General features: G+C 33.7%; 4 protein-coding genes and 1 non-coding gene across 7 annotated transcripts; 4 read left to right on the top strand and 1 right to left on the bottom strand.

Annotated features, from left to right (window-relative positions):
• The first annotated feature begins 7065 nt into the window (after positions 1 to 7065).
• Positions 7066 to 7171, top strand: LOC128284714 (small nucleolar RNA R71). The gene has a single exon (XR_008275137.1). It is a non-coding gene; the product is annotated as a small nucleolar RNA R71 (small nucleolar RNA).
• Positions 7172 to 22864: 15693 nt separating this feature from the next.
• LOC108473627 (uncharacterized) lies at positions 22865 to 32301 on the top strand. Of its 2 annotated transcripts, none has more exons than XM_053021210.1 (20): positions 22865 to 24352; positions 24678 to 24881; positions 25463 to 25567; positions 26030 to 26095; positions 26179 to 26343; positions 27293 to 27367; positions 27464 to 27612; positions 27979 to 28114; positions 28198 to 28267; positions 28361 to 28488; positions 28604 to 28660; positions 29489 to 29674; positions 29784 to 29876; positions 30072 to 30157; positions 30240 to 30306; positions 30390 to 30456; positions 30543 to 30679; positions 31466 to 31557; positions 31676 to 31737; positions 31823 to 31960. In XM_053021210.1, the coding sequence occupies exons 1-19, from the start codon at positions 23108 to 23110 to the stop codon at positions 31713 to 31715; spliced, it is 3168 nt and encodes a 1055-aa protein (XP_052877170.1). In that variant the 5' UTR covers positions 22865 to 23107; the 3' UTR covers positions 31716 to 31737; positions 31823 to 31960. The 2 variants fall into 2 exon arrangements, with proteins under 2 accessions (XP_052877170.1, XP_017630790.1); XM_017775301.2 differs by having other exon boundaries at positions 22867 to 24352; positions 31671 to 31737; positions 31823 to 32301.
• A 1062-nt stretch (positions 32302 to 33363) lies between these two features.
• Positions 33364 to 34597, top strand: LOC108473697 (ethylene-responsive transcription factor ERN1-like). Its single transcript, XM_017775404.2, has one exon. The coding sequence runs from the start codon at positions 33594 to 33596 to the stop codon at positions 34395 to 34397; it is 804 nt and encodes a 267-aa protein (XP_017630893.1). The 5' UTR covers positions 33364 to 33593; the 3' UTR covers positions 34398 to 34597.
• Positions 34598 to 35968: 1371 nt separating this feature from the next.
• On the bottom strand, positions 35969 to 38631 carry LOC108473696 (tubulin alpha-5 chain-like). The gene is made up of 5 exons (XM_017775403.2): positions 38202 to 38631; positions 37565 to 37779; positions 37275 to 37474; positions 36663 to 37171; positions 35969 to 36526 (listed from the first exon to the last, which is right to left on the bottom strand). Exons 1-5 carry the CDS (start codon positions 38312 to 38314, stop codon positions 36214 to 36216), a joined length of 1350 nt encoding a protein of 449 aa, XP_017630892.1. The 5' UTR covers positions 38315 to 38631; the 3' UTR covers positions 35969 to 36213.
• A 23426-nt stretch (positions 38632 to 62057) lies between these two features.
• On the top strand, positions 62058 to 65249 carry LOC108470467 (superoxide dismutase [Cu-Zn] 2). Of its 2 annotated transcripts, none has more exons than XM_053021789.1 (7): positions 62058 to 62264; positions 62345 to 62446; positions 62899 to 62994; positions 63091 to 63122; positions 63344 to 63419; positions 64221 to 64274; positions 64999 to 65249. In XM_053021789.1, the coding sequence occupies exons 1-7, from the start codon at positions 62168 to 62170 to the stop codon at positions 65025 to 65027; spliced, it is 486 nt and encodes a 161-aa protein (XP_052877749.1). In that variant the 5' UTR covers positions 62058 to 62167; the 3' UTR covers positions 65028 to 65249. The 2 variants fall into 2 exon arrangements, with proteins under 2 accessions (XP_052877749.1, XP_052877750.1); XM_053021790.1 differs by having other exon boundaries at positions 62078 to 62264; positions 62899 to 62970.
• The last annotated feature ends 6840 nt before the right edge of the window (positions 65250 to 72089 follow it).

The raw sequence follows: 72089 nt of genomic DNA, 5'->3' as shown, positions 1-72089 counted from the left end.
ATAAGCCATAACAAATAAGCATATTTAACATATAGCAAGTCATTTGTGCATTTTACGCGATTAAGTCTTTTTCTCAAATTAACCACTTAAACGATAAAATTAACACACCAAACTTTCACAGATATCTAATCTCATGCCATAAACACACGAAATAATATTAAAATATTTTTTTGACTCAAATTTGTGGTTCTAAAACTACTATTCAGACTAGAGTCTAAACCGGGCTATTATATGCAGGGCCAAAGAAAAAGGGCAAATACAAAATAACATTTTTAGGCTTGAGGTTTGTAATAAGGTTTATTAAGAAGTATCAATAGGCTCAAAACTTGGTACTAAAGATGAACATTAATAGGTTGGCTTTTTGGCTCTGGATGTATTCCAAACAATACCTTAGGTCATCCCTAAATATCTCAACATGCATAAGTTTTGTCAATCAAACAAGCTCAAATTCAACTATTTATCATTCATACTAACATGCTCGTTTTCTTGTATTTTCTATATCACTTGGTACAGTTGATTGTTTAATTTCTATTTTCAGTGTAACATATAGAACTTTAGTAGTCTAATAATCAAAATTTTAAAATCACCTATCATCATGGCAAACTTATTTGTAAACACAAGCAACCTATATACATGCTCCCAACCAATCACTTGTATTTCTGTAAGCTCAAGCACACAAAAGACAAGAAAAAATAAAAGAAAATATAAAGATTGAAAGCAATACAAATTTTTCATATTAGCCCCCACACTTTAATTGACACATTGTCCTCAATGTGTAGCCCTTAAAAAGATAAGGAAAGAAGTTACCGGATTGGTTGTGGTTGATCTAACTCCTAAAGGTAGGTGCTTTCTCATTTGATCATGTACAACTCGAATTGTTTATGTCTCTTTTGTGTTGGATTCCTATATAGGAAACTTACACAAAATGTAATATAATAAAAATTTAATATTAATCCTACTCCTACAGAGTCTAAATGAAAAGTATCCAAAAATTAATACAAGTCTTTAAAAAATGGAATTAAGAAATCTCTTCACTTTCAGCGTCCTCCTCACCCTCTTCTTCCTCTTTGCTTTCATGTACCTCTTTTTCTTGTTCTAAATTTTTTGGCCCAAACATACCAGGTGTATAGTTGGGGACCCGAATGTTGTTTTGCCTAGCAAATTCCTAAAAAAATTGGTATTGATTCTTGCATCCACTGAATCATTCAATCTAACTTTGGATGACTACTCTCACCAACTTCCTTTTGAGCTTGTGCTAGCCTTTGTGATGAAGTTGGTGTAGTTGTCGCTTTTTACTGTTGCTTATTCCAATCTTTTATCTGTTTGGCTTGTAGCTCAATGTATTATTGGAACAAGGTATCTCTGATGATACTTCAGGGAGGTTTTAACGACCATTCAGTAGATGTCATAGGTACACCCGCCTTTTTACATAAGGCTATCACTGGATATGAAAAAAAAACTCTCATCCTCTAACCGATAATGCATCTTCTCATGTTCTGGTGGATTTATTTGCCAGTACAAACATGCTTTTTTTTGCAAAATAGCATAGAGTAAAACTGCTTTAAAAGTATTAACGTTAGAAACATTTAAAGTAGGTATGATTCGTGTGCACAAAAATTGAATCCACATCTTAGCCTTATGAAACATAATAGCTTAACAAAAAGATACTGGGATATAGGTACCTGAGTGATATTTCCATTTACCTCTCCCTTCAGTTAAAAAGATTATAATATTATCCATATCTATATCTCAAAAATATTCTAAATCAGTTTCATTAATGAAATCATTCTCATAGTATGAAGCGTTATAAAACTCACAAATAATTTGAGGGGTTACTCGCACTTTTTTCCCTCGCACAAGTACCGATCCCCACATATGGCCTTCAGTATTTTTACACTCTTTGTCCCATAAAGAGCCATAAAATTCTTGAACAATAGAGAACACAACACTATCTTTAGGGATTGTCCAAAAACGCTCCCACCTATGATATCTAACCAAGGGTCATATTTCCTTACACAAAATCATTGATGAATCAAATCCCCTTTCTTGAATAAAAGTTTTTCCTTGTAGTTTAGTAAAATATTTTCCAATATCTGGGTTTATGAAATTAGAGGGGTTTGTAACCATCGACAGTTCGAGTTCCTTGGTTCGTCTAACTTTTCTAAGAGGCATGTTTAACTAAGAAACAAATCAAGCAATATTCAATAGGATAGTAAAATTTAAAATAGGAACCCTTAACCTTTCATGGATCATTGGATTCCTTATCAAATTTTTGTCTTGTTCATCATTCTTCACTATGCTTTTGTCTGAACCAAGAGAATTTAAAAGAAGCAATTCTTTTAGACAAATCAAAGAAGAGGAAAAATGGTGTGTTTTTGGGGTTTTAAGGTTTTAAGGTTTTAAGAGATTAAAAGAAAAAAAAAGGTGGTTAAATAGAGGTTAATATGGTTTTAGGTTCAAAACAAAATGTTTTGGGGGTTTAAAATTAGGTAAATTTGGTGTTTAAGCCATCGGGTTGCACAAATGGGTTAGGTTAACCCTGTAGAAAATTGAAGTGATGTCACGACACAGGGGTTCCATGTCACGACACATTCATTAGTTTGAAGATCTTGGGGAAACTACCTGTGATTTTGCGACTCGATGGTGTCATGTTGCGACATCTATACACTTTTCATTAATTTATGTATTCTGTGTGTATCGTCGTGACACAGGGTTGTCTTATTGCGACATCGACTCTGTTTCAGCCTAAATTTCTATCTTGGGGATGTCTTGGTCTAAAAATAAACATATATCAAATAAAAGTGAGAATCTAAACTATGGGGTTAGTTAAATATACAATAATTTACAAACATTAAACAATTCAAATAATTTTAACTTTTACTACTAGATTCATCTAGCAGTATTGTTAGTTTACAGGTGGACAATCTTCTTGTTCTATCAGTATTAGTCTATCGTCTGTCATGTCATTCTACCTCCTACTTGTCCCTTTCTTTGAACTTGTTTATTCTTTCTGCATGCATAAAAGGAAGTGTGTCCCTTGATTTGGGAACGTTAGAAACATATAATTTTTTACACTGTTCTCCAAACTTCCTCTGACATTCCCCTTCGCTTGATTGATGGTCGTATTTAAATATTTTTGTAACACCCCCTACCCATATCCGTCGTCGAAATAGAGTGCGAGGCATTACTAGAACTTACGGAACCAATTTCTATTTACTCGAACCAAGTACCATTCATTTATCAAAAATTATTATTACGTACTTTAGATAGGCTTCTGCAGCCCAAATTATGCATTGGGACTAAACCAAAACCAAATCAGAATCACAGGAAATTTTTTGCAAAATCCCAAAATTATACTTACTCTAGCCATGCCAATAACTAGGTTACAAACATCCATTTCCATGTAAACATTGGTATTTAGTCTATACATTCCATTCTTTCAAAATAAATCATTTTCATATACCAAAAGATATGGGTTGATAGTGTGATAAGGCTTCGACTAATCTCCGACCTTCGAGCTTTCGAGCACTGCAAAATAGGGAAAAGGAGAACGGGGTAAGCACATGGTGCTTAGTAAGTTCATGCAACAAGAATTATACTTATCATACTTATACATGCATCATTTAACAGCACAAGTATACATCCAATTCACATAAACATATACCTATCACATACAAACTCAACTTTTGCATTAGTTAAGCAACATCATATAAATTCAATACAAAGATAAATGATTAATGAGCTCATAAAATTCCATAATTTTCATGTTCTTCCATTTCTCATATTTATCCCGTTGAATTTCTTGGAATTTTGATAGATATTCAGTAGTACACTTTTGTGTACAGTTCCGGGTCCATCAATTTGTACACATATAGATACACCCTTTTTCCAGTGAGCACACTCCCGTGAACCTCATTTCTTACAGCGGGATTACCAGTCCAGGCTAAATCCCTTGTATCATATGCTTAAAGAGTATTGTCGGGATTACGAGTCCAGGCTAAATCCCCTGCAGTGACAATTACCCTAATGAGCTTAATTTGGATTACCCGTCTGGGCTAAATACATTTCACACATATTCTTTGGGAGGGCTAATATTTGGATCACCTGCCCGGGCTAAACCCTTTTTACCGTCAATTCCCTTTTTAGTAATCCATCGAAGTCCATTTCATTTAACCGGGATTTATTTCCTTTTTTTTATTATCGAGAATTATCAATTTTTCATCAAATATCATATAATGAACATCCAAACCATATTCACATCAATAAATATACATTCCAATCATTTAAGAATATAATTCAAGTTACACAAACTTACCCGTAACAATTTTTTGTAGCAGTTGTAGAGATTTCAAGGACAATTCAGTGACTTTTTCCTTCCCTCGTTTATCTTCAACTTCTTGATCTATAATATATAATTTTCCATTTATCAGCATCTAATTTTAATCTAATTTAATTCACAATTTATACCTTTTAATTTTTAAAATTGCATATTTACCCTAATTTTTATATTTTTTAGAATTTGGTCCCTACTCAATTAAACCCCTAATTGAGCTAATTTTTCCTCAATTAACACTTTATTCTATCATATTAAACTACTTCAAAACCTTTGGAAATCAGAATTTCAGCATCAAACCTTAATTCCAAATTTTTTCACAATTAAGTCCTAAAAATCAATTTCTACTAAAAACATTTAACAAAACCATCATTTGAGAAAATTAGAACTTAAAATCCATGTTTATTCATCATAAAATTCCAGTACTCAACCATGCTAACTTTCAATTCATCCATAAAATAAAAAACTAATGAATTTAATAGTAGGACCTAGTTGTAAAAGTCTTAAAAACATAAAAATTACAAGAAAAAGGCAAGAATTATCTCACTTGATGCAAAAAATATGAAATACCAGCTTACAGAACCCCTCCTATGGTGTTTTGGCTGATGAGAATGAAGAAAAATAAAAAGAAATCTAGATATTTCCACTTTAGTCTTAACTTTATTTAGTTAATTATGCAATATTCTAATTTTGCCCTTAAATCATCAATTTTCTTGCTGATTTCATGCCCTTACTGTCTAGCCTAAATAATTTTGGGTCTAATTGTCTTTTAAATCCTTTCTCATTAGACACTTAAGCTATTTAATCATCCTTGCAACTTTTACACATTTTTCAATTTAGTCCTTTTTTATTTAATTGACTACCCAAACGTTAAAATTTTCTAACGTAATTTTAATATCACAATACCAACATTTCATAAATATTTATAAAAATATTTTCGACTCAGTTTTATGAGATAGAGGTCTCGATACCTCATTTTTACCCAATTTCTTCAATAAAATTTTTTAATTTTTTTCTAATTAACCATTAAATCGGTAAAATTTTTCTATTGATATTTTCATATGACTTTCCTATCATATTAATATTCATGAAATAATTTTAAAATGAATATTCTTTTTAAATCAAATTTGTGGTTATCAAACCACTGTTTCGATAACACTGAATTTATGCCAATACAATTTTTGTCTCCCCATTAATTATCATGGTCAAATCATTCTTTTTTAAATCAATGATAGACCTAGAAGTAGGCAAAAAGGGTCTTCCTAATAAAATCGTTATCTCACGATCTTCATCGAAATCAAGCGCTACAAAATCTTCAGGGATAATGAAACTTCGTACCTTGACTAAAACATCTTCCAATACCCCTTTTGGATGTACTGAAGACCTGTTAGCCAACTGTAATGTTATTTGAGTAGTTTTAATATCTCCCAACCCTAGTTTTTCAAAAATTGATAGAGGCATTAAATTAATTCTAGCTCCTAAATCATATAGAGCTCTATTAAAATAAATGCTTCCTATCTCTATGTGAATAGTAAAATTCCCCAGGTCTTTCAATTTTCGACATACCTATCTCAAAATAATCACACTACAAAAAGCACTTAAGTTAACTTGTTTGCCTACCTTAATTTTCTTACGCCTCGCCACCATCTCCTTTAAAAACTTGGCGTACTTGGGAACCTTCTCAATTAACTCAATTAAAGGTAGGTTAACATTTAATGTTTTAAACAAGTTCAAGAAACTTACAAATTCATCTCCATCCTGCTTTTGTTTTTCTTCAAGTCTCGAAGGAAATGGGATTTTTGTGATTTCGGCATCTTGAGGTGTTTCTCTTTCTAGTTAACTACCGGGGTTATTACCTCTTCTGGCATCGGTTCATCTTCAGCTTCTGGGGATACCTCTTGAGGGTCATCAATATTCTTGATAATTACCTCCGAAGTAGGGTTTTCTGGGCTACTTAGTACTTTACCTGATTGAAGTGTTGTCATATTCACGTGATCTTTACCTTCCCTCCGTAGATTGTCTTCTGTATTATTGGGAATACCTGTGCCAATTTGTCTTTTGATGTCGCCCATCATGCTCATCAATTGGCTCATTTGATCCTCGATCTTGTCAATATTCTTCTTGAGTTGGTGTACTCAGACTACACCTGTTTGATATCAGTTCTTATTGACTGCATTTCTCCCCCAATTCTATCCAAACATTGACCACATGCAGTATGGTCACTTCGGTTAGCCCTATCCTGGGGTTTCTACAAATAAAGAGGTTGATAATTAGTATTTTTAACTTGATTTGAACTATTACTTGCTCATTGGTTCCCTCCCCATATCAAATTTAGGTGATCTTTCCAACTAGGATTATAAGTATTCGAAGAAGGGTTTCTACCCCTATTCTCTATGTAATTTATATCCTCGACAAGATTATTAATATAGTGGAAGAGCGGTTTGTTTCCCTAATGTATAGATGATGTAGAAACAGATTCGATATGGTTGAGTCTATCCACTAACTGTTGATACTTATCATCCTCCTCGATAGCTTTAACCATAGCGGGTTTCTGGCCATATGTAAATCGTTCGATAAGCCACTGAAAGGAGTTTAATGCCATGTTCTCAATGATTTCATCGATATCCTCGTACGTTCTATTCATAAGGGCTCCTACTGCTGCTCCGTCTAATCCAGATTGTGTATTCACATCCAACTCGTTATAAAATACCTGCAGTCGTATCCATTTAGGAAACTTGTGGTGTGAGCATTTATGAATCAACATTTTGAAACGTTCCCACACCTCATAGAAACTTTCTCCCTCTATCTGTCTAAAGACAACAATCTCTCTTCTTAGCTGAATTGTTCTGCTGATCGGAAAAATCTTCTGTAAAAACTTTCCAGCTAGTTTATCCCATGTTGTGATAGACCCTGGTGCCTAAGAGTCTAACTAAGAAAATGTGTTATCAATCAAAGAAAAGGGGAACAACTGAAGATGAATAGTGTCATCAATAACTTCATTATACTTAAAAGTATCACAGAGTTGGAGGAACCATTTTAAATTCTGATTAGGGTACTCTGTCATTATGCCCTAAACTGTAGATTATTCTACATCATCTGAATCATTGCCAATTTGATCTCGAAATTATTAGTTGTAATTTTCGGCCTTGCTATACTTTCTTGAACAATTTCCAGACTTGGTAAGGCATAATCCCTTAGCATTCTTTCGTTCCAAGCCATGTGTATGTCTGCGAGTATCTGTGGAGCTGGTGGGTTTCCTAGGGTGTTATTGTAAGTGTCACCAAATAATGGATTTTCACATGGTACGTTACCTGTAGCAGGTGGTGGTGGATCTTACATCTGTTGGTGTTGTTGCTGCTGTTGCTATCGGTGATTTCTTCGGATTATTCTCTCTGGATTTGTGACTGCTACAATAGGTATACCCCTAGTACGAGTCATACACTAAACCCAGAAAGAAAAGATCAGTAATAATAATTAAAATAAAATCGTATCTATAACTTAAAATTTTCCTAATTATTCTTTTACGTGTAAAAATTAAAATTAAACTAGTGACGTTGCCTCTCCGGCAATGACGTCAACAACTTGACTACCTCTAGATGTACTAACATCTAGAGTGTGAATATTGTAATAAAATATAGAAAGACAATGCAGTATCCGCAAGTATACAAGTTGAATTGAAATATAGTTTTACAAAAAAAGTAGGTGAGTACTCCAAGGATCCTACCCAAGGGAGGTGAGTGCCAGATCAATTATAACCTAAGCACTAAAAGATCTAATTAGTACTTTTAAATTAGTTATAGTACGGAATTTTAAAATAATTGATTTTTAGGGTTTTTATAATAATAAAGATAAAATAACATAAAAAATAGACTTCAAGAGATAGAAATGGAGAATAAATCAAATCTTGATTAGGGGTGATTAGCTCACTTTAGAAATGGAGAATAAATCAAATCTTGATTAGGGGTGATTAGCTTACTTCGGTAATCTCCATCAACTGTCATTTCGGGTTCCTCATCAATCAAGAACTAGTCACTATCATAGCAGGATCTTCTGATCTTCCACTAACATAATGAGTCAGCAAGAACTACTTATCTTCTGACCTCACAGTCTAGACTAACTTGGGGAGAAGGTGTTCACGAATGGGTCATACCAATTTTGGGTTAATTCCCACCTTGATGACTTCCTGGGGTTATCAGGCCTAAGGTTTATTCCACGATCTTCCTTTCCAAAATAGCCGATTTGTTGAGTAACCCTACAAAACAGTTAACAAATCATACCTCCACTTGCTAATCCCCCATAGAGTGATCAGTTCCTCATTGTTTTCATAGACAATATAGAATCAATGGAAAGAGAAAACACGCTAATTAAATTGACAAGATAAAGTAAATGAAAGAGCTTAATTGTATTGAGATTAATCGCAAATCCAAAAAGTTTGAATGCTTCCACAATTCAAATCTCTTAGAATCAACAAGAACAACTAAAATAAATCTAAAATAAAAGAATAAAAGAAAATACTAAACTAAATTTTACATAGAGAATCTAGGCTAAATGAATGGTGTCTATAACAAGTGACAAATGAACCTATTTATAGCCTTCAAGTGGTCATCGTCCTTAACCCTAGGTTAGCTAATGTTCCCAAGCTTTAAGTTTGATTGTTCAGACCAACAAGCCCCTGCTTCATGTTTAATTTCCGTCAAAGAGTCGATGTCGAGACATACCAGGACTTTTGTCACGACATAGCAATCAATGTACTCCTCTTCAGCTATCTTTAAGGGTATGTTGCAAAACCCTCAGTCTGTGTCGTGACATCGAAGGTAGTCTTGAGCTTTCTCCATTCTACCCCCTATTTGGGACATTGTGTAACACCGCTTACCGGTATCTAACATCGGGACAGGGTTCGAGGCGTTATCGAACTTAAACATTCACAACATGCAAAACCGGGCCACAAAAATTTTTTGCCCAAATTTAAAACATCTCAAACACATACATATCGTCCCTCATATAGGCCTTCGAAGCCTATAACATACATCGAGGGTCACATGTCCATGTGGGTTGGGCCGTGTGGTTTGGGACATGCTCGTGTCCTCAACCCATGTAACTCTTTGTTTATGACATCAGCCAAACAAATTGATCCACATGGTCAAGCCACAAACCCGTGTGCTAGACCGTGTCCTCCATACGGCTGAGACACATAGCTGTGTCTCTACCGTGTGGCCAACACTTAGGCTATTTTCCAAGCCTTATGTTGTCTTTAATTCTTTCTCATACTTTACACATCATGGACCCAAATTATAGCATCAATTTAATGATTAATCGACCTTGAGAAAGATTCAATTAAATAATTTGCATGTTGTCATACACATGTTTATTACCCAACACTTAATCTCTACACATTCAACAATTGTCCATGTTCAATCATTATCATCTTACTACCATGACACACATTCACTCCATGGCCACGACCATCTCGAATGGTCCTGGGGCATTCATCATGTATGTGTGCCATATACTTCTCATACATAGTGAACAAGCATAATCACATAACAACATCACAAGACATTAACACATACCATTGATAAATAAGCTTACAAGCCAAAATCATTATAAACCACATATCATGGCTATATACAATGAATGAATATAAGCCAACATCTTGGCCAAAACATAAAAACATATATCAATAATTAAGTCCCTATACACGCCACTCACTTGAAGAAATCAAGTTTCAACAATACTCCAAAGATGGTAGCTTGATAGTGTGAGGTTGCCTCCGACGATCTCCAACCTCAAGCCGACCTAAGGACACTAGAAGAAATGGGAGGGGGAGTAAGCTTTACGCTTAGTAAGTCCATATGAAAATAATAAGCATTATAACAACATGTTTCCTTAGGTAAAACAACCATAATTACATTTTTACTCATATTCTAGTCAAGATTTCTACTCAAGTCATGGTCGATAAATTATTTATAACACAGGCTACAGGACTCTAAATTAAGATCCGTTAATTTTTCCTAAAACTAGACTTATATATATTATTACCGTAAAATTTATAGAATTTTTAGTCTAGCCAATAAGTACAGTTTATTCCTTAAAATTACCCCTATTTTGCTATCTGGTAACTTCGACCTCTATCTACAAAAAATCAAATATATCATAGTACAAGACTCAGATAATGTTCCTATCTCTTTATTTTGAAAATAGACTCATTAAGGATTTCATTCATATGAAATTTAACTCATAATTATTTTTTTACAATTTATAGTGATTTTCCAAAGTTCAGACAGGGGAGTCTAGAATCAATCTGACTCTGTCTCACAAGAATGCAAATATCTCATAATACAAAATTCTTTTGCTTACACCGTTTCCTTTAGGTGAAACTAGATTCATGAATCTTTAAGTTAATATATTATTCAGCCTCTAATTCTATTTCCACAATTTATGGTGATTTTTCAAAGTCAGACTACTGCTACTGTTCAACACTGTTTCGGTGCAAAACCATAATAGCTATCATAAATTCATTGTCACATTGATCATGGACTCATTATTTCATAAATCCCATATTCAATTACACAATGTAAGTTAACATGATATTGCAACAGAATTCATAATCATAAGCATGAGGATGGTTCATCTTTCAAATCTTTTCTCTTGTCCATCATGTATACACATACATATGCATGAATTTGCTTACTCATCATTTATCACATTTTAATAAGGCATCACTTATGAGTATAATGTACGTACCTATTCATATCCATAGCATATCAATTAACTTTACCTTTATCACCATGCCCATCTCGGGACTTTCATCGCATTATTCATTATAATACTCGTTGATTTCTTGGAAATCTCGATGGTTAATCCATGTACCGTTAAGTCATACAAGTGATCATTTCAAGTACGCACTCCCCTGAACCTCACATCTTACGGCGGGATTACCAGTCCAGGCTAAATCCCCTGTATCATAAACTCACAGAGTGTTGTCGGGATTACCGGTCTAGGCTAAATCCCTTGTAACGACAAGCACTCTCACTGAGCTCGGATCTGAATTACTAGTCCAAGCTAAATTCAGACCCTAATCGGATTACCCGTCTGAGCTAAATCCTTAATGCACACATATTCTTCGGGAGGCTCGATCACTCAAGGAACACCCGTCCTAGCTAGATCCTTTCTACAACACATGCAGGATTTCAAGTCATGTAAGCCATGGTTTATCCATTGAATTTTCGTTTTAACTTCAACCGAGATTTTTCTCTTTTCATCAAGTATTTCATTATGCATAGCTGATCATGTAATGTACATCCAATTCAACACATTTCCATGTTTATTTAGACATTAGTCCATGAAATAAACATGGTATTGCATATAGTTATATTTAGGCATTTGTTACAATAAATAATCTTCATATCAACTAAATAAATATCCATCACACAATGTTAACACATCAATTTGAGTTCAAGTATGAACAATAATATCATTGCATTATCATTGACATATGAACTTACCTCGGGTTCGAGTACGACTATTTATTTCGAGTTTGTGCTTAACCTTGTTCAACCTCGTTCTAAGCCCGAATCTTGTTTTCTTAATCTAACATTTTAAATATAACTTATTAATTGCTCACATTATTCATATGGGTCCAAAAATCATATTTTTACAAATTTACATTTTAACTCCTAAACTTTCACATATTTGCACTTTTGCCCTGAGGCTTGTAAAATGATTTTTATTCAATTTCCTTACATTTTAAGCCTAGCTGAATCATTTTCATAACTATGGCAGCCCCCAATTTCCACTAAATCACCCTTTTATGACCAATTTTACAATTTTACAAAATGATCATTTTAGACGTTTTCATCGAAAATCACTTAGTAAAAGTCATTTATTTAACACCCAACTCTCATTTTCTACCATTAGAAATCAAAATACAAGCATGTTACTCATGGGTAAATTTTTAAACATAAACCCTAGCTCAAAATAATAGTAGAAATGAGTAGATCATGTTACCGGGATTTCAATAATGTAAAAAACATTAAAAAAGGGGCTCAAGATCACTTACAAATGATCTTGGAAGCTTGAACCAAACCCTAGCCATAGCTTCCATGGGGGTTTCAGCTGGTACATGGAGAAGATGACCAAATTTTGGCTATTTTGGCTTTTTAATTCTTTTAATTATTAGTTTACCAAAATGCCCCTAACTTAAAAATATTTTATTACACCCATTTCATGTCTATTTTTGTCCAAAAATTAACTAATGGTCTAATTGCCATTTAAAGGCCTCCAATTTAAAATTTCATAACAATTTGACACCTCTAACATGTAGAACTCAACTTTTGCACTTTTTACAATTTAGTCCTTTTGACTAAATTGAGTGCCCAAATGTAAAAAATTTTGAACGAAACTTTCATGAAATTATTTGGTGAAATCATATACCATAAAATATAATAAAAATAATTTTTCTTACGTCAGATTTCTGGTCCCAAGACCAGTGTTCCGACTAGGCCCAAAATCGAGATGCTACACATCGTGTCATTCGTGTTGCAACATAGTGACTAATATCCATTTAGTGCACTTTATAATGGCTTCATACACACTCTCAAAGTGTATTAGCTTACCTTTAGGCGTCATTCAGCCCCTAAGGTCAATAAAAGACTAAATTTGCACATTTTATTAAATATAAATAAAACTAAGAAAACTTAACTAAAACATTACAAAAATGCTTGTATTCAAGCTCCTTAAATGTGAAAACTAGTTTAATCTGCCATATTGAATTACGGTTGATCACATAACACTTCTAAGATGGGTCTTCCTCTTGGTATTAGCGGTCGCCCAATCCTCATTTGTCCGAATTATCACATGAATAGTTCCCCTCAACTTCTACTTACCTTTAGCTTCGGTCTTTGAACTCTGCCTTGGTTGACTATCATTCTGAGCTACAAAATCCTTCAGATTACCGTTTCTATTTGCTTCTTCAATGGTATCCTTCAAAGAAGAAAATCTTTAGTTTTATGGCCCCTATCTTCATGGAAAACACATTTATCCCTCAAGTTCGACCTTCTTGCATTATGTCTCATAGGTGGAGGACTTGGCAAAATGCCTAGATTCTTTACTTGACTAAAGATATATGCACACGTAGCAGTTAAGGGAGTATATGTATCAAATTTACCATAAGAAGGATACTTTTTCACGTGCTCAGGTTGAGTCCTTTAAGATGTCCTAGATGACTCATTCTGTGACTATCCCTTCTACTTTCCCCCGCTTTGTACACGCAGAGCTTGAGAAGATGGACCCTGATGTCCGTGAGCTCCCCCTCTACTCCTTGAATAACTATCATCATTTTGGAATGTATCGTGATTTTCTCTCTTAATCTCTTTTGCTTCAACAAATTTGTGAGCCCTCTCATACAAATCTGCCAAACTTTGTGGCCTGTACAGTGAACGAGCATTGCACGTGCTCATTCAAGACTCCCATATATAGCTCATTAGTCTTTCAGATTTTTTGTATTTAATGTCACTGCATAAAAACACTTGATGTAATTCTACAAACTCTTTCCTTCTCTTTGCTTGACAAACATTAAACCCATAGGAGTACTCATTATTGTCCTATACGCTTGAAACCTCCCTAAGAACATTTGAACTAATTATGAAAAACTTTGAATGAAACCCTACGGTAAAGATAAATACTAGTCTTTTGTGCTTCCCTTAAGGATCGTTAAGAAGGCCTTACACTTTGCAACATCAGAAGCTCCCAGCACATTCATATAATTATTGTACTGTATGGGATGTGCTCGAGGGTCCCTCCTACCTTCAAACATTTCTTTTAGAACTTTAAAGTCAGTCGGTAAACTTACAGTTGCTATCTTAGGAGCTTACAGATTGTTAGAACAAAATAGCCAATCCATATCCCGGGATTCAGGATGCAAAGCCTGTACATCTATACGTAGAGCATCCATTTCATTCTACCACCGTTTTGCATGTACTCTAGGGCCTTTTTCATGCATGATGGTCGCGAATATCAAAATTGTCAGACTATATCTTTCTTCTCAACTCTTCATTCTGTTTCAATAACTCTTGCTGAAATGTTTGTTGTTGCTCGAATCAAACATTTTACAAAGTCATTTGCTCCCTCATCAACCTCATTTTCTCCTGAAGAGTAAAAAAACTGTTATGGGGATGCCTCCTGATTAAAGCGGAGTGATAATCCCTAACTAGATGGGATATTCAAGTCCAAAGAATTTAAGGCTCCTACATGAGTTGGATTACCCAAATTTTCTGGTCAATTGGCAAACAACCAATAAATAAATTAGTCGCACTAGGTTGATGTAACACCCCTTACTCGTATCCTACGTCGGGACAGGGTACGAGGTGTTACTGGACTTAAACACATGCATACAAACATTTTCGGGTCATAAAATTTTGCTCAAATTTAAAACTTTCAAACTTCCTCTTAACATCCCTAATATCAACCTACGGGGCCTAAAACACTCTTTGGAAACGGTTTGAGAATAAACCGAATACTTTAGAAAACTTTGAAAAATTTCAATGCAAATGGGGGCACACGCCCGTGTGGAAGGTCGACACGCCCGTGCATCCTCTTAACTTGGCCATGTTAAAGGCCTGTGTAGATTTATTTCTCAATTTGAACTTACAGGGGTTTTCACACGGCCTTGCACACGCCCGTGTCCCTCACACGGCCATGACACACCCATGTCTCAGTCCGTGTATTAAAACCTTGACATTCTATTTCTAATGTCATCTGCCATTTAGGGGCACATGGCCAAGGCGCACACCCTGTGTTAGGCCGTGTGGCAAATTTAATTTCACATTTAAGGTGCAGACTTCACACGGCCTGGGTACATGCCCATGTACTATGGCCGTGTCCTCTACGCAGTTGAGACACATGGCTTTGTCTCCGCCCGTGTGGTTACTATTGGGCATTCTGTTTTGCCAAATTTAGGTGCAGGGGACAGACGGCCTAACTACACGCCTGTGGAGCAGACTGAGTGTCACACACGGCCCAGACACACGGGCGTGTGTCTACTCGTGTGGATAAAAACAAGGCTATCTACCAAGCCTTTATGCCACTCTTACTTGTACCAACCTACACCACATCAAACATTTTCAATTCAAGCATAAACACATCACCAAAACAGCCACAACCAAACATCCATATATAACATATAACAGATTGATTCTAAGCTATTTTCTATCACATATAACATCTCCTACTTATCAATACAAACTATGCAATAATCACATCCATAGAAAACCTCATCAAATGCATTTAGTAATAATAAATATTTGCCATCATCCATGGCCTTATACAAAATGAATCAACCTTCATGGCAAGCCAACATATTTGGCTAAAACAATATGACACTTAGCAAAAAGACCAAGTCCCTATATATGCCATACACAAAATAATAAATCTAACTATACCAAATATTCTGATTGATAGTGTGATCAAGCTCCGACGTCCTTTAATCCCTGAATTAGCTTGACGATGCTATAAGGAAAAGGAAAGGAAAGGAAGTAAGCATTAAACTTAGTAAGTTGCATGTAAATAAGTAACAACATCAACCATGCATCTTTAAACACATAGCATATTGTAAACCAGCACAACATTCTTGATTTAACAATGGTAGATTTACTACATATTTACACATCACAAGTATAAGCCAAAGGTTTCAAGATCGTCCCCAAAATCATTCTCATAGATATTTACTCAATTTCATTCTTACCATTAAGGCATCATAACTAAGCTCATATCTTATGAGTTTCGAGTAAGAACCTGTACCACTCACAACATGATTATATCATTTCATATCTTTATCATAAGCTTAAAACAACCGATAGAACCATTTGGAATACTAAAGGATGCCCGATAAGCCTCACACAAGAGGGTAAATTTCCAATGCCATATCCCAGATATGGTCTTACACTGGCTCACATGTCGAGGCTGATGCCATGTCCCAAACATGGTTTTACACTAGCTCTCTTCTTAATGCCAATGCCATGTCCCAGACATGGTCTTACACTGGCTCACATGTCGAGGTCGATGCCATATCCCAGACATGGTCTTACACTGGCTCACATGTCGAGGCCGATACCATGTCCCAGACATGGACTTACACTAGCTCTCGTCTCAATGCCGATGCCATGTCCCAGGCATGGTCTTACACTAGTGCACATATCAACGCTGATGCCATGTCCCAAACATGGTCTTACACTAACTCTTATAATATGGCCGATGCCATGTCCCAGACATGGTCTTACACTAGCACACATATCACTCAATTGTCATGGCATGGATATCCAATCTATTTCTGAGGTTCAACCGGGAGTTTTTACTACATTAGTTTTCATCATACATATTCACAGCAATAATCAAACACTTTATTCCATATTAATTGTTCAATACATAATAACAATAAAGTTATATTATTTACGTACAGCTTACCTCGGTATACAAAAAGTGGGCGTCTATTAGCTTGGTCATCCCTCGGTCTGGGTTCGGACTCTGTTTTTCTTAATCTATAATAAAAAAATTCACTTATTTAATCACTACATTAATCAAGACAATCTATAATTCATACCTGGGCAAAATTACCATTTTGCCCCTAGACTTCACATAATTACGATTTTACCCCTAGACTCGTAAAATGATTTTAATTAAATTTCCTCCTTTAACAAGCCTAGCCAAACCTTTATTACTCTTATAGCAGCTCACAATTTTCAATTATTTCAGACATTTACAACCTATTTTATAAACTTCACAAAATGGTCTTTTTAGGTGTTTTCATGAGAACCCCTTTCACAAAGTTGTTTATTTAACAACCAATATTCATTTTCTTCCATAAATACTCAACAAACATAAAAAATCCTCTCATGGTAAATCTCTAGACTATCAACCATTTTGCAAAATACTCCCCTTATTAGCTAGATTAAGCTATAAGGGTTTAAAAAACACAAAAATCAACAAAAATGACCATCAAAATCACTTACTTGCAAGGGATAGAAGTTGCTGAAATTTTGATCTCTCAAAATCCCCGCTTTTCTGAAATTTTTGGTGGAGAAGAAATGAAAATGAAAAAGATGATAGCTAGCCTTTTAGGTTAATATTTTATTATCAATTAAGTCACCTAACATTTGACCATTTCATGAATTAAGGCTCCATGTCCAGCCACTAATAAGTTTGTGGTCTATTTACTCACTAAGGACCTCTAATTTAATGTTTCATAGCCATTTAACACTTTCAGCTAGTAAAACAAATCTTTTGCACTTTATGCGATTTAGTCATTCTTCGAAATTAAGCAAGAAATCGCTAAAATTAGTTCAACAAAATTTTCAAACATTCATATAACCATGCTATAACATATAAAATAATATTAAAATAATTTCTCTGACTTTGGATTAGTGGTTCCAAAACCACTGTTCTGATTAGGCCCAAAATCGAGCTGTTAAAGTTGATTACTGGCGCCAAAAGCTTTAACCTCTCCTGACAAAAAATTAATGGGGAAATTCTCATTTGGGTGAGCCATTTTGATTTTTCTTTGCAAACTAAAAATCTTTTGGTCGGAAATCTGTCCACGCTCACTGCACCAAATTATTGAGTATTTTTTCTCTGTCTCTTTTATATGGTGAGGCTTCCCTATTTATATGATATATGTATTATTCACTAATATGACATACTAGGTAGGTTCCATGCATATCAACACGTATCTTACTCTAGACTTAACACGTATTTATGTGGTCTCATGACGATCCCATGTGTGAGTTCGCAGGAGAATATAGGTACCCCTCCTGCGAACACTATTATTATGCGAGCTCAACGTGCGAGCTTGATGGTAACCGACTCAAACCCATTCGTGTTTTGGGCCGGTAATATCAAGTATCATAATAGGCACCATAATGGGTATTTTCCATTGATATTACTATAGCAAAATTTGTATTAGTTGTATTTTATGTCTCATTCCTTTCCATGTGATTTGGAGTTCTGAGCCTAGTTTGTGTATATATTGTTCAATTCTAATTTGAATTCTTGGTAATTTAAGTTTGATTTCTTGGACATAACTCGGCTATTTTCGAAGCAGTTCTTTGCTCAATGATTCCTGCTTGAAATCATTTTGCATATTCATTATCTTTACATGCGTATTTGAGCAATACCAGTTCATATTTTCATCCTTATGATACGGAACAATAAATGGATCTCAAAGTTGTTTCTCCTGTCTATTTAAGTGCATCCTCGCCTTTCTCCCAACAAATGGTGATTTGAAAACATTAACTTATGCTTTCTTGTTGTAGAGTGAAGAGTGTGATGGGACATCTCACATCTGGATGGCAATCATTTCCTTTGTTGTGCATAGGTGGGCTCTTCGAATCCCATCAGTTTTTATTTAATTTTTGCATTATAAACACATATCCCTTTTAAAAGGTAAATTAGATGCACATGGTGATTCATGGTTCCATAATTCCATAAGAATAATTTATTGTTCAAGCATTGGAAATCCATCTGGTGCTATGGACATGAAACCTTATCTTCTGCAGAAGTTCAGTCCTGCGGAGTGAAATCAAGTATTTAGTTGCCTCTTGTCTTTCTCATTAATTACAATGTACAACTTTGAAGTTTGGTTGATGGAGAACAGATGAGAGTATTCAAATATGGGGTATTCCTATTAAGTAGGGTAATTTGAGAGATGAAAGTGAAGTGTTTTTATTTATTTTTAAACAATCTTTTCTAATTCATAAATACGAGGATAATGAGTTTTAGCGCATTCAAACCCACAACTTTTTATATTGATTACAATATCTATGCCGATCGAGTCAAAACTCAGTCGGCTAAAGTGAAGTGTTAAATGGGTGGTATGTTTGAGAGATTGATGAAGCATTGGAACAAGGAGTTGAGACGATGAGGACACTGATGCTGAATTTATTCAACCAAAAAATCATAAGACTCAATTTAGGACAGAAGTACAAGCTTCTTCGATAAACAGTACATACCAAATCCCTGTACTTGTGATTCCCAGGCAAACTTCACTGTTAGGAGACATTCTTGGTTTTCAATTTGTGATCCCAATTTGGTTTCTATAAAAGCATAAAGAAAGAAACATAATAGATGAGCTCTCACTCACCTAACAAAAACCCGTCGCAAGAAAAACAAAACCAAAGACCCACACCAAATTGACGTTGAAAACAGAAGCAACAGAGGAAAAAAGGACAAACCCCTCAAACAACCATACGAAAATGTAGACTGAGGTCACAAGTTGAAGACCAAATAGCTTCAAGAAACCCTAAAACTCACAAACGAGTTTAGAGAGAAAACACTTCCAAGAGAAGTTATTTCTCCTATTTAGTTGAAGCTATTATCAAATGAATTTGCTTCCTTACAAGTTTAACCATTTATATTTTGAAATATTTCTCATTTATAATTTATCTCTTTCATTTTCTATCTATCCAGCCTTTCTCCATTTGTGTTTGGCTCTTCTTTTATCAATGAACCATCTTTTATTTTTCAGTCTTCAACATTTTGTTATAGTTGAAGCATAACTATTACGGGAGCATTCATAATCAGACTGTAATGTGTATTCAGATAAATAAGTAATTCAGTAAACCAAATGACTGAATAATTTGTTCCCTTAAGAATCGACTCGGAATTGAGATGTTATTCATCCCAACCAAACATAGTGTTAAATGTTTTAGCACCGCCGCTTGAACTTGCTTCTCTCTTAAGATAGTTTCTGCTCAAATAACCGACATCACCTCTCATTGGCTTCCATTCAATCCAATGTTACCATCAAACTAAAGCTCATTGTCTTTCTTTTGCTTCCTCATTTTGGTTTTCTGAAATCTTTCTTGAAACCTTACCAAATCTCCTCTCTAACATTGAAAAATGGAGGTTCGATCTCTTGAACCCACTTTCGGATCGTCTTTCGATTCTAGACATAGCCTTCTCTCCACCAAGACTTTCCTTTGACCTCCCAAATCATTAAAAAAAAAAATTACTTAAAGTGTATGAACTAGATTTGGACGAAAATTAGTGATTGCTCAAAAAGATTACTGGAAAGTTTTGCTTCTTATCTTAAACCATGTTCCTTTAGGTAAAGAGGGATGGGTTTAGGCGATCAATGAGGGAAGGGAGATGGAAAGAAAAAATGGAGGTTTTAGTGACTGTGGGACTTATGTTCTACAGTTCCGATATGAAGATTTGGCAATGGGGTGTTGTGTTGATGGCAACAATGGTGAAAGCAGTGGGAAACAAAATCTGATTGATGAATCAATTAATAGTTTTTTTAGCATAAAAAGTTGCAATTTAGGGATAAAAGGGGTTTGTGAGGCTTGGCTTGGAGTTTTTTACTCTAAAGAAGAGTAAAGAAGTAGCGGGCGAATCATGTTTTTTTAATTATTTCCTTCTATTGATTTTTTTTTGAATTTTGAAAAAAAATATATATATTTTCTATTTTTTAAAAATTGTTATAAATTTTATATAGTTTTTTAATTTACAAAATTTACCTATTTTTATTTTTAAATTATAATTTTTGAATTTTAAGAAAATATTTTTTAAAAATTTAATGTTTTAAATTTTAAAATTTAATTAATTACTAAACTAATATATATAAATTGTAATTTAGATGTCATGTCAACATCAATCATTCTCATCATCAAAGTTAACTGACTGTAATTTTGCATAATTTGACAAAACTAAAAGTTAAAGAGTTTAATGAAGCTAAAAGAACCCGACTAAAATAACTTTTCTTTTATATAATTTAAGAGTAAAAAAATCATTATAAATGTTTGAAAAATAATAATATTTTTAAAAGGAGTTGATAATTTTAAAAGTTACATAAATAATAAATAATAATGGTAATTTTTTTCTAATGTGAACTTGATTTTTTCTATAAAATTATGATTGGTGGGTAATATTTTTAGAACTTTGGTTTCTTAAGATTTAGAAGTTAATTTCTTTTAATTCTATTAGGGTAAACTATATCAAATGTCCCTAAAACTTATTTAAAATTGTATTTTGGTTACTTAACTTTCAAAAGTTATATAACAATTATCAAATTATTACATTTTTATAATTTGTTTGTTAACTACCGTTCTGAGGTTGACGTGACACGTTAATTTAAATGGTTAATTACTAATTTGGTCCCTAAACATAACTAAAATGTTATTTTGGTTTTTTTTTTTAAAATTTTGTTCTTTTTAGAATTATTGTTAAGATTTTTTTAAAAAAAATGATATTTTAGTTATAGTTCAAGGACCAAATTCGTAATTAAACATTTAAATTAGCGTGCCACGTTAAGAGACGGACAAGTGACGAAAATGTAACAATTCGATAATGTTAATGACTATTATGTAACTTTCGAAAGTTGAATAATCGAAATATAATTTTAAATAAAATTGACCCTTCTATTTATTATACCATATTAATGTATCACACCTACTAAATTAAAAATTTTATTATCCTTTTAGGCATCGGATGCAAATGAATTGAGACAAATAAGTGAGAAAAAAATGAAAAAAAAATTACAATGTTTAAATCATATTGAAATTATACTATTTTTCTTAAGTTGGTCCTTAAAGTGATACCTAAACTACAATTCATTGTCCAAATTACTCTGCCCCTTAAAAAAATCTCTTAAACCTTTTGGATTTTTTTAGTTAAAAATTGGCAAGTGTGATAAAATTAGGGATAATATCACATTTGATACTATACTTTCATAAAATGTTTAATATGGTACTTCTACTTTGAAAATGTCCAACGTGGTACTTGTAATTTGGAAATGTAAAATGTAGTACTCGTAATTTAGAAATGTCCAATGTGATAACTGAATTATTAATATGTGTTTTTATTATTATACATGTATTTCATAAAATGTCCAATGTAATACTTGTAATTTGAAAATGTTCAATCTAGTACCTAAACTACTAATATAAATTTTTATATTTTTAATATTTTAAACAATAAAACAAGCCAAGTCAAGTTAGGCCTAGCCAAGTCTGTCTCAAAAACGAGTCGAGCCAATCGGTTTGGCTATTACAAGGCCCATAAAAGCCTCTTATTACCATTTAAGGAGTAAATAACATATTTTTAAAAAAATAGATTTTTATATATTTTAATAATTTTAAAATTTAAAATTAATTTTTATATTTTTAATTTTAAATATTTCTTTTTAAAATTTTTTGAATTCTTTTAAGAATTATATATTTAGTTTTTTACATTTTATTTAAAAATGAAAAATAGGTCATTTTAATTTTTTCTGCAATTTTAAAGAATAAAGATAAAATAAAAAACTGTAAACATTGAGGGTTAAAAGATATTTGATCAATTTTTAACTGTAATTTTAAGAACAAAATTAGACAAAAGGACCAAGATTTTAAAATTAAAAAGTACAGGACTCACTGTCCCAAAATTATAGAGACTAAATCTTAAATTTCAAAAGAGTACAAGGAAGATTTTAAAAAATTCAAAAAATAAAATTTAATTATTAAATGAGATTGAATATTTGGAATTAAAAGGAAAAGTGAGTAAAATGAAAATGTGTAAGAGTAGAGAGGCATGAAGAAGAAATGGACCGACAACTTTTGGTTTCGTTTAAAACACTCCCCTCGCACTCGCACTCGCGCTCGCAAACCCTGCCTTAAAATTCGTATCTATCTTCTTCTTTATTTCTTCTTTCCTTTTGTTATATTGGGATTGGGGAGGCGCCACAAATACAAAAAACCCCAAATAACAAAAACAAATTATATCCTCCTAAAACCCTGAAACTCGCCCATGGCCACCGATCAAACTCAGCTCCAACTCGCTCAACTCGCCCACATCTTGGGCCCCGATTCGACTCACTTCGAAACCCTAATCTCCCACCTCATGTCTTCCTCCAACGACCAACGTTCCCAGGCCGAGTCACTCTTCCACCTTGCCAAACAAACTCACCCCGACTCTCTCTCCGTCGCTCTCTCCCGTGTCTTATCCTCATCCCCTCGTCCCGAACTCCGCGCCCTCTCCGCCGTCCTCCTCCGTAAAATCCTAACTCCCGCCGCTGATTACTCCTTTCTCTTTCCCCTCCTAGCTGAATCCACACGCGCCGCCATTAAATCCACGCTTTTATCCTCCCTCCAGACCGAAGAATCGAAAGCTAACGTAAAAAAACTCTGCGATACAATTTCCGAACTCGCTTCTTCCGTCGTTGCTACTAGAGGCTGGCCGGAACTATTGCCATTCCTCTTCCAATGTGTGAATTCTAAGAATCCCAACCTCGAAGAATCTGCTCTTTTAATTTTCTCTCGATTAGCTCAAAACGTCGGAGAAACAACGGAAACCCTAATCCCTCATTTAAACACTCTTCATTCCGTCTTCTTCAATTGTTTATCAAATCCGTCAAGTTGCGACGTACGAATCGCAGCTTTAAGCGCCTCAGTCAGTTTCATTCAATGCATTTCAAACCCCAAAGATCGGGACGCTTTCCAAGATTTGTTGCCGTTGATGATGCAGACGTTGACCGAGGCGTTGAACTCTGGATTAGAAGCCACAGCTCAAGAGGCTTTGGAATTGTTAATTGAGTTAGCCGGGACTGAGCCGAGGTTTCTAAGGAGGCAAATAATGGAAGTAGTAGGATCGATGTTACAAATTGCTGAGGCGGAGAGTTTAGAAGAAGGAACACGCCATTTAGCCATTGAATTTATAATTACGTTAGCAGAGGCGAGAGAGAGGGCTCCGGGGATGATGAGGAAGTTACCACAATTCATAAGGAGGTTATTTTGGGTGTTGATGAATCTATTGGTGGACATTGAAGATGAACCGGATTGGTATAATGCAGAGAGTGAGGATGAGGATGCTGGGGAAACAAGTAATTATGGGGTTGGTCAGGAGTGTTTAGATAGATTGTCGATTTCATTAGGAGGGAATACTGTTTTACCAGTGGCTTCAGAATTGTTTCCGGTGTTTTTGGCTGCTTCAGAGTGGCAGAAACGACATGCTGCTCTCATTGCACTTGCTCAGATTGCTGAGGGTTGTTCCAAGGTTTGAATTTTGAAGTTCCAAATTAACAGTTTGATCATATTTAATGCACTGTGTATGTTTATTCTATTTGGAGCTTGCATGTCACTTCTTGCTACCTATATAATAATGATAAGACACTATTAGAAGCTTAATTTTTTATGTTTTGTTTATTCTAGACGTGGCATTTATAATTTGAGTGGATTTGAATTAATATAGGTTCTACGGTTAACTTGATAAATAATTGCTTTATCTATGTCCCTTGATCAATGGGGCTGATTTTGATTAAATTGTAATATGCTTCATTGTTTCTGAACGGGTTTTGCTTTTCTTTTCTTCTTCTTGCCAGGTGATGATAAGAAATCTAGAACAGGTAGTGTCAATGGTTTTGAATTCATTTCATGATGCCCATCCTCGTGTTCGATGGGCAGCTATTAATGCCATTGGGCAGTTGTCTACGGACTTGGGCCCAGAGTTGCAGACTCAATATCATCAGAGAGTGTTGCCTGCACTAGCTGGAGCCATGGATGACTTCCAGAATCCTCGTGTGCAGGTTTCCCCAATATCATGAATATGTTATAATGATTAAATAAGTGTTTCTGGGTTTAACTTTATTGTTTAGTTAAAATCATTTAGGATTAATAGAGCAACTGATTTAATTTAAAATGAATTTATTTATTTTAATGTCTAGTAATGGCATACAAAATATGCTACTAAAATTTTAAAATTTTGTTACTATTGTGTCCCCCTTTGAAAGGAAAAAGGATAGATGAGGTATATATATACACACATATATACTTGCATATGTGTATTCAAAATCTTTTTTGAAGCAAAATATGATCAAAATGTTTCCCAATTTTAAAATTTTATTACTACTTTCTTTCCCCCTGGAAAGAAAAAGGAAAAAAAATAGATGAACTGGTGAAGAATATAAATGATTATATATGTGTATTTAGAATTTTTTTTTGAAGCAAAATATTGTTTAATGTTCCCCAGAAATAGTGATGTCTTCCAGAAGCAATATGTAATCTTCTTTCATCAGCCTTTATTATCTGGTTTCTTTGTTTGGATGTAAAAAATCTTATTTATTTTCTTCTCTTTTTTTTGTTTTATTTTTGTGTGTGTAAAATATAGGCCCATGCTTCTTCAGCAGTACTTAATTTCAGTGAAAATTGTACCCCAGACATCTTAACTCCATACCTGGATGGGATTGTGAGCAAACTTCTTGTACTGCTTCAGGTATATATGTTTTCTGTACTTCTGTTGAAGTCTATGGATTGGAGAACACATTCTCTGCTGGTTGCTTTCCTGTTAAAGAACTTGTAATTCCTAGCAATCAGAATGGTATATACCTTTAAGATGGTGAGATTTTTGTTTTGAAAATAGTGGACAGGTTTTGAATGAGAGAAAGCTTAGAAGATAGCGGGAAATTGCTTCTGCAATGTGTCAAATAGACATGTCACATGCTGCTTTTGTAGATTTTCATGCCATTTTTTGCCCTTAGGTTAATCAATAATCATTTGTTTGTTTATATCTGGCCATGCTTTTAATTTCCTTAGATCACAAAAGAGTTTAGTTTAGAATACATTATAAAAGGTGCATAAATATATTGTCTTGCGTATTCTCTTCTCTGGTTGGAGTAATTTTCAATTTATTTGACTTTTATTTTGCTTGTTGTCTTCACCTTATTTTGCTCTTCAGAACGGGAAGCAAATGGTCCAGGAGGGTGCTTTGACGGCTTTGGCATCAGTTGCTGATTCATCTCAGGTATTCAAAGGCTTCTGGAATATTTTCATATTTTCTGTATATATTTAAGTGCATTTTATCTGACATGGGATGCTTAACAACAGGAGCAATTCCAGAAATATTACGATGCTGTGATGCCTTACTTGAAAGCTATCTTGGTTAATGCAAATGATAAATCTAATCGTATGCTTCGTGCCAAAGCTATGGAGTGCATTAGTTTGGTTGGCATGGCTGTTGGAAAGGAAAAATTTAGGGATGATGCTAAACAGGTAAGGATTAAAGAATTTGTATGGTTTTTGTAGCTACGAACCAGATTGTCAATTTTATCCTTTATGGTATTATTTTTGGAGGAGTTACCAATTTTAGCGATCTTATAAAAGGACTCAAATACAGCAAGGCTGTGTGAAGATAACCACTTAGAAATTTAATGTTTTTCATCATTTTTTTTTTCATTTTCCAATCACTTATTATCCATCTATAATACATGATCTTTCTAATTCTAATTTCTTCAATTTTAAATTTCTTCTATGTTCCTAGTATGTCTCTCAAACTAAGGCCTCTTTCAGTTTTTTGGAAAGTGATTTTCGATTTGGATCTCTATCTTTTGACTTGTACTCTTCAATGAAATATTCTGGATACCAAATTCTTCTCCAATTTTGTTTATAAAATTCAAAAATATTAATATTTCTCTTTCAACCTTCCGGAACACTGGAAACAAGGAATTTTATTCTAGATGTTTTACTTCAGTATCCTGTTTTCTGAATAAATTTTGAGGAAGCTGCGGAGACAAAATTACAAATAGTTCCTAATATTCAATGGGCTTTTTCCTTTTCCAATATTGATTATAAACCATTAGACACTATGTTCAAATGGTAGGTGGTTGTTGTCAAGATATAGGAGTTTGTAACTCTTTCATGTTCTTTGGTAGACCATTACTTCTAAATTGATCTATTGTCTGGGAGAAAATACTTTAGAACCTATTGAGTGTCTGAATAAATTTTTCTCAATAACAACTAATAAGCCTCATGACGAGACTTTGGGGTAGATAAGATTTTATCTATTTCTTTTCAAGGAAGTTCTTGGGCTGGGATTAAGTTATCAATTATAGTTTGATCTTGGTGAATAACTGATAGTTTCTGTGTGTCCAAATTCAATTGGATTTCTTGCGACTCATGGTGCAGATTCTCGTTGCCTCACTATTTCCTTTTACACTGCAAGGTTATGGACGTCTTGATGTCATTGCAAGTATCTCAAATGGAATCGGATGATCCAACAACGAGCTACATGTTGCAGGTTTCCTCTGATAATTAAGGAAACTATATTGATAATTGAATGATAGAGTGTCTTCTAAGTATTGACTGCTTTTCTGGGTGGTCCTTGATTTGGTAGGCTTGGGCCAGGCTTTGCAAGTGCCTTGGACAGGATTTTCTTCCTTACATGAGTGTTGTTATGCCCCCCCTGCTTCAATCTGCGCAGCTTAAGCCTGATGTAACAATCACAGATTCTGATGCTAATGTTGATGATGATGATGATGAAAGGTTTGCAATTTGTTCTGGATGGTCTTAAGTCTTACTATTAAATTTAGTGTATTGGTTTAGATGCCTTTTTATTTTTTTTGTACTCATTTCTCCTGTGCTATTTGCACAGAAGATTGTTAATCTAATATTCAAGTGGTAAAAGCTATATCTATTTTCCTGTCATATATCTGTAATATGCTGCATTTTGCCTTGCTCTTGCAAAAGCTCTTTCTAGGATATCTATAGAAATTTCAAGATGTCTTAGTTAAATGCTCCTCTTTTCTTCTTGAAAAGCTGCAATATCTTTTAAGTTCCTTCACTACCATGTTTCTTTTGAGCTTTAAAGTGTTTAAGGTGCTTATTTACTGCTTTTTCTGTTCGCTGCAGCATTGAGACTATCACTCTTGGTGATAAAAGGATAGGGATCAAAACGAGTGTTTTGGAAGAAAAAGCTACAGCTTGCAACATGTTATGTTGTTATGCTGATGAGTTAAAGGAAGGGTTCTTCCCGTGGATTGATCAGGTTACTTTTATTTTTGGCATTTTCTTTTTTAGCTTGCATGAGAGCCCAAGTTTCTGGTTACTGAACTGCTTGAAAAAATGCAGGTTGCTACTACTTTAGTTCCCCTTCTAAAATTTTATTTTCATGAGGAAGTTAGGAAGGCAGCTGTTTCTGGTATGACTTAGTCCTTTTTCTCTTGTTGGTTTTGCATTCTTTTCCTGTATTGTCTCACCTGCATTCTTGATGATATCTGTATACGTTGTTTAGCCATGCCGGAGCTGTTACGTTCTGCTAAACTAGCTGTTGAGAAAGGGCAAGCTCAAGGTCGAAATGGAACATATATAAAGCAGTTGACGGATTACATAATACCAGCTTTGGTGGAGGCTTTACACAAGGTCATATTTTTGGTTTGGGTCATCATTTTGTCCTTGGATGTTACGCATGCATGATTACTATTTATTCTGGAAATGGCATGTATGCTTATATATAATTTTTTTAATTTGCTTGCAGGAGCCTGAGGTAGAAATTTGTGGGAGCATGTTGGATTCATTGAATGAATGCATAGAGGTTAGCATCATCCATCATCTGCCACGAATTTACATATATGCTAACATTTCTTGTGCTTTTATGTGGGAACTTTGGTGTATTTATGGAAAATATTCTTTTGTGATCCTAAACATACTGATTTTTTTACTGGGTCTTTTACTGCGTGTAAAACTTTGGCTGGCATGAGTGTAATGCCTGTGATGCTATCATGACTAAAAGACTGCTTTATATTCTGTGCCTTTACTATGAGTCTCTATTAGCTTATACTTGCCTGTTAATTTTGCCTTTTTGAAATGCTTCAACATCATCTATAGTCATTCATCCAGCTGATTCTTTGAGGTTATGAAAATTTTCTCTATTCCTTCTAAAATTTGCTGTTCTTTGTGCATGCTGCCGGAGATGCTAATCTTTAGAGGAATAAATTGATTGATAAACTGAAAAATAAGAAACACCAACACCGTTACACGATTGGTTGTAATAAGTAATAACCATCAAGTGAAGTGGAAAATAATAGTTTGAAACATCAGGAATGCACCAAATTAGTGATATCAGCCTTGTTTTTCTAGATTTTTGTGATGTCAAGTGCACAAGTCATTTTTTCTTTGTGATGTGAATAGATATTCTACCTTATACATCATCTTCTATGCCTCATTTAATGCTGAAAAACAAATAAGTTGGTACGATTCATTTCTTCTCTCTTTCCTCATTTTGGTGTTTATGGTGGTTTGCTCAATTACTGTTGATGGCATTATACTGATCTTTTGAACTTAGACTTTCATTGACTACTTCAATTCTGCTTCCCTCTGGGAGGTTGAGCTTATGATAATTGCCTCTTTCTCAATATGACAGATTTGTGGACCATTTCTTGATGAGGGCCAAATAAGATGCATTGTTGATGAGATTAAACAGGTAATCACAGCTAGCTCAGCTAGAAAACAAGAAAGAGCAGAGAGGGCCAAAGCTGAGGACTTTGATGAAGAAGAAGGTGAAATGCTTAAGGAGGAAAATGAGCAAGAAGAAGAAGTTTTCGGTCAAGTATGTTTGTGTTCCTAATAGATTTTTGGTTATCGGTTCATGAAATATATTTTGGTACTAGGTTATAATGCTCTCATATTTGTTTGCCTTGTATCTTCTCTGAATCAAGCTTGGTGATTTGTTGGGAACTTTGATCAAAACATTCAAGGCATCCTTCCTGCCTTTCTTCCAGGAGCTTACATCTTATATAACCCCTATGTGGGTGAGTTCTTTGTCCTTATTATATCTCATATTTACATGTATGTGAATTGGTTTTGTGGAGTAAGTGCTCTAAATTTACTTAAGTACTGTTCGCTTCCTTTCTACTCTTTTCTTGGAGAAAAAGACATAGAGTTTCTACTGCATTAACAGAGGTGTTAGGCCTATTAACTGGCTGATAAATTTACTGATTATACAGGGTAAGGATAAAACAGCCGAAGAAAGGAGAGTTGCTATCTGTATATTTGATGATTTTGCTGAGCACTGTCGTGAGGCAGCTCTTAAGTATGCACTTCCCTGCTTAACTATTATGAGAATGCCAACTCTGGAAGTCCTTTTAGATATTTATGCTGAATATTTTGGGCAGGTATTATGACACATATCTTCCCTTCCTTTTGGAGGCATGCAATGATGAAAGCCCTGATGTTCGACAGGTTTTTTTATCTAATTATTATCAGTTGTCTTGTGCTTTAGTCAATCTGGATTGTGTTGAGAATATATGTGCTTCATTTTTCAGGCAGCTGCTTTTGGGGTTGGCTTGTGTGCTGAGTTTGGCGGATCGGTGTTCAAACCTCTTATCCAAGGTTGCTGCACACTTGCATCACTACTTTTTTTCCTTTTAAGTTATTGTCTCCTTAGTTTAATCAAATGATACGTTCTTTTTATTTAGAGGCCCTCTCCAGGCTTAATGCTGTTATCAGACACCCTAATGCATTGCATTTGGACAATGTGATGGCTTATGACAATGCGGTTTCCGCTCTTGGAAAAATATGCCAATTTCATCGGGATAGTATAGATGCTGCTCAGGTACTTGTGTCATTGCATAATCCTTTTTGTGTACGTTTTTCTGTTGAAATTATTATCATGCTCAATCTTTGCACTTCAATGTTAGACTGGTTCATGTTCATTTCTAAATGAACTTGTCACAATTGAGATTTATGATATGTTGGAGAAAATTTTCTTGCGTGGTTCATGATCTACATTGCATTAGTCTTCTGCCTTCAATTTCCCTATTGTGATGTGGGGATGCATTTCTTGGATTTCAGTTTCAACCAATTCTCAATCTAGGAATTTTGTTAACCAGCTAAGATGACCTTTCATGACCTTTCAGTCGTCAGGAAAAATTGATTTGCTCACAGCAATGACCTTACTAGTCATTGGCTAAAAGTACATGGCCTTTTACATGGCCACAGTCTGAATACCAGAGAGAGTAGAGAAAAAGAGGTTGAAGCGGTTATAAACTGATGGTTTGTTGATGCAACTCATTTAGCAGCAGACAAAAAAGGTCTTTGTTTCTGGATGTAGTGTGCTATGTTAAGACAATAATAATAGAATCAAGAAAATAGCAGCTAGCTACTCTGTAGGAGATTATTTTTATACCTTAGCAGTTATTTACTTATTTTGAGTTGAAGGAAGAGATTGGATTTACTTTCAGGTTCTACAAATCCCAATTTGTTGCCTTTCTAATAAAAATGTTTGTAGTAACCTCACTTTTATCTCAGAAAATTGCCATTTCTTGTCCAAGTCCTTTTAGCAAGGTTGATATAATAAGTCTAGCTACTTTCTTACAATATCGATCTTTCTGTTTGGCAGATTCTTCCAGCTTGGTTAAGTTGCTTGCCGATAAAAGGTGATCTGATTGAGGCCAAGATTGTTCATGAACAGCTATGTTCTATGGTTGAAAGGTAGGCTATAAGAGTTATTGGAACGTTCTGTGAAAAGTTTGCTTCTCTGTATCATCTGTCTGGTCCCTTTTTTCCTGGCCGTGCATTTTAAAAATAATTGCATCTGTTATCAGGTCAGATCAGGAACTTTTAGGGCCCAACAATCAATATCTTCCTAAGATAGTTTCTGTTTTTGCAGAGGTATCATCTTGACCATATTTTAAGTGTTGTGTGTTCCTTTTGGTTGTTATTCATCATTATTTATATGAAAATATTGATGATATAGGTTTTATGTGCTGGTAAAGATCTGGCAACAGAGCAAACTGCTAGTAGAATGATAAATCTGATAAGGCACTTCCAGCAATCATTACCTGCATCTACTCTGGCATCAACCTGGTCATCCTTGCAGCCACAGCAGCAGCTTGCTTTGCAATCAATTCTATCATCCTAGTTATGGTGTCATTGATGAGGAAAGCTTCTGATTCCTGTATTCTTAGCCTTCTACAAATTTAAAAAAACAAAAAATCAATTATGGATTTTATATAATAGAAGGTAAAAGAAAAGTAGAAAGTGGTGAGGGTTTTATTGGTGAGTAATGTTTTCACCTATTTATTTATTGTTTTGATAGCATGTTCTATAATTTTTTTGGCACTGTTTTGGCCAATGCGTATGGTGGTTGAAGGTTGAATATAGCAAAATTTTGGTATAGGAAGTGCATAATAATAATACAAGGGACTTGTAATTGGTCCGTTTCTTACTCTCAAATTGTTAATGATGGTTTTAGTATCATTTTCATCATCAAGCAAACATCAAACGCATTCCTTTAGATTTAAGATTTACTACAACATTGAATAAACATGCTGCAATTTAACAGTGATCTTTTTGTGACACCTACTAATTCAATGCATCGAGAAAATCTAAAACCGGACTTTCATAGGAGAAACACGCAAAACTAAAATGAACAGCAACAAAAGCAAGAATTTAATGAGGGTTTACAATTCCTGGAGGGAAACAAATTACTTGACACAAGAAAATTACATTCAGGTCGACATTAGGGATCAATTAGAAGGGCTTCTGGTGAGAGTTGAAATTTAACTGACATCCAATCCTATAAGGAAGGTTGGAGAGCTAACCATGATGAATCAGTACTGTAGCACTGTGTTACCTTGCATGATATACCTTTCAAGGCCACTTTAATTATTAGGGTTGTTTGGATTTCTCATGGAAATAAGACAAGGTCTTATATATGTATATACGTATATTTTTATTGTCGATGACATCCGAAGATGGCTTGTTACCTTTTGCTTGCATAAGATCAAAAAATCTGTTGATAGTTTTGTCTGTTATGAGGTAATGGTGAGTAATTTAAAGAGTAGGTGCAATTGTCTGAGTCAAGTAAGCAATAGGTTTTTGAAGCATACTTTTTTGTGTTCATCTGAGATTCCAGGGGATTATCTCTAGTCCCTCCAAGTGGCAAGCTTTGAGGCTCTCTTGAAATTTGTTTTTTTAAATTTGTCTTAAATTTTGACTTGGTTAAAAGGGTGAGACTCTTGGGAGAGAATGGGGACAACTAGACAAGGACTAACCAACCTCCTTGCCCTTGCCCTAAGTTTGAGGTTTGTCTTAAAAATATATATATTGTTCTAGGGTTGAAAAATTACATTCTTGTCCTTGAAAAGGTAGATTTTGTCTTGAAATGAACATAAATAATTTGGATGAATCCATCACAGACAAAATTTTGCCAACTCTTCCAAGAATTTTTTTATTGGCCCCTTTTTATAATGCTTTAAAAAATCACAAGTTGGAGAAGGGGCACATAAGACATTGCAGTGAAAGTCAAAAGCAAGCATAAGTACCTGAAATAAGACAAACACAAGAAAACACACACAAAGAATCTTGGGTGGTTAGCTAAATCGCTTATAGAAAACTCAGACCTCCTTTTAAGCATATAAATCCCCCATTATTCATTGACAATCGACCAAGTAGTAGCATACACCTTCTGTTCTTCTTCACCATTGATACCTTTTAAACCCCCCCCCCCCCTCAATTCTATTCCGATGGAAATCCAGTTCCAACAACAAAAATCAGTTATTCCTGTTAGCAAGGGGAGCAAATTCAAGGGAAGAAATAAAAAGATCAATAAGGTTAACAAGTTTGTTGGTGTAAGACAAAGACCTTCTGGTAAATGGGTAGCTGAGATCAAAGACACAACCAAAAATATCAGGATGTGGCTTGGCACCTTTGACACTGCTGAAGATGCTGCTAAAGCTTATGATGAAGCTGCTTGCCTTCTCCGTGGTTCCGATACTCGCACCAACTTTGTTACTCACGTCTCCTTCGATTCTCCTCTTGCTTCTCGGATTCGTCATCTTCTTAACACCAAAAAAGAAGCTAAACAACAAACTGTTCTAGCCTCAGCCCCCACAAGTTTTAGCCTCAGCCCCAGCCCCAGCTGTAGTATTACTACTAGCAGCGGTAGTTGTAATAGCGGCGGAGGCCTAAGCAATGAGAATTCTTCTCCTGTTGAAATGGTTCAAGATACTCAGCTGTTTGATGATGCATATAAACCTGATATGAGCAATTGCACAAGGGAATTAGAGTGTGCATCTTCTCAATCAGATTTTTCTTATATCTGTGAAACAGGGTTTAACAGGTTTCTTTATACACAAGAAATCATGAATTTTCCAGAGGAAACTGGTTCTGAGTTAACAGAATTCGAGAGGATGAAAGTGGAAAGACAAATATCAGCTTCACTTTATGCAATGAATGGAGTTCAAGAGTGTATAGAAACTGTCAATGAATCTGGTGAAGCCTTGTGGGATCTTCCACCACTATGCTCTTTGTTTTCCTACAAGTTCTGAAACATGATCTTCAATAGGTCTTAGCTTCAATTTATCCTTGTAAAATCAAGAGAGTAGATGATTTAGGTTTCATTGCTTGTTATTGTAGGCCACAAGGACAAAATAACAGCCAGGGACCAGAGATGATCTCCATTTTGTAAAATGTCAACTATTCCTTTGGAAGGTCTTATCCATCTCTCAATATAAAAAAGTCTATGAAATCATGCTGATTTAATGATGATCTTTATATCTTTCATTTTTCTCTATGCCAAATAGGGCTCAGATATTTCAATTAGATTCTCAAGTACGGTTTTGTTGCCTTAGGGTGAATCTGTGTGTAGAAGTTTGAGATCTTGAAAACTAAAAGGACGGTAGGTTGATGGTTTTCCCTATTTTATATAATCATGATCAACCTATGAACCAAAAACAGAATACAGCCATGCTATGCTATGCTCCACTTAATGTGGTTCGGGTACAACAGTCTCAAATCATTGCAAAATGAATCCCTAAATGCATCTAATCACATTCAAATGGGAATTAATTTTGAGTTCATTATGTTTGAGCATGCTTTTCTAACAATAAATCCTCTGAAAAGATGCTTTCTTCTTAATGAATCACTTATGACAGTTGCATTACCTCTGAAATTAGTGATCCACTTTGAGGCTGGAATGTGAAGGGATTAAGATCTTTGGAAAGCTTGTTGATGATTTATCAAGCTTCAGCACTCCCATAGTGTGACAAACGGTGTGTACAAAGGAATAAACCCACCTTTATATGGCTAACTGGCTATTACTAGCTGCTCTAGGTTCATGGAGACAAGTTGCAGCCTGTAATCCGAACTGAAGTAGGATTTTGAAGTTAGCTCACCCTTGTGCGATCGCGATCCTGAGTCAATCAAAGTTCAGTGACTCAATTGAGAATTTTGTCATAGTTCTGTGACTAATGATGAAACTTTGCTAACATGCTTTCTTAAAGAATTCTTGATTTTCTTTGAATGAAAAGCTTCTAGTTCCAATTACAAACCTTTATTTTAAACATTTAATCAAACAGAAGAATGGGAAACCTTTATTACTAGTTAAGTCTCTAGTTTTTTGCCGTTGCAACTTGAATTGTTGCCAAGTCCATTATCTAACTGTTCCCTGACTATATTTTAAACCAATCGAGATAATGTTGATGTAGGAACAAAAAGAAGAATCAGGAGCATTTATTTTGTTTAATCAAGTAGGTTAGCTCGGGGATAAGGACATACCAAGATCACCCATACGGGCAAGTGGTAGCTAGCTACCAACTATTGAGACAGAAAAGATAAGGTTCTATCCATACTACTATCTAATGATCTTAAAGAAATCATTAATGTGTTCCAATGGGACCCACTTACACAATTTTTATTACTGTATTCTAGATATTTTGTGGATGTTCTTCTGCAGGTTATATATTGAGAAAATCTACTTGAATCCAGGGTGACTGTTAGACCTGACTAGGCTTAATTTATTTTATCACTGCTTTCTTATTCGAATGTGTTTGACATGAGTATTTAAAAAAAAATGAAGAGTCTGACAACCGAAGGCTTAATTCAATCGAACACAAAGTCATGGCACAACGTTAAAGCTTTATTAGACATGGAGAGTTTACATCTCAAGTGGACAGAAAGCATCCATTCTCACAATAATACTTAAAACACTCAAGGTATAGAGCCAGTGAAGGTACAAAAAGATTTCAAGGAATGAAATACGGAGACTACTTTACAACAATAAAAATATGGCTGATGAAGTAAAATGAAATTTTGAGGAACATGGTGGATCATTGACTGCGACTGCTGATTTCTTGTAATATGGATCTAGTAATCTTCTGGTTCTTCTTCATCTTCACCACCTTCTGCCCCAACTTCCTCGTAGTCTTTCTCGAGAGCAGCAAGATCTTCCCGGGCTTCGGAGAATTCACCTTCCTCCATTCCCTCACCTACATACCAGTGAACAAAGGCTCTCTTGGCATACATGAGATCAAACTTGTGGTCGATTCGGGAGAAAACCTCGGCCACAGATGTGTTGTTACTGATCATACACACTGCTCGTTGCACCCGAGCAAGATCACCTCCTGGTACCACTGTGGGTGGCTGATAGTTGATACCACACTTGAAACCAGTAGGACACCTGAAAAAATGATGCACCAAAATCATTTAGAAGGCAAAATTTAAGTTTTCCTCCTTGAAAACTCTTTTGTTGTAATGTTAATAAGATTGCTTGTGCATAATTATATGGAACTGAAATGCAAGAGAAGTCTACTAACCAGTCTACAAACTGAACAGTCCGCTTAGTTTTGATGGTAGCAACAGCAGCATTGACATCCTTGGGTACAACGTCTCCACGGTACATTAAACAACATGCCATGTACTTCCCATGCCTCGGATCACATTTAGCCATCATGCTTGAGGGTTCAAAAACAGCACTTGTAATCTCGGGAACCGATAGCTGCTCATGGTAAGCCTTTGCAGCTGAGATTACTGGTGCATATGATGAAAGCATGAAATGGATACGAGGATATGGCACAAGGTTAGTCTGAAACTCTGTAATATCTACATTTATGGCACCATCAAACCTCAATGAAGTGGTCAAAGAAGATATAATTTGGGATATCAATCGGTTCAAGTTGGTATAAGTGGGCCTTTCAATGTCTAAGGATCTCCTACAGATATCATATATAGCTTCATTGTCAAGAAGCACTGCTACATCTGTGTGTTCAAGGAGAGAATGAGTTGAGAGCACGCTATTGTAAGGTTCCACAACGGCAGTAGAAACCTGCACAATTCGGTATAATTGTTCAGTTAATTGTGCACAAGCATAGGGAAAAGCAAGCAACTAGATTATCTCATACATTTACCTGAAGTGTTCAGGGAATTACCTGAGGAGAAGGGAAGATGGTGAAGCCGAGTTTTGACTTCTTTCCGTAGTCGACAGATAAGCGCTCCAAAAGCAATGAACCCAAACCAGAACCAGTTCCACCACCAACAGCATTGAATACCAAAAATCCTTGCAGACCAGTACAGTTGTCAGCCAATTTTCTTATTCGGTCAAGGCAAAGATCCACAATCTCCCTACCAACTGCAGCAGGCAACATCAACGAAGAAGTTTAATCCAGTGACCAGATGAAATAAAACTGCTATTTAGGAACAGCAGAAGAGATTGTTGTACCTGTATAATGTCCTCTAGCAAAGTTGTTAGCAGCATCTTCCTTGCCAGAAATAAGCTGCTCTGGATGAAAGAGTTGTCTAAAAGCCCCAGATCTAACTTCATCAATCACAGTGGGCTCTAAATCAACAAATATAGCTCTCGGCACATGCTTGCCGGACCCGGTCTCGCTAAAGAAGGTATTGAAAGCATCATGGCAAGCACCCACAGAGGTGTCACTGCAATCAAACACAAAAGAATTTTGTTAGGTTCAAATTAAATGATTGGTGATCCATTTATAGATTTCATTCTGTTTTAACAACTGGAATCTGAAAATTATCTCACTGAAAAATTAGTAGTCACCGACATGTTGCTATTGAACTCCTATTATATATTTGAACACTATAAGCAAAGAATTTGGGAAGCTAATGAGGTGAAGACACAAGAGCAAGAAGTTTGATCAAATTGCTCATAATCGCTTATTAAAGAACAATAAAACAGTGAAAAAAAAAAGCGGAAATCCAATAAGTACATAACAAAATTATGTTGAATTCTATAGCTTTACTTTCATAAAAAAACCCCATTTTCATGAAGCATAATTTATTAGAAGAAATTTCTATTTCTACCAAAAGAAAGAAGAAAATCCAGTTCCAAAACGTACCCAGGCATCATCCCATCAGGTTGAATTCCATGTTCAAGGCAGTAAAGCTCCCAACAAGCATTCCCAACCTGAATTCCAGCTTGCCCAATATGAATGCTGATCACTTCCCTCATCTTTTGCCTTGTTTTCGAAAATCCAAATTTGAAACAATACTTTGTGTTTCTTCAACCCTCTCTTATGAAGGAAAAGTTTGAAGGGGAATGAATGAACGTTAGAAGTAAGAAAAAGAAGAAGTGGGGGGTATTAAAGGGCGGCAGAGAAAAGCGTTTAGAAGTATATTCAATTGAAGAGTTAGTTGGGGTCCCGCCATTTGTAGCCAACTGTATAATGGAGTTCAACCAGCTCGGCTTCCTTTGCCCCTTCTCTCATGCTCCAACTGTTTGGCCATGCATGCCACCACTCCCTTTCATCCTTATTAATTAAATATCTTCATGCATACATATCTATATGAAATAAAACCCTTTTTACTATCATTTTTTTTTTAAAAAAGACCTTCTTATCAACAATGAATTTAAAATCATAAAAACTCATTTAATCATTAAATAATAATATGTGATAAGTTTATTGAGATGGAGGAGTATTTCTTTTTTTTGAATTTTGTGGATTTAATTTTTTTAATAACGGAATAGATTATCATTTGGCATATTTTAGATTAAATTAGTTGAATATGTCGAAAAAAATTGGTAAAATAGGTTGATTTTTTTTAAAATTTATGGAAATAAGTCATTTTTGGGGAGAGAGTGTAAAAGCGCGTCCAGTTGGTTGCAGAAAGTGCGCCAGCTGGACGAGTTTTTTTACTGACATGTTAGAGAGAGTGTGTCTAGTTGGGCATACTTTCTTTGTAATTATCGGAAAATGCATCTAGCTTAGTGTGCTTTCTCTAACGTGTCAACATGAATGCTTGTCCAGCTTAACGTATTTTCACACACTCTCTAAAAAAATAATATGTTTTCCTAAATTTAAAAAATCGACCTATTTTACCAATAACTTTTTTCGATATATTTAACTTTTAACCCATATTTTAGACTTATCATTTATCATATCAACAAAAATTAACCATCAAGTTAATTGATAATGACTTTTGTTAATTTTTTAAAATTAATTTAATTTTAAGCCCCAATTAATACAAATTAATTCCATCTGCTTAAATTTTTAGTTTTTTTTAATTTTTTACTAAAAGCCTTTTTGATATTTTAGCCCAAAAATAAAGTAAAAGTTCAAAATCTCAACTTAAAGTGGCTTATATAATGAATTAATATTTACTAATAAGATAATTATTAAGTTATTTAATTTCACAAATGTTAAGAAATTATCGCCCATCTTTAATTAGTATTTAAAAATTAAATAAATAAGATACATAACGATTTTTCTTTATCTACCTTATAAAATCAAAAATTTCCAATACAATTTATTAAATAAAAATCATTAAAAATTTATTTTTATAAAATAACAAATATTATTTTAAAATAATATTATTTTTATATTAAAAAATATGTATAATAAAATTTAAATTTAAAATCTTATTACATTTATAAATTTAATTTGACCATTTCAAATATACTTTTTATGAATTGAGTTGTCACATTTGACGTTACATCTTGAAAGCTTGGCTTTTGGCTTATACACCTTCTCAAGGGGATTTTCGTAAGCCTCCAAAATTTCATATCTTCCATTATGAGGTTTACATATTAATTAAATTATTGGTTACGTAATTTATTTAATTTGATTAATTTATTCGGTTCATTCAATTTAATTAAATAAAAATTAGTTTAATTATTCGATTCAATTAATTTTTATCTAATTCAATGATTTGTACCAATTTTAAATTAATTAATCTAATGATTTTTTCTAAATTGATACCTTAACCGATCCAATCTAGTGCAAACAATATTGTAATTTGTTTACATTTATATTTTTATTCATTAATTAGCTTTAATTAATAATATGCATAATTGTTTTCACATATATATATATATGTAAACATTTAAAATTTTTCTTTAGGTAATTTTTTTTTCACTCTTGCTTTTAAAATTATATCAAATAATTTACTTTAAAGATAAGTTATATAATCGTATATTACAGCTTATAAGATTATTTTAAAATTAATCTTATTGTTATTATTTTATAACAAAATTCTTTTCTTTTTCTTGTAATTGTTTTTCATAAATAAATTTGTGTGCTTAGTATAAAAATTTATAGTAAAATATTGACATATCTATTTACTATAACCTTTTAATATAATATTTCAAATCCATACTTCTTCAATGTATTTTAACGATTGACATCTCTATATATTATAACCATTTTAATATAATATTTTCAAACTTTATAATAATACATATTTTATATACTACTAATATGTTTTTATTGAGTTTTTATGTTAAGATTAAATTTACATATATATATATATTTTTTATTTTGTTTTAAAAACAGTTACATTTATTATGGCAAGATATGAATAATGGAGTTGATTGGTATTTGGCAGTGCCCACTGTAAGTTGCCACTAAGACAATTTATTACTTACCTTAATTAGTTTGACAATTTAATGGAAAATTTTTTTGGAGTTTATTTGTTATTATATTGAAGATACTATAATTTATTTATGAAAATCAATCATTAGCTTTTAAAGATTAAATTGGATTTGTGTGAATCAATTTAAGTCCTTGGAATGTGAAAATTAGATCAAGATTGTGTTGCTGATTTGGAGAGATCATATCTTCTATTGATTATTCTTTTAATGTTTATATTGTAATAACTATTTTTATAGAGTTATTTCTTATTCACCTAGATTCTTTGTTAGCAAGCCAAAATTGATATGTGTTTTGAGGCTTGTCTAGGTTTTGTATGAGAGCTTATTGAGAGCACTTTAATCTATTCATTGAAGAATTATTTTTTGTGAGACAATGCAAACTATTGTAAATATTATTGAGTGTTTACTATCCTAATTCTCAAGAGAGAATTCAGAGGTGAGTGTTTTAATTTTTATGTACAAATCTGATATCTCTATACTTGAGAAGTGATAGAGTGAAACACTTGCATTTATGGATTAAAAACAGTGAAATTATTCACTCCTCTAGACTACGTAGATGTAGGGAAACTAAACTTCGTAAACAAACCTTGATGTTCTTTGTTGTTTTTGTTTACATAATTTTTGTAGTGCCAAGTCATAATAATCACTACAGTCTAACACTTCCATTACAATTTTTACATTAAGCAAACAAACAACTTAAAATAACAGCATTAACAAACATTATTAACCTATACATCGTATGAATATACAAACTAATTAAGATATATAATTACACTGTTTGTATGCCAAATAATTACTTTTTAAATAAAATGTATCTTAAAACTAGAACTAAATAATGTTTCTACGTGTTATTGTTTTGGTGTAACAAAATCATCATGAAGGGATTTTAATGTAACCATGACCCCAATCTATACTACACATGGCCTTACTTTTTTTTTTTTTACATTACTAACAATAACGGTTCAATTTCAATTGTGGTTCCTCTACTTTTTAATTATACAAAAGTGGTTAAATTTCAATTTCAATCCTTAGACTATGCTTAAATTTAATATTTGATCTTTATAATTTAATTTTATACATAATTTGGTACATTGATGTTTATAATACCATTAGTTAATCTAAATATTTTATTTTAAATTAAAATATTGATGTAAATTTAAAGAATTATTAACATCGTTAAATTTTTTGTTAAATTTAATTTTATTATAATATTATTTTTGTGACAAGATTATCAAAGGAGTATTTTTCTTTAATTTTAGAATATCACACTAACAAATTTAGTAAAGAAAAAAAGTAAGAGATTAACAACTAGACCTGAATTTTTAAATTTAAAAATAAAAGAATTAAATTTTTAAAAATAAAAATGTAAAGAATATATTCCAAAAATAGAAAAAGTACACAAATTGGAATAGTTTTTATATTTAACTACTTTGTTGTGCAACTCTTTTTTTTTTTTGAAATGGGTTATAAAAGGAGTTTGGGAGGGGCATCTAATCCAAAAAACATGGGTCCAAAGCCATGACATTCTAACTTATCCTATCCATAGAGTGAATAGCATTTTTTTTCTCCCAATATAACCAAAAACAGAATTAGACATATGCTTTAAGAACATGAAGTGAAGCAGTTAGATGGACATGTGGGTAGCTTGTAGTATTTAGACGTGTTTGTAAGCAGGTAAGGTGTCATTTGAGGATAAGTTGGATGCACCAAATCTTGTCAGGTAGCCATGGAAATAGAGATAAGCTTTGGTAAAGGTGGCCTACATAGACAGGGAATTCTGAGTTGGGAAATTAGTAGGCCTAAATTTTTGTGAAAAATCCAGCCCAAGTGATAAGGAGTGCTTTTAAGGGATGATTTGGATGTATGACCTTGCATCACATGCACGCTCTTCTTTACCTATAAGCCTCAAATATATTAATAAAAATAAAATTTTGATAATAAATATATTTGTATCTTTGATTCTTTTGCAATTTGCAGCTATTTGGCATTGCCCGACCGATATTACTAAATTAAAAGAAAAAAAACTGGTGGCGCCTCCTGATTTTTGTGGAAAATAAGAAGTAATGGAGGCAAAAGTCCTGAGTTTGTGTGTGTGTGTGGAAGTTTTAAGATTTATCATTTGTAATTAAATGTGTAAATTTTTGAGTTCTACAATGGATTATTGTCATGTGTAATAGTTTAATTTTTATTCTAATTTTTATTATGTTTGTGTTGTAATAGTTTAATTCTATATTTAGTGGTGACTTGAACATGTATTTATATTTATATTTTGATTGTACTATACATGTAAACATTCAATACATACAAATAAGAATATGGTTTTAGTATAATTCTAAATTTCATATTTTTACTCCACGAAAATTGAGAAATTAATTAATTTACTTTATGTTAGCTTTGATTTCTAAATATTTTAAAATAATAAAATAAATTTCAAAATTCCTCTATCAAATATGTTTAATTTATTTTTGAGAGTCTCAAACTCAAAATAATGTTCTCAAATGACTTGGGCAATTCACAAATATTTCTGAATAACTCGAAGGCCCTTCGAAATAGTTTTCAAGACTTAAAATATATTTTCTAGGCCAAGTATCAAGACTTATCTATAAAAGTCTCGAAACCAACTCAAGCAATTTCAAATAGAGGTTTGAAGAAGGGTACAATATCAAGACTTACCACCTAACTCTTGCTACCTAACAACTAAGTCTTGAGACTTAGGTGGCTAGTATCGAGATTTATGAAAACAATAAGCACAAGATAAATCAGAGTAGTATAGTCTTGAGACTTACTAGTCTAAGTATCGAGACTTACCGTTAAGTCTCGAGCCTTATTTGTCTAGTCTCAACACTTCAAGACTTCTAATGACTATTTTTCAGCCAAGTCTTGGTACATGTCCCTCAAGTATCGAGACTTGACCTTGCAGGTTGCATTAAATGCTTGAGATTAATTCTGCGAATGACTTCAAATGTCCAAAAGTGAATTAGAGGGTATATATTCAAGCCAATAACATTTGAAGGCACATGGGAAGAGCATCCAATCATAAAAATCAAGAGAAAAACATCAAATTCTTTATTTCTTCACTTTTCTCTTGTACATATCTCTTAGGTGCTTTGTAACATCCACAATATGCCTCGGAGCTAGGTACAGTGAGGTATTGAGTTAGGACCTAGTCGAAAAATTTTGAAATAGAATAAATAGAAATTTTAAGTATTAAATTAGAAAGTATTTAAAATCATTAAGAAATTAGAAAATACTCCTTATATAGGAAAATTTTAAATAAAAGTAATGACTTAATTGAAAGAGTATAGGAATTGTTGTGGCCAAAGTAGGAAAAATAAAAAGTTAAGAGATACATAGTAGTGGTAGAAAGGAAAGGAGGATTAAGAAGAAATTTTACTAAAAGTTAAGTATGAGTCATCCTAGGGATTATGAAAGATGAAAAAGGATAAAAAAAAATAGCCAAGTAGATATTTCTAGACATACTAATTAAGGGCTAAAGTGTAAAGATGGATGGCTAGAGGACTTATTAGCAATTTTACCTTTTTAATTAAAAATGATGAGATATTTTAGTAGAATTGTGTAAAAAAGTGAAGAAAAAAGATGAAAAATTGTCATCTTTTTCATCTAGCCAAACTGTCACCCACCATTTAGTCTCTACCAGACTTTTATTTTATTTCCAAAAAATCCTCCCACCATTGTTGAGAAAATCCAAGCTTAAAACCTTCCTTTTTATTTGGTATTTCTTAAGTAAAACTATAGAGAAGGCTAATGAGTACCTTAGTTTCATGAGAGAATCTCCATAAAAGTGTTAAAGGAGAGGAAAAGCAAGAACTAGGGTTTTGATCTCAAGGGGTAAAGGTAAGAGTTTGTCACATCTCAAATTTCGGCCGAGTAGTTTCGAGTTAGTGAACCGAGTTTTGTTGATTTAGGCCTTGAAATTAATTTTCGAAATTATGCTCTAAAATTCGGATCGAAAATTCAGAATTAAGAAACCGAAAAATATTTTCCTTTAAACAACTTTCAAAAACAAAATCAATTTTAAAAAGGAACGAGAAAAAAGACTTTTAACTAGAAAATTGGCTTGATTTGTAAAAGGGTAAAATTTGGGAGTAGCCCAAATGCAATTGTACCAGTGTTTTTAAATCAACCTATTTTTCCCTACACCCTACAGTTTACACACGTCTCTTCCCTCTTCCATTTTCAACATTTGAAAATTTTTACAAGCGCCAAAACACTTTATTTTCTTTCAAGAAAATTCTTCAACTTGATTTTCACTTCTCTCAAACACTAAAATCTCTCTCAATTTCAAAGGAAACCACTAATTTCTTCATTTGGTTCCTAAAGGATTTTCACGTAATTCAATCCCCAATCCATTTCCTTTCTCAACCAAGGTGAGTTTTTGTTTACTTGTTAAGTTCTAAGATTGTTAAGCTTTTCAAATCAAGTTTTGATCCATGATATCAGAATGTTATGGATCTAATGATTTTAGTCAAAATTGATCACTTTAATGGCGAAATTCAAAGTTCTAAGTTATACCTTTGTTTCTAAATGGGTTTTAATATATTTCGATGAGATTAAGAGGGTTCTAATTTTACTTTAACAAATCGTTAAAAGATTTTGTCACACCCCAATTCAGACGGGTTGAAGGATAAGGCATATAGTAGTAAGCGAACCTATGTTTAGCAGATTGTAATTTGCCCGTTTGTGTCTTTTGGTGTATACTTGTGGGTGTATAGTATACGCCGAGTAATTAAGTAGAAATTCTATTTTAAATTATTCTGATTAGCCAAAGAGTAAAGGTTTTGACTGGACAAAAAAAAAAGGCAAATTACTGTATGATTTATCGTCAAATGTATAATACGCCCAGTTTGTCTTAGTACTCTTCTTGTTAGGTTGTGAAGTGCTTGGTTAGGAACCAACTGAATTGACTATCTTAATATTTATTATGCATGATTTTTATTTATGTTTCTTTTGGACTTTATAGGCCAATAAAATAGACAAGCTCTGAATTTAAGTGACACTTGTTGAATGTTTGTAAGGGAGATTGGATTATATATATATAAAAATATATATATGAGATAAAGGTTCTGAAAAGAGTTTCTTTTTTATTCAAAATGTTACTCTCTGATTCTTTTTTGGAATTGAATTCATTTCTTCTTCCTTGCACTGGAAACTTAGATTCTTGGTTTAACCAATCGTTATTCCATCTCTAGGTAAGTATTACAACTTTGCATGTTAAATTCTAAAAGAGTAAGGCTTTGCATGGAGGTTGTAAGTGTGTGAGATGATGGTAAGTTGTACATGAATAGGTTTTTAATGGTGTTTCTATGTTCTGTAAGCAGTGGTTGTTGCTGCTTCATGATGGATGATTCGGTCAGGAGCTTCAAGTTACTGTAGGTGAGTGAAGGTGAGTATCAACTTTGACTTTACTATGTGTACTGTTCAAGTAGATATATATGTGAATATATATATGGAATGAAGATATTTACAACAAATGGTAAGAGTATGAGTATAGTAAGGATGAGTTATGTGCTATGTTGATATGTATAAAAATTATGTAACAAAGAGTGATGATTGGTAAGCATGTAGGTAAGTTCTGATGTACGAATAGTGTAAAATGGTCAAACGTGTGACCTATCTAGGTAAGTGAATGTTATGTGAATGTCCCTTTGTGATGCCTGTAACATTGGGGTTTGTACAGGTATACACAGTCGTTATCAAGTAATAAGTAAGTAAAAGAGTTATTGTCTCCACAGAGACTGTGTATGTTAATTAATTAATTGCAAAATTAAGGTTTTACAAATTGGTGATATGAACACAATATTTTGAGTGATGGATAATTAAACTAAATTAAATTATCTAGATGCAAGATGATCCCTAATGCAATTCTAATCTAAGTATGATAATTAACTAAAATGTATGAGATGAATTTAACAGTAACAACACAAACTTCAATAATCAATAACATGGATAGGCTAGAATAATTATATCATTCAACTCAATTCATTTTTCTCATGTTTAATAGTTTTCGAAAAATATTCCATGGCAACTCAATCTTTCATGAGTTTGAAACCAAATTAAGTCATTCCGGAATCTCTTACTTAGTAAAACATGCATTTTACTGATCATATTAAACTAAGGGTTTATTAGAATTTATGGAAGCAACAGAGACGTGTTAGGTTTGAAACAATTTAATCACATAAACCTAAAAACTATACAAGATAATAGAGCTCGTTAAAGTTATCACGAACCTTTAATTTAGTTGGGTTAGGATCTAAATTAAGAATTCACTTTTCAACTATTGTGTCCATTAGCCGTCGTCTGGTTAGGATCGCTCGACTAATTCAATGCATCCAATCACGTATGAATGAAATACATACTTGAGTTTAATTGAAAACATGAATGACTGAGGCACAAACACTATAAACATGATTTAAACAAACTTCATTGAATTAATGTACTCATCTTAGCTAAATGGATTTAAGTTACCATTGTTAAGGAAAATATAAGAAAGCACATTGCAAACATGATTAAAATCAAAGTAACAAGTAAAGGAAGAATAAACTCTGTTCGAATCAGCAGCCTTGCGAACTTCGGTTGAAGAAGTTTCCTTCCGTCCTCGTGTTGCTCCTTTGCTAATGGCTCCTTAAGGTGGTCGACCAAGAGATGATCTTATCAAGGTTTTGCTGACTAAGAAAGAAAGTATGGGATGCTATGCGTGGGAATGAAGAGAAGAAATGAGAGAATGGAAGAGAAATGTTAAATGAATGATGAATGAGGGATGATTGAAATGTGAGATGGGAGTGGGTATTTATACTTGAGGTTGGTGGAGGAGTGTACTAAATATGGCATCAAAGATCCCTTAGATTTCTCTCATCTTTGGCCAGCCATAATATATGGAAAATAAGGTGAGTTGGTTGCTTGCTTCAAGCATAAAATCATGCTTGAATTATGCAAGGGGTAGACGGTTTCTTGAACAAACATAGTGTGCTAATTTTTAATGATTTCCAAGTGTAGGGACCTCCAAATAATTATCCCAAAAGATAATTTTTGGCTGCCCAAAAATCCTTGTTGAATTGGGCTTCTCTTCTCATTGTTTGGATGGTTTTATGAGCATTTAATAGTCAGACTTGTCCACCATGTAGCACATTTTTTCACTGGGTCAAAACAACATCTTCATGACCCAATTGCATGGTTTTGTCATCCCAGTAGGGTAAAATTTATTATGTCCTTGCAAAAATTATAATAAGATCTTTATTAAATCAACTTCATGGTCCCATTGCATAATTAAATGTAACAGATTAATAAATAACATGAAATAATTTAATTTATGTACAAAATTAACATAATAAAGCAAAAATTTTCATATTCTATAAATTCATGTCCATTGTCGGAATATAAGAAAAATTCACTTAATTAATTAGCAAATACTCGGGATTAGTATTATTTTTAAGTAAAAAGATGGTAAAAACTACTAGAAAAACCTATATAATTTAGAGTTTACAATGTCTATGGTATGACGGCAATTTTGCTAACTAGATTGGCAAGTCAAAATATAAAAAGAAATGAAAAACCACGTGGTTATGATTCATGGCTTGGTATGATTTGGAACCATTCATGGTGTAGCCTCCAATAAGAGAGAACTAGAATGGCAGAACATGATACATGAATGTGTGTAAGACCATGTGGTTAATTCTCATGGTATGATATGATATATCTGTATATTATGTTCATGGTGAAGCATTCGATAATGTGTAAATTGAAATTGTAGATCATGATACATGAAATTTTGTATAAGTCTATGAAGGAAAAAATCATGACATCCTTTGTAAAGTCTATCGGGATAGTAAACACGAGGTTTTGTATAATGCCTTTATGGAGTATTCTGTTTGGCCTTTGTGGCATGATCTGTCATGTATGTATGGTAAATTATGTATATATGTTTTTATGGTAAATTATGGATAAATTCTATTGATTCTGAAATAATGTATGACAATGATAAGGTATTGATATGCTCAAGGTTAAGGGTAGAGTAAGATCTGTAAAATAAATGAATAAGTTTTGAAAAGAATTGTGCATTTGTTTGTTAATAAAGGTATCCGTCATGCTGATCTAATAATGTTGGACATGAATATATTCGTAGCAATGTGTGACTTAAAAAATGAACAATTATGGGTTTGATTATGTTATGAAATGGTTGAATTAGAGTTGTCTGGAACCTATTTTGTCTAGGTTGTATAATGACTTCGTCTGAAACCATATGAAATCTGATTATTAATTATTTGAGAGTCTAGGGTTCTAGAGTAAAATGGCATGGAAGTCATCTAAATGATCCATGTAGTACATTATCAATATGGGTCTGTGTAGTATTAAACCAATATATGGTTTGAGTGTGAGTTTGATGGTATCTAGTTCTACAAAAGTATTCACTAAATGTATATTTATCTACCTGTGATGAATGTCTATGAAGTGTACTTTTTAAGGTATAGTTAGTTTGAGGTGGGCTCTATGGGCATGTTCTATAAAGAAGCACATACGTGACAAAGATATTTGTGAAATGTCTGGAAGGATATTCAGTTAGATAGATAAGAAAGATATTGATACATGCACAGATGGGGTGAAATTTATTAGATTCCAATCATCAAAATTTCCAATTTTCAGGCTTGGGAAATCAGCAGACTTTCGATGACTTTTTGGATAGGATTCTGCCATTTCTAGGTTGAGATGTCTAATGGTGTTTGAAGATCTATCTCTTAGCTTTGAAACGCATTTTGAATCACTTAATTTTGAGTTTGGGAGTTCAAGTTATGACCATTTTAGTGAAGACTGCGCGCAATTTTGATGATTGGAATCTAATAAATTTCACCCCATCTGTGCGTGTATCATTCTCCCTTTCCTCAAAAAGATTCGTCCTCGAATCTTGTCTTTGATCAAGTCCTGATTTGATTTGCTCAGCTTTTGACATTGTTGTTGAGTCTTGAAGTAGTGTGAATCCATCACATCCATGGGTCTGAAATTGTGCCTTAAGACCTGCATCAGATATGGGTATGATAGTTGGCGGGTAAGGGTATGCTAGAACTGTAGCAGTATCCGCCCGAAATAAATGGTTTAGAGGAATGGTTGGTGTACAGGAGTTCCTATGAAAATACAAAGTATCCACCAGGGTAATTTTATGTCAAATCTCACTAAGTTCTCTTGAACTTATTTATGTTTCAGGTTTCAATGTTAAGAGAATGTGCCTTAATGGACGATGCCAAGACTACGCCAAAGAAGAGGTATATCGAGTAATTATGCATATAGTGTTGTTGCGGCGGTGTATTGTAGGAGTTTACTTTAATTAATCTATAACTATCAGATGGTTGTTTTAAGAAAGATATATTTTAATTTTTTAATATTTTATGTTTGAGTACCATATTTGTTTCTTAAGATTTAGTCTTTAAATGTAATTAAAAGGACTATGTTTTAAATAAGAGGTTATCTAATACAGTTTCATGAGTTTGACTAATTATTCTGTATGATAACACTTATGATCTAGATCCGGTGATTCGGGTCGGGTTCAGGGTGTTACAGATTTTAAAGATTTGATGATTTTTCTTTAAGGTGCTTATGGGTGATTTTTCGAAAAAAATTGATTTTGAGATTTTAGGGTTTATAAGTGGTTTAGATCTATTATAAATTGATTAATTAGATGTTTATGATCAGTTCCAAGTAATGGAAATAGATTCAGATTAAGAAATTTAAGATTCAACTAAACTTGTCGAAATTTTCGATTTAAGAAGAGCTAGATTGAATCTGCGTTTTGTTTGATTTATGACATGTTTGCAATTGTTAATGATTTTTAGGTATTATGTGTATTATGTTTGTGAAGTTTCAGAACCATCGAAGCCCTCCACGAGTAAGGCGAAAGGCATAGTGAAGCTTGTTTAAGCTTTCGGCTAGCAAGCAAAAGCAAGATCAGTATGTGTTCTAAAGTTGCTGCTGGCATACACAATTCATTGTGTTAATCAGGAGCTTAGGTTAGCCTAAACACCTATCCTAGGTTCCGAGAGTAAGACTTCTTATTCTTTTTTCCTCATTTTACAAAATGGTGGTTATATGTTGTGAGGTCTGGAAATTGATGTAGCAAATCAACATGTGATACATGATTTATGTTAGCACGTGTTACGTGATTTACTAGTTTTAATGCACTCATATGTGAACAAATGAGATTATGGCTGATTGAGCAACGTGTAAGCACTTGTAAATGCATCAAAGTGAGTACAATTAGCGTGCTATGTGAAAGTGATAGTGTTGTGTATATGATGATCAAGAACAAAGGAATTTTTCAATAAAAAAAGAAAATAATCATGTGTTAGTGTGGATATGTTGGCTTACTGATCTCTTAAAATTATTGGATATAGTTGGCATGCCATAAGATTATGAATACTCTCCTTTGTGTTTTGTAATTAGGCGATTGAGGCCCCAGGACAGGATGAAGAGATAAGAGAATGTTGAGCTAAGGCTACACTTAATGGGACATGTTAAACCCTTTGAGCAATCGATGTGTTGGAGATCTATTTATCCAATAAATGTGATTAGGTTCACTTATGTTTCATAGTCTCAAGGAGCCAATATATCAAAATGGAAATGCTCAATTTGTGACTCAAGTTTTTTGTGAAAGAATATATATCTATTCTATGTGAACAAATGAAACATTAAAATGATGATTTGGCATGATGAAAAAGTGTTTGTGTACCTACTTCTAGTATTCTTTCACTTAACTTATGTTATTATGTATGCTCGGAGGTACTTATGAACATTCATTAAGCTTGTTTAAGCTCACACTCTTTATTTAAATTCTGCAGAAAAATAGTGTACTCGAGGAGTATGAAATGGGCAAGGAAATGATCTGTGCAAGGCATTGTGATTGAGTATGCTTTTTTGGTTTTAAACACTTCGAATAAATGTAATGTGGGTTGTTATTTTGGGACTAGACTCATAGATTGTTGATAATGTTTTTGGACTTTGATTGTGGATATTTTCATGTTTGAGAATGAGACTAAGGATGCGTTTACGTTTTCTTGATGAATATATAATAAAGTGGCATGTAAAATTGTTAAAAAGTGTTAGTGGGCTTAAATTGGTATTCTTGAAATTTGAGCATGTTTAAAATGACCATGTAACAACCTATTTTTAGTGTTGTCAGAAATAGTGGTTTTGGAACCACAATTCTGACAAGTGAGTCAGCGTTTAAATACTTATTTAATGTTTACAAATATTTATTAGATTCGTATTAAAATTTAGTTAAGAAATTTTATCGTTTAGATAGTTAATTGTGTAAAAAGGACTAAATTGTAAAAGCTGCAAAAGTTAACTTCTATTAGTTTATTGGATCAAATAGCTATGAAAAGGTGATTTAAAGGCCTTAATTGCTAAATTCCCCTAGCTAAATTAAAATGGACGATTTTGGAGTCTAGTTATAAGAAATATGATTAAATTTAAAAGGTTAATTTTGTAATTTAATATTTAAATAAAATGTTAAACAAAACAAAAGGTAAAACCACTATCATCTTCCCCATTTTGCTTTGTAAAAACCGAATCACCATAGTTGGGAAACAAAGGTTTCAGCCAAACTTTGTTTTGGATGTATGGTATGAAATTCTTGTTCGTTTTTAATTATTTTTATGCGTTTGAGTTTGTATTAGCTTAATCTAGCTAGCCCCAGGGTCAATTTGTAAAATTTTTAAAAGTTTAGGGACTTTCCAAGAATGAGTTGAAGTGTTTTTGAATTTGGTTGATAGATTATTAAAGTTGGTAATTAAATATAAGTATTTTGTTAAGCGATTTTTGATAATTTTGTGTTTAAGGACCTAATTGAGGATATAGTAAAATTCAATAATAATAATGTGAAATGGTGGAAAATTTGGGCTGCTTGTGAACCTATTAAAAATCGACTAGCATGATTTTTACTTAAAAATGGTTAAATTGTGAGTTTCGAGTTTAGAGACTAAATTGCATAAAAGTTAAAATATTAGGGATAATTTTGTAAATTTACTTTAAAATGGGTTATAGGTTTGAATTTGTTATCTTAAGCTATTTAAATTATTTTATTGAGCTAAATTACTATTTAGATCAAGAAACAAATCAACCGGACTTGAATCGAGGAAAAGCTAAGATCTCGGGTTAATCACTGACTTTACTTTTGCAACTGCGTTAGTCGAGGTAAGTTCGTATAAGGATTAAATTTGTTATTTGTTGTTTTGGATGAATGTCAATAAATATTTATGCTATGTTTAGATTAAATTGATAATGGTGTGATAATTTGGTATTATGGATCAATTAGTGAAGTTAACCAAATTATAAGTTATAGTTGGAAATGTGCATTTCATGAAAGTATATTGTAATGGTTTAATGACCGAAATGAAAGGTTATGGATGAATAAGTGTCCTGTTTGAACCTCGTGAATACTTAGAATATAAATGACATGCCATTAGGGATTAGAATATAAATGACATGTCATTAGGGATTAACAGTTTTGGGTGTTGGTCTTTGATGTCCTACCGATGGTTGAGGTCCTGCATTTGTTGTGGATTTTCCACAGCTTGTGTGAGCAGCATCGTGTAGTTAACATCTTAACCCACAGCTCGTGTGAGCATTATAGATATGGTCATAGTTACATGTACAGAGACACTTTGTGTGAGCATGGTTCCCGTGTATCCGACGTTATTTCATTTGGTTCAATGGACATTAAAGGTTTAAATTAAGTGAATGTGATTTCGTGGTAAGTCATATGTTAAATGGATAAAATGAAAATACTTGTGCAAATGTTTTGAGATGTATGAATGATACATTGGAAATGTGTTGAATGTTATATAAGTGGTTATGCTCCAAATATATGTCTCTTGATATGGATGAATTGAATGTTTTATGTACAAGTTCACTAACTTGTGAGATTAGTGATTGAAAATAGGAATCAGTTAAACATATGAGCATGATAAAGGAATTATGCATAAACTTTATAAATTGAGCCTATTTGGTAAGTTTACATTTAAGATTTATACGAGCTTACTAAGCACTAGTTGCTTATATAGTTGTTTTTCCTTGATTTTTAGATCATCGGAAAGCTCGATCTGTTGGAATCTCGTCGAAGCATTATCACACTATCCATCGATCATTTTGGTAGTTTTTGGTTATTTTGGCAAATAGTTATAAATGGCATGTAATAGGGCTTGAATGTTAACTTGGCAATTTGGTATGTTTGAGTGGTGTTAAGCTTATGTATGCCTTAATGTTTTTAATTGATGGTTTGTTAAATAATGGTGTAAATAGGTGTGTTGTTGAATACTTATGCATGCCTATATAGTGATAGGTAAATATTGGTTGAATGATATGTATGTGTGAAATGGTTTTGGTATGTTTGATTTTTGCTTAATGAATGAACTTGATATGTTAGTTGGATTGATTTTAATGTATGAATTGTGGTGCCTTTTAATGTCATATTGGCTAGTTATAGGATGAATGTTATGGTATGTTTTGGAGTGTGTTTGAAGGTGTTTTCATCATATAAATGCATGTGGAAATGGTGTGTCTTGGTGTGCAAGAATAGGTGTTTGATTTGGCTTGTTTTAGGGGTAACTTATGAAGCACACAGCCTGGGACACGAGCTATCAAATGGCGTATGCCACACATGGCCACCCCACACGACTGTGTGTCATTATTATTTTAGGTGCATGTTTCATACGGTCTGACACACGGCCTACGACATGTTCGTGTGTCCATATTTCGAATATACACACGGTCTGGCACACGACTTGCGACACGGTTGTATAACCCTATTTCGAATACTCACACGGGCTAGGACATGATTGTGTTTCCCATACTTTGAATATCCACACGGCCTGGGTTATGTCATATGGTCTGGCCACAAGGCTATGTGACCCCTGTTTCCTAATTTTTCAAATTTGTCCTAAATTTTTTGGTTTGTTTCAAATTAGTCCTTAGATGTTCCCAACTTATTTTTAGGACCCCATAAGCTCGAGTTAAGGTCTGTAAGAACATTTTTACTTTGGATTATATGAATTATTGAATGTTTTCAATTAATTTGCATAATTACTTCTATTTAAAGCTAAATGTTTCGATTTGTACTGTAATGCTCTGTAACTTTAATCCGAGACGGGTTAAGGGTGTTACAGACCAAATGGTTCAAAATGGACATTTATGACCCTTAGATAACCTTGAGATTCTGATTTGTTATGTTGAGTAATAATTTCTTGGAATAGAAGAATGGTTGCTAGCATGATGATTACATAGTATGTCAAATTTCGCTATGATATGTTATGATGTATGTGAGCATGTTCTAATTGTTTTTTGAAGGTAATATGACATGTTTGAAGTGAGAAATAGCCTTAAATGCACGAAATGGTATGTGTGGTAGGGCTTAAACTTGAAAAATGAAAGTTACGGACTGGAAGTGCAATCGACATCTCGATGTCATTCGAATGATGTCTCAATGTGGGATCGACGTTGTGACTTCCTTTGTCGAGTCGTCTTGATGAGGAACCTCTTCCAGATCTCGTCCCGACGTGCTACATCATGTCATCTCGACGTGGCGCTTGGCTTGTCCATGACATGTTTTCACAGCTTTGCAATTTAGTCCTTAGAATTTGGTGATGTATTGGAGTCCCAAATGTCTATGAAATGCTTTGAAAATTTACATACCAAGGTCTTAGATTTTTAATTTTGTTAATCTATGATAATTTTGTAATTTGATTGTTTTAAATAATTTTTCATTATTTCAATTTAGTCCCTAAGATAACTTTTTTTTAAAGTATTAGTTTTTAAATTAACAACAACCAAATAACAATCAAAATTAAATCAAGTTAAGCAGACAAAAGATTAACTCACTTTAGTGTTCCTAATAAACTTTAGAACTCCGATTTTATCGAGTTAGCTATTGATTAACCAGTTATTACCTCTCGACTTCTAACTAATTAACTAATACACCAATACACATTTATCTATAGACCTCATTTAATTGACTAGGATAAATTATGATTTACTCGGTAAGCTTATCTTTCATTCTTTTTTATCCTAAATTACTTCCTAGGGCCATCACTTCTAAGGTTTAATCACACATAATTTAAACCAACTAACTCAGATTCAAACCCTAATTCATCCGTTAACTAGCTACACATCCGTTCATTAATCTCCTTAAATAAACTACTCACTTATGGATCTAGATGCAATAATCTCTAAATTCACATTCAACATGCAAAATTGTAAAATAAATAAGAAAAAGGAATAAAATAAATAAATTTGTTTCGATGTCGATTTATGTGTGAAAGCTAAATTTCCTTTAACAGTTGCGAAGATAATCCCGATTGCAATTGGAAATTGAAAACAAATAAATAAAACTTATTTAATTGAAAGCTTGGATCGAAATTGAATCCAAGTTAGATAAGAATAAAAGCTATTTTAGGACTAAATTGAAATAAACTAAAAACTGAAAATAAAAACCCTAAAACTAACTAAGTGGCTCACTTGGCCAAGCCTAAACAAAAACTTAACAACCTCCCAAAACGAGGCTTAACATTAGAGGTGATCATGGGCAGGGCTGGGTTGGGTTCGGGCCTGGCTCAACTAAAAATTTAGGCCCATTCATTGGGCTTGGGCCGGGCCAGGCCCAAAAAATGGGCTTAAAATTTTGCCCAAGCCCGACCCAAATAAAAATACTAAAACCCGAGCCCGGTCCGACCCTCCCGTATTTATTTTTATATTATTTTATATAATTTTTAAATATATATAATACATCAAAAATACTAAAAAAATCAAAATAAATATTTTCCAACAAATTGAAAATAAATTTTAAAAATATGTAAACTTAAATAACACTAAGATAGATGCAACTTAACATGCAAATACCTCTAAAATAATAATAAAATTAACAAATGCCTTTAAAATAATAACAAAATTAATAATAAAATAAGTTTTATACAATATCCAAATGGTAACAACAAAATAGGAGCAACTAATAGTAATATGGTAGCAAAATAGAGAGAAAACAGCAAGAAAATAACATTCAAAAACAAAAAAAAAGCAGAATATTTTTTCATTTAGTGAATTCGAGCCAGGCCAGGCTTGGCTGGGCCCGGGCCAAAATCCCTTACCCGAGGCTCGGCCCTTTTTTTAAACGGGCCTCATTTTTTTGTCCAAGCCTATTTTTCGGGCCTATATTTTTGCCCAAACCCTCCCACATTTCGGGCGGGCCTTCGGGCCAGGCCGGGTAGCCCAACCCATGAGCAGGTCTACTTAACATGTCTATTTATAGAGTTTATGATCTGACCTAAATAGGGTTGATTCACAACACTGCCTTTCGAATGTAAATATTATGGTTTTGAAGTCTGGTATTGCGACACCACTCCTCAGCGTTGAGACGCTGCAGTTGTCCTTCATCTTCTAAGCCCGAAAACTGTGTCCTATACACTAATTGAAGCTGTTAAATCACCCTAGGCCCATATTGGCCCATATTGGCCCATTAGGCCATGACATTGCTCAATATTGCGTAAAAAAATGCTTATTTTGCATAAATTAAATATAAAGTAATAAAAACCAAAAACAAAATAAAAACATATAAAAACATTAGAAAACAAGTTCGTTAAGTGCAGGAAAGGCTTTAGTTTGCCACAATGAAATGTGACATATCGCTTTCTTCTTGAGAGAGAAGTTGAATTTGCTATTAAAGTAGCACCGGGTACTGCGTCGATCTCTATTGCACCATACAGAATGGCTCCGATTGAATTGAAAGTTTAGTTACAAGAACCTTTAAATTGGGGATTTATTCGATTGAGTGTGTTGCCTTGGGGAGCCCCAAGAAATGAAATTATAAAAAAAATTCAAATTTAAATTTGGAACATTGCTAATAAATATTGAAAATTGATATTGAGTTTCAAAGCTTCACAAAATTTCTATTCTTATGAAATTCAAGCAAATTAGTTTTCAAAAGAATGTCTTCATAGCGTGTTTCAAAAAGAGGAGTATAACTTGAAAATAACATTTGATTTAGTGGAATTTTTACAAAGTAAATTTTTCTAAAAAGTTCTGTTATATAAAAAAATGGGGAGATTGTTAGCTTTGATTTTCAAATGTTTTGATATAACAAATAAATTTCAAAATTCTTCTATCAAATATGTTTAATTTATTTTCAAGTGTCTCAAACTCAAAATAATGTTCTCAAATGACTTAGACAATTCACAAATATTTTTGAGTAACTCCAAGACCCTTTAAAATAGTTTCCAAGCCTTAAAATACATTTTCTAAGTATTGAGACATATTTATACAAGTCTTGATACCACCTCAAATAGTTTTAAATAGAGGTTTCGAGAAGGGTATAGTATTGCGGCTTACCACCTAAGTCTCGATACCTAGAAGTTAAGGCTCAAGACTTAGGTGGCTAGTATCGAGACTTATGAAAATAGTACGCAAAAGATAAATGAGAGTAGTGCAATCTCGAGACTTACTAGTCTAAGTATTGAGAGTTACCCTTAAGTCAGGAGACTTGTTTGTCCACTCTTGAGACTTTAAGACTTCTAACGACTGTTGTTCAGCCAAGTCTCGATACCTATCCCTCAAGTATTGATACTTGACCCTGCAGACTACATTAAATGCTTGAGATTAATTCTTCCAATGGCTAGAAGCTCCCTTTAACAACTCTAAACGTCCAAACATCAATTAGAGGGTATATATTCAAGTTAAGAACACTTGAAGATACATAAGAAGAACATCCAAGCATAGAAATGAAGAGAAAAGCATCAAATATTTGTTTATTCAATTTCTCTTGTACACATCTCTTAGGTTCTTATTGTTAAATCTTATTGTTATTCTCACATCCATTCTTCGAGAGAGCTTAACACTTGTAAATACACACCTTTTAGAGGCTTTCATTATTTACTGATTGCCTCGATTGTCGGCTAGTGTGACAGGTCAGTTGTAATATTTCTAATGTTCAATGGAACACCGGAATATTCCAAGGATCGAACCCACAAGGTTTGGCGATTAAGTGAATTCTAAACTACAGACATGTAATTAAAGGAGTCTAGCTAACTACTCATAAAGAAATTATAGTACGGCAAGCCATACAAGAGGTAAATTATACTAATTAATTCCCTAGAAATGGAAAAGAACTAAATTGTAAATCAAGCAAAACTATGAACTTAATCAATTAATAACAAGTAGTGGCCGGTTGACTTCTATTTTGCTTGTTAACCCTCGATTTAGGGAACTAAATTACTTAAACTCCTAAAATGGCTCAAATTTACCAAGTTAGATGAATTAGTTTGGTTTATCTCTCGACCTCACCCAACTAACCTGGGACTATCAAATTGGTGCCAGATAAGATCTCCCCGCAGTCTCGCTTATCTTAATTTTTCTTTAGGGGCGTTAATCCTAAGTTTTGAAGTCTATTCGATTTAGTCTAATTTTTTAAATTTAGTCCCTGATCTAAAAATTTAACTAGCTAACATTTCCATCAACCTCCCACTTCAGATTTAATTACCTATTATCATGCTTAAGCAAACAAAAACAAGATAATCACACTCAAGATGCATAAATGGAAAACACAAGAAAAAAGAGAAAAGCTTGGGATTTTCTCTAAGAAGCTTGAAAATAATAATAATGGCAACAAAGGAAATGTGAAAGAACACTTTAAAATAAGATTTTTAATGATGAAACTAAAAGGAAACTGAGCTGCATTGAAAATAGGATTAAACTAAAAAATACTAGAAGTTTGAGGTACTAAACAAGTAAATAAATCTAGCTACAGTGTTAACTAACAACTATGGAAATTGAGGAAAATAAGACAAAAATAAACCTAATCCTTAAAGCTATAATGAAAAAGAATAAACCCTAAAGATGGAGAGAAAAAATTGAAAAAAAAATGAAAAAGAGTTAAGTGTCTAGTGTATATTTGTTCAGTTAATTTTTGGCATTTTTTAGCAAATTATAGACCCAAAAAATAGTGACCAAATTGCCCTTGATCATCTAATTTTTGTTAGGGGACATGTTCGACAAGGACTACACACCTATGGTCATTTTTTGTCTTCCCTCGACAGTGATATCGTGATACCCATGGTCCAATATCGTGATATCCTCAACAATATTGAAATGGGGGTCCTTTGGGAGTTTTGGTTATCACGATACCACTTTTGGTAGCTCAATCTTTCTTGTTTTTAACACTGTCAATGGTATCAGAATTTCCATGCTTCGATACCGCGATACCCTCCCTTCTAGGTAATGTTCTCGTGCTGTTCAAGCCACTGTGGATTCCTTGCATAACTCACCAGCCTCGTTAGATTCCTCGTGTGCCAATTGGCCATCTTTGGTCTCAAAATAGCACAAAATGCACACTAATCACTTATTAATGCAAAGAACTAAAACTAACTAAAAACACGACAAAGACATCTAAATTGCTCGAAAATAAACTCGTTAAGTGTAATGGGGAGCCTAATTTGACATATTAAATTACAACAGATCATTTACATATTTCTTTTGGATTGTAAAATAAAGGTTTTTGAGGTATAAAACATTAAGTGAATTGTAAAGGGTTTTAGTAGAGCTTTGTGAAAAATAAAGGATTCTAGCAAGGGCGTAGCCAGGGGGGCTGGCATGGGCCCCGACCCCCCTAAAATGGAAATTTTTATTTTAAGCCCTTGAAATTTTTTAAAAATTTTAAATTAGTAAAGGTAAAATTACACTTTGGCCCCCCTAAAATTATAAAAATTCAATTTAATCTTTTATAAATTATAAAAATATAAACTAGAAAAAATTAAAATTTCATCCAATGACCCTAAAAAATATTTTAGCTTACTACGGATTCTAATTAAGCCATAAAAACTAGGGATAATGTTTTATCTTAGCCTTTTAAAAAAATAGAGATTGTGAAAGTTGTACCTTTTCCATAAAAGGTAACAATTCAAATATAGCAAATTGAAAAATCCTTGATAAATTGTCCAAGCTTTTCTTTTCCTTTTCTCATCATTTAGAAAAATTTAGAAAGAATTTTTAAAATACCAATTTACCCAGCGTTTAGTATTTATGAGCCTAACACTTTACTTTGTCAAAATTTGATCATTATATTTTATAAAAACTAAAAATTAATCAAATTGTTGAAAAATACTTAAAATTGCATTATTACTTTTTACTAATTTAATGTATATAAAGTATTGAATTATTGATTTTCCTAATTCTTTATGTATATATTGTGAAACTATATTTTCAGAATAACGGTTTACTTAATGGACTACTTACAAAAGAGAAGTAAATTTTTCAAAGTAAAATATAGAAATTAAATTTACATTTCTTAATAAAAGCAGAAAATTCATAATTACATTATTGTAATTTTATTAGTACGAGAAATAAAAATTAAGAAAATCCAAAAGGACAAATATAAATTCATTAAAATTTATTGTTTGTCTTAAATCACAAATTCTTATTTAAATTATTTTTTTCAAGTTGATACTTAAAATTTTTTCTTCTTATAAGTTATACTTGAACCATATTTCATTATCCAAATTACTAAAAACAAAAAAAGGTAACAGTTAAAAATTCTTAAGAACTTTATAATTAAAAATCCACAAAAATTAAATATTATTTCATTAAAATTTTTTCTTAAAAAAGTAAAAATATGTTCGTTTGTTTTGTTGTTCATACAAGAACTTATTTTGATGATAGGTAAATTAAAAAAAAAACTTGTCAAAAATTTAGCCAAATTTAAAGCGACAAACCCAGATTCTGGTGAGTTTTTTTTTTCATTTTATCACCTCAATTTCAAATCCTTTATCATCTGATTCAAAATTCATGTATTATTTTTAAAAAAATATCTTTCTCTATTCTTTTAAATATTTACAAATTAAAGTTATCTAACAATTAAAAATAACTTAAAAGAGAAGAAAGAAAGGAGAGAAAGTAAATATATATATTTGAAAATTTTAATTTAATTTAATTCTAATTTTAAATTTAATGAATAAATTAGGTAACAAAACTAATCATAAAAAAATTAACGTTAAAGAAAGTAAAGAGAGTTGAATAAATTTTAGTTTTGAGTTACTCAATTTAGAGGAAAACTAGAGAAAAGAAAGTGATTTTATTTTTAAAATACAAATTACTATTTTTATCATATTAACCTTTTACTTCAATTATTTTATAAAAAATTATAATAAATAATAATTTCCATAATTTTTACGGTTATTAATTTTAAATATTCATTAACCTAAAAATTTTCACTTTACTTTCATTTTCGTTATTTTCTTTTACAATTATTTAACTCTCAACTTGGGTTAGGTTTAAGGCTTATTGTTTTTTCAGGAGAAATAATTAGTATTAAGTTATTAAACAAAGGAATAGTAAGCAAATAAAAGAAGATAAAGAAAATAGATTGAAGAGGGAGCGATTGTAGAAGATAAAGAAATGGAAGGTGGTTCTAAAGCAACACTCAAAGCTGTGGCTCTCATCACTGGAGATACCAACGTTAGAGGCTTTATTCACTTCACTCAAATCCCAAATGGTTCTCTCCCTCTTTCCTTCTTTCTCTATGTCTCTTCATCTTCTGAGACAATTGGATTTTAATGTTTCTTATTAATATAGGGATAACCCATGTCCAAGGAAAGATAACAGGCCTCTCTCCTGGCCTTCATGGCTTCCATATCCACGCCCTCGGTGATACCACCAATGGCTGCAATTCCACTGGTATCTCTCCCACTTTTCTCATCTTTCCCTATCCAATCCAATTCCCTTTGATTGCTTTGTTTTTCTTTTTAATGATATGAAATTTAATTTTTTGACATTTATGCAAGTTGTGTGTTTAACTAAGGTCGATGTAGTTTATAGTACTAAGATGGGTGTTTTCCTTGATGAAGTTTAAATCTTTTAACTTATGCTATTTGCATAAATTATGTTCATATCATTTAGTTTAAAATGGAATTTTATTTTTACAAATTTGTTGAATTTCGGTTGATGTCATTTATCATTAAAGTGGTTTCCCCCCCTCACTTTTTCTGATAAGAGTATACAGTTTTAGCATTTATGCAAATGTTTGGTCAAATTTTGGTTTATTCATTTATTTCTTTCCCTCTATATGACATATGGCGATTTTTGTTGCTTATAGTTTTTTATTTTATTTTTTATTTTATATACTTTAGGGCCTCATTTTAATCCATTAAAGAAGGATCATGGAGCTCCAAGTGATGGAGAGCGCCATGCTGGAGATTTGGGTAATATCATTGCTGGCCCTGATGGTATATGCTGTTTCTATTATTTATATGATTATGATAGACAATTATTTATGAATGAATTATAGTTTTTACAATAATAATGCAATGTCTCCATTGCAGGAGTTGCTGAGGTCTCAATTAAAGATTGGCAGGTACTGAATTGTGGTGTTTTTTTTTCTCTTCTTAGAAATTAAAATTTTCATTTTTGTTTGTTTTTTCTGGTGGCCTGTGACAATGAATTGATTTTGTTCTTTGGACTGGTAGTGGCACTTGTTAAGTTCTTTTAATATACTTAGTCTCCTATAATTTTGTTTCTTGAAGATGAATTACACTTAGCCATAATAATTGTTCTTTTTTTTGTTTCCATTTGTAGATTCCACTTAGCGGACAGCATTCCATTTTAGGGAGGGCAGTTGTTGTGCATGCTGATCCCGATGATCTCGGCAAAGGTGAAATTTTTGGTTTTTCAAATTACTAGAGTTTGCATGTACCATTAAACTGCATTGTTTATTAGTAAAAAGAAGGATATGTTTTGTTGTGAACTTGTAGACAATTTAGTTATAAGATGATGACAAGAAGTTGTTAGAATTGATATGATGATTCCATATGTAATTTTCCAAATTGGTCTCACTTGGGATAAAATAGGTACTGAAAACGGCCTCATTTTTGTAAATGGTCCATGATACAAGGTAGTAAGCAGTCCAGTGTTGAAAGCAGTTATATACTAGTCACACAAGTTATATGTTTAAGAGCCCCTCAAAGAGATTTAAGGAGCTAAACAGTTCACTGAGCACTTCTGAATGGGAACACTAGTTGCTAAACCTTTGATCATTTTAACAGTATATCCAAGTCAATTATTGTTTATAAACTAGAAGAGATATTAGTATCTTTGGATTCAATACGGATCTTCCTTTAATTCGAGATGTTTATAATAATGGCTTGATGTGATTAAGCCACTTCTTTTTGCTTGATTGGTTAAAAAAAGGTTTGGGGACATGGCTTCTGATGATGTCCTGAAATGTATTAGGATGCCGCTTCTGTTGCCTTCCAATAGGCTGCTCGAACATTTTTTGCTTTTCTTACTCTTGTCTGACATAATTATTTGTCATTCATTAAATATCTCTCTTAGTGTGACCATTGTCTGATCATTTTCATTCGTATTCTGCTCATGGTTTGTATACAGTGGCCCATAGAAATCACTTTTGGTTTTCACCATTTGGTTTTGACTAATTATGATAACTAATATGTAGGTGGGCATGAACTTAGCAAGACGACAGGGAATGCAGGTGCAAGAGTCGGATGTGGTAAGTATTAGTTTTCCTATTGTTGTTTTCTTAGAGCATCAGTTTGTTAATGGCTTGGCGTTGCCAAAATCAAGTTAGTTGCATGTAGCCAGGGGCGAATTTTAAAGGGGAGAGGGCATGGAAAAATTGCTGTGCAGGCCCCTTAAGAAGTGTTTAAATTATAAATTAATATTTGATCAGATTGCACTTCCCCCAGCCCCCCCTCCCCAACAAAAAAAAATGGAAAAAATTCTATTATGTCCCTTCAGAAAATAATGAAATCATAAATTAATACATGATAAAATTATATTTTGACCTCTCAAAAATTTATAATTCAATTCCGGCTCCCTTTAAGAAAAATCTTTGGATTCACCCCTGAATGTAGCTGTGATATATAAATGATTCACAAGCTTGTCATAGTTGCTTCTTCCTTCGTGTAGTTGTTGCACTGTCTTAGTAATATTGAACACGATACAAACATGGCATATAAAAAATAAATATAACATATGACATGAAAAAATGACTCGAATATATGGACTGTCAGATCTAATGCTGCATTCATGTGGAACTCACTAACATATGCTTCTTTACTCTTGAGCAGGTATATTGAACACGATACAAACATGGCATATAAAAAATAAATATATCATATGACATGAAAAAATGACTCGAATATATGGACTGTCAGATCTAATACTGCATTCATGTGGAACTCACTAACATATGCTTCTTTACTCTTGAGCAGGTATCATTGGCCTTCAATCATCTGTTTAGAAATAGTTTGGTTGCAGTTAAAATAGGTGGTAAAAAACTGCAAAGTATAATCTTCTGGTTGAGTTTATGTATCTCTCAGTAATCCGCTTGCAAACAAATCTGAGATGGAAGGATGAAGATCAAAAGCCTATTTGTAATTTATTTGATCAAATATGGAAGGTACTTAAGTTAAAAGAACTTTTTTTTTTCAGTAAAGACTAGACCCATAAACAGTTTGGGAAAGTCTTTAAGGTTGCTATTTTTCTATTTGCACCATTGAGCAATCTTATTTCTGAAGTTTGAACTTTTCTTTTTTTTTTTTTTAATGATATTTCATGTTTTGTATACTCTATTTTTTGGTACAAGGGAGGATGTACACCAAGAGAATTAGGATAGGAAATTGCATGTTTTGAGGATCAAACTTATTCGTTCCATTAAAAGTTTAGTACCACTCTTGACCTTGCTTGTAATTTCTATCTTATTCCCACAAGTTTTACTTGATAAATACATCTTGCATAGTATAAAACTAGTACATGGCTATTGTGCAGGCTAATTGAGCAAAATTGAGGGATTGATATGTTATAGAGTCGGGCATTTTACGGACAGCTCCTCATAAATAGGCAAGTTTAAAACAACAGAAACACAGCAGAGAAGGTATCTGCAAACCAAATAGGTTGAAAAACCTTTGTTAGAACATCATTGAAGGCAACCTTTTTTACTTCCCGAATGAAGCCTTACTGATCGAACAGAGCATATGCTGATAAAATTGTAAAGTAGACGTTGGTGGAGTTGACCCAAATTCCATGACCTCTTGCTTGTATCTCCAATACGCATCCGCTACCTTTCCGCTAATGATAAACACCGACTTTGAAAATCCACATAGCTTTGCGATAATGTCTATGAAGGCAAAGAAATGAAGGCAAAGAAATAGGAGGTTGTTCTTTTGAACATCAACATCCTTTCTTCATTCAACCAACCCTGGACTGTACCTCCACAGCTCAAGAACTCAGCAAGGCTGTATGCAGAGTTGACAAAGATGGCACAAAAATTGTTGCCCTCCAAAAGCTTGACATCTTGTGGTGGTTTGAAGAAAGTTTAATTGTTAGACTTACTTGTTGGAAAAGAATCCTTTCAAACCCGAACACCATGGAAAACTGAAGGTATTGTTCATACCTTTGGTAACAAAGAGATGCCCCTGAGCAAACATAGTACAGAGAAGGCAAGCAGTTTACAGCAAACAAGAAGTAAATGCAGTAAGAAAGCTGATCTTTCTACGTACATTGAGGAAGGGACTATGTTTTGATGGAAAATTTTGGAAGTCACCTTCATCTCTGCTTTGTATGGCCAAACCTGTGAGAATATCCTCCACTTCGGGTCCATATTTCAATCCTATCTGAATTGATTCATAGATGTATAACTTTGATAAAGTTTTTAATGGCTTCCTCAAACGATATTGCAAGAGCTTTGAAATTTTGTTCCAGGACACCTCCACTTTACTACTATCTAGTTTTGCCTTCTATTGGAAATTAACTCGGTCGATAAAACTAAATGAAGCAGACAGCCATGAATATTGAAGCTGCGTATGGTCGAAACAAGAGTAATCTCCGAACTAGCCTGGTTTCAAAAAGTGGAAGAAAACCATTCGTTCCCATATCTCCTCCTCCCCCTCTTCTCATTGCCTTGTTTAAAATGAGTGCAATTATATATAAGGAACCATCCGGTTCGCACAATTTATAAGTCGTTACAATAGCTTTTGATGTCTTAAAAAGGTTAATTCCCAGTTTAGCTTTTGAAGTATAACTGTTTTCTCATTTTGATACTAAATTTTTTTTTTGGCCAAATTTGGTAACTAAAGTACACACACTTCTCAATTTGGTATTTAAATTATACCTGAATTATATATTTTAGCCCATTTTCTAACTTTAAAAAAAGGTGATAGCCAATCACAATGTAACAACCCAAAAATTAGAAATTAGAATTCTTAGAATTATTAAGAATTAAAATATAGCATTATTGTTTTGAAGCTTAGAAAGGAAGTCTTGAGAACTTAGGTTCAAATCTTATAAATTTTTCTGCACATGTAGAACCTAGGTAATATGGTTTATGTATTTATTTGTGTGTTTTGAATCTGAATGCGGGTACTAGTGTCATGGGTTGCGCATGGGAGTCTGCAACCATGACACATTTGTGCGATCCATCAAGTGGGAAGGAGGTCATTTGGCCCGATCGAACTGGCCCGTTACTTGAAAAGATTTAAGGTCCATCTATAAGGTTGACACATATAGAAACATAATCTTCGAGGATATGCAGTCTTAGATATGATATGTAATCTTAGAAGATATAATTTTGTAATCTTAGAAGATATGATTTGTAGATATCCTTTAATCTAAGCAGTTGATGTATTTGATCTGTACCGTTGGATTTGGGGAGGCTCAACTATAAATAGAGGCCTCTCCCCTCATTGTAAATCACTTAAGTTTTGAATAATAAGAATTCTTGAGAGCATTCACTCAAATTTCTCTCTTTTGTGTTCTTATTTTTCTGTGGCTTGTTCTTGTTTCGTTCTTCATTCATCTTGTTTGGCTTCAAGTTGCTTTCGTTTGAGTTGGGTTTTTGTGAAGGAATTCTTTTGAATCCTCATATTGTGGGAGTTAGGCTGATTTAGGCGTTTTTGGAGCAAGAAACTGCCTAAGGCCGCACGAATTATGAGGCAAAAATCCTAAGTCCGTGACAGTTGGTATCCTAGCCAAGTTTTTGAAAGAACTGTTGAGAGATGTCGAAAGAAGTTGTTGATCAGAATAAGCCAATAGAGACCCGTGGGAGGACCAGAAAGGCTAGTAGATCGAGGGACATGTTGTCGAGCTTGGAAAATCGAGTTGTCAATCTCGAGGAGTCTGTTGGTGACGTGAAGGAGACACTCGAAGTGGTCCTGATCTGTATGGAGGAACTGAGGGAAGATGGCAAGGAATTGGTGTTGCATTCTCTTAGATCCACTTCGGACAAATTGGCGGTAAGGGACGAAACTCTTAAGGCCCTAGTGACTGCCATGAAAGAAGAGATTGCTGAGCTTAAGAGGGAGCTCACAATCTGTAAGACTGCCTGCGAAGTGCGATGTTGGCTTCGAGACCGAAGCAATGTCATGTGGATGTTCCAAAACCCGAGAAGTTCAAGGGGGCTAGGTCCACGAGAGAAGTGAATAACTTCCTGTGGGAATTGGAGCAATATTTTTGAGCAATGGGCATTGAGGATGATGCCACCAAAGTAAACATTGCTTCAATTTACTTTTCTGATGTTTCTCTCTTGTGGTGGTGACGTAGGTCCACGGATGAAAACCGTGAAGGAACTGTTATTGGGACTTGAGAGGAGTTCCAAAGAATTGAAGAAGTAGTTTTATCCACAGTATGCTGAAAAGGAGGCTCGTGCTAAGTTGTGCCGGCTTACGCAACAGGGCATCGTTAGAGAGTATGTTCGGGAATTCAGTGAGTTGATGTTTCAAATCTCAGACTTGAATGAGAAGGAAACATTTTATTGGTTCGAGGATGGGCTGAAAATATGGGCTAAGCAAGAGTTGCGTTGCCTAAGTATCACTGAATTGACCATATCAATGGATGAGGCAGAAAATTTCTACGATATTGGGGGAAGAAATTTTGATAATAGTGAGTCTTCTAAGCCCAAGTCGAGACCCAAAGGCAATGATGGGGGAGACAAGGATCAAGGAGAAAAGAATGGCGAAGGCCCAAGGGCTAGTCAAGGTAAGCATTGGGATAGGAAGGGGCCATTGAAATGCTGTCTTTGTCAAGGCCCACATAGGATGAGTGTTTGTCCAAAGAAAGAGGCTTTCCATGCCATGGAAGTACAAGCCAAAGACGACACCAAAAGCTTTAATTTGATATTAGGAGGTGCCGAAGACAAGGCAAGTAATGGGCTGATGTTTGTGGACATCATCGTAGTTGGCAGATGATTGAATGTACTTGTCGATACTGGTGCATCCAATTTATTCTTGTCTGAAAAAATGGAAAAGGAGCTTAGCCTCAAAATTGAAAAAGATTCGGGTCGAATCAAAATGGTGAATTCGAAAAATATTCCCATAACGGGTGTGGCAAAAGGGGTGAAACTCAAACTTGACGAGTGGACGGGCAAAGCAACCATTAATGTAATTCCACTTGTTGATTATGATTTTGTAGTTGGATTAAGCTTACTTAACAAACTTAATGCGGATATTCATCCTTCCGAGAATTACATGAAGATCTCCAATTCAAACCATCGATATATGGTGCGAATAAAAAGAAAGGGAAGCATGGAGGGAAAAACATTGTCGGCAATCCAATTTGCCAAAGGAGTCCGTCAAAATGAAGTCTCCTATTTTGCTACCTTGAGGGACAATGTGGATGAGAAATCTGAGGGGGAAATTCTAAAGGAAGTGGAATGGTTGTTGAAGTCATTCCAAGATATAATGCCTATGTAGTTGCCCAAAAGATTGCCACCCAAGAGGGAGGTGGATCACAAGATTGAGTTATTACCTAATACTGAACTGCCAGCAAGGGCACCATATCGGATGTCCCCACCCGAGTTGGAGGAATTGCAGAAGTAGTTGATGGAGCTTTTAGATGTCGGGTTTATTAGACCATCTAAAGCCCCATTTGGTGTGTCAGTGTTGTTCCAAAAGAAGCATGATGGGTCCTTGAGATTGTGCATCGACTATATGGTCTTAAACAAGATCACTGTGAAGAACAAGTATTCCATTCCACTTATTGCAGATTTGTTCAATCAACTTTGTAACGCGATATGGTTTACGAAGTTAGATTTGCGATCGGGGTACCACCAAGTGAGAGTAGCCGAAGGGGATGAGTCCAAGACAGCCTGTGTAACTCGGTACGAGTCTTTTGAATTCCTTGTGATGTCGTTCAGGTTGACAAATGCTTTGGCCATGTTTTGCACCCTAATGAATAAAGTATTACAACCCTTCTTAGATCGTTTTGTGGTTGTTTATCTTGATGACATTGTGGTATATAGTAAGACGTTTGAGGAACATGTGAGACATTTAAGGGAAGTGTTCCAAACCTACGGGAAAATAAGCTATATGTCAAAGAGGAGAAATGCTCATTTTCCCAACGAGATGTGCCATTTTTAGGCCATATTATGGGAGGTGGCACAATTCGAATGGATGCAAGAAAAGTTCGAGCAATTGTAGATTGGAAGCCACCGACTAAGGTGACGCAGTTGCGATCTTTCCTTGGGCTTACAAATTATTACCGACGCTTTATTGAAGGTTATTCCAAGATTACTGCACCCTTGACAGGCTTGTTGAAAAAGGGTAAAGTGTTGGACTGGGATCCTCAGTGCGAGAAACCTTCAACCAACTGAAGCAAGCAATGATAAGTGAGCCTATACTTGCGTTACTAGACTTTTCAAAGGCGTATGAGGTACGTACGGATGCTTCAGATTATGCGATTGGGGGAGTATTGATGTAAGATGGGCATCCAATTATTTTCGAGAGTCGAAAGCTTAATGAGACGAAACGAAGATACACAGTCCAAGAAAAAGAGATGATTGCTGTGGTGCACTATTTGCGTACATGGAGGCATTATTTACTAGGTTCTAGATTCGTTGCATTCACTGATAACGTTGCTAATAGTTATTTCCTAACCCAGAAAAAGTTGTCCCCCAAGTAGGCTCGTTGGCAGGTTTTCTTAGCGGAGTTTGATTTTAGCATGGAAGACAAGCCGGGAAGTGCCAATACTGTGGCTGGTGCGATTAGCCAGAAAATGGCATTTGCAACTATAAGCCAACCTGAGAGTCCCTTATTAGAGTGCATTCAAGAAGGCTTGTCCCACGATCCCACAGTTAAAAATCTGATTGAGCTCGCCAAAGATGGAAAAACGAGGCGATTTTGGCTTGAGGGAGAATTAATATACACTCATTGACAACGTTTATTGTGCCTAAACATGGGAATTTGTGAAAGAAAGTCATGATTCAAAATGGGCTGGCCATCCAGGTATACACCGTACTTTGGCTCTTTTAGAAGATTGGTTTTATTGGCTTCACATGGGTGATGATGTAGAGACCTATGTGAAAACTTACTTGGTGTGCCAATAAGATAAGGTTGAGTTGAAGGCTCCTACTGATTTGTTATAACCTTTGCCCATTCCGGAGCGTTCGTGGAAGAGTTTATCCATGGGCTTTATTGCAGGTTTGCTTAAATCTGATGGATTTTCAAGTATTTTTATTGTGGTGGATAAGTTTTCAGAGTATGCAACTTTTATCCCCGCAACTAAAGAGTGTCTAGCTAAGGAGGTAGCTCATCTGTTCCTTAAACATGTGGTGAAATATTGTGGAGTACCACAGTCTATTATCAATGATCAAGATGAGAGATTCACGGGCACTTTTGGACGGAGTTGTTCAAGTTGATGGGCTCAGACTTGAACTTCTCAACTAGTATACATCCACAAACTGATGGGTAAACCAAACGAGTGAATGCATTGTTAGATACATAACTTTGGCACTATGTGAGTGCGACACAAAAGGACTGGCCAAAGTTGCTGGATGTGGCTTAATTATTATACAACTTATAAAGAAGTAGGGTGCCGAACTAGAGTCCGTTCGAGATAGTGACGGGGCAACAACCACTTACACCCAATATTGTTGCAACTCGTTATATGAGACTGAATTCAGTAGCTTAACAATTTGCGAGAGATTGGCAAGAGCAAAATGATCTAGCTAGAGTTTGTCTACATAAGGCAAGTAAGCGCAACAAGAAATGGGCGGATCAGAATCCAAGAAATGTGTAATTCAGGTTGGTGACCCAGTTCTTGCTAAACTACATTTGCTTTTGCGACATGATGATTTGCATAAGGGACTTGTGTGGCAATATGAGGGGCCATTTCGAGTTATAAAGAAGGTAGGCAAGGTGGTCTACAAGCTTGAGTTACCGAAATAGCTCAAAGTCCATACAGTATTTCATGTGAGTATGCTTAAGCAATTCCATGAAGATGGGGAAGACCTAAATCAAAGCAAGTCTGAACGAGCACCAATGTAGGTAAAAGTCACTTATAATAGAGAGGTAAAAAACATCGAGGTAGATCG

This window comes from Gossypium arboreum, chromosome 11 (assembly GCF_025698485.1).
Source record: "Gossypium arboreum isolate Shixiya-1 chromosome 11, ASM2569848v2, whole genome shotgun sequence".
NCBI lineage: Eukaryota > Viridiplantae > Streptophyta > Magnoliopsida > Malvales > Malvaceae > Gossypium > Gossypium arboreum.
Note: the sequence above shows the minus strand (reverse complement) of the source record. Positions and strands in the feature narration are given on the sequence as shown.

Excerpts from the sequence above, each read along its gene's own strand:
- LOC108473697 (XM_017775404.2), top strand. The coding sequence starts at position 33,594 with ATGGAAATCCAGTTCCAACAACAAAAATCAGTTATTCCTGTTAGCAAG.
- LOC108470467 (XM_053021789.1), top strand. The coding sequence starts at position 62,168 with ATGGAAGGTGGTTCTAAAGCAACACTCAAAGCTGTGGCTCTCATCACT. Across the intron at positions 63,123-63,343 it reads TCTCAATTAAAGATTGGCAG|ATTCCACTTAGCGGACAGCA; the intron begins GTACTGAATTGT and ends TTCCATTTGTAG. Across the intron at positions 64,275-64,998 it reads AGGTGCAAGAGTCGGATGTG|GTATCATTGGCCTTCAATCA; the intron begins GTAAGTATTAGT and ends ACTCTTGAGCAG.
- LOC108473627 (XM_017775301.2), top strand. The coding sequence starts at position 23,108 with ATGGCCACCGATCAAACTCAGCTCCAACTCGCTCAACTCGCCCACATC. Across the intron at positions 28,115-28,197 it reads TCTTCCCGTGGATTGATCAG|GTTGCTACTACTTTAGTTCC; the intron begins GTTACTTTTATT and ends GAAAAAATGCAG. Across the intron at positions 30,307-30,389 it reads AAAGCCCTGATGTTCGACAG|GCAGCTGCTTTTGGGGTTGG; the intron begins GTTTTTTTATCT and ends TTCATTTTTCAG.
- LOC108473696 (XM_017775403.2), bottom strand. The coding sequence starts at position 38,314 with ATGAGGGAAGTGATCAGCATTCATATTGGGCAAGCTGGAATTCAGGTT. Across the intron at positions 37,475-37,564 it reads TGCTAGAGGACATTATACAG|TTGGTAGGGAGATTGTGGAT; the intron begins GTACAACAATCT and ends TGCCTGCTGCAG. Across the intron at positions 37,172-37,274 it reads CCATCTTCCCTTCTCCTCAG|GTTTCTACTGCCGTTGTGGA; the intron begins GTAATTCCCTGA and ends CGAATTGTGCAG.